Below are 72,089 nucleotides of genomic sequence, written 5' to 3'. Positions count from 1 at the left end.
AAGAAATAGAAGAACCAGCTTGGAAAAACCCCAGAGCTGATCGGATCAATGCAGAGCCGATTTGATTCTGCATTTAGCCAATCGGCTCTATGCCGTGAGCCGATCGGTTGTTCACATTCTAGACAGTTTTCAAGTTTTTGATGTATTTGAGTGATATCTGTGAACTGTACTTAGCTTTAGATGTTTTTTTTTCAATTGCTTAGTTGTAGAAGGATTGTAATAGCTAGATTTAATTTTCTGCACTTTATTTTTTATCTATGTTTGATGGATACCAAATATCTGTTATGTGAATGCCTAATTAAAATTGTACATATAGACTTTAAGTTCAAAATTAGGCCTTAACATGAAAATTATAGTCTATTAGGTTAAAGGATGGTAAAATGGGCTTAAAATAAAATCTATACTCACATAGTGGATTTTGCCATGCTTTAATTGAATTAATTGGGCCACATTAGATTTAAAATCACTTAATCAATTAGGCTTTAGCATAAAAGGTAGTCCATTTAGGTTAAAAGGATAGAACTCAAAGCATAATTCATAATTCGGCTAGACTAGATGGGCCTTGTACATAACTGACTAGTAAATTTGATTAATAACTTTAAACATGGGTTAGGCTTAATAAAATGGGCTACACTTAAAAAGACCTTACATGTTGAGTTGTGTGCTTGTAAATATAAATTGCTGTGTTTATAGGGAATAGCATGTTAAATAATAAAATTAAAGATTGAGATACACAAATAAGGAAGTTGGCTTTCAGATCCATCTTTGGATTTGTTCCGTAAACTTCCTTATGGAATTGAGAAACGTCACTAATTAGTAAAAGTATCCCGATTAATTGCCCAGGTGGCGACTCCCATCTCCACGCTAGTCTTTGTGACTAGTTAGCATTTTTCTGATTATGTTGAAAAACCTTGCAGTCCCATAGTCGCTAAAGATACTTTGGTGCACGTCCAAAATTGTTGCCCATAGTGGCAACTCCACTAGGAATAAAAGAAGCTAATTCCAGTATATTTTTATTTTTAATTTTATTATTTAATAAGTGATTCTTGCATCATTTGTATGGTTACTTCTTTAGTCCTTATAGCCACGATAGCATCGGCTAGTAGTTCTTTGGTTTCACTCGAACCTTGGAATTGTGACACTAGCCAACCATCACTCACAAGTAACGAGTGCACTTCCTTTGTCACATGGACCCTTGAATAGGGAGATGAGCCAAGAAAGAATACTTTTTACTTATGGGAACCTTTAATTCTTAACCAAGACTCAGCTCACAGTAATGACAATAGCAATCTCCTCTAAGAACCCTATTACTTGCAATTTAAGATGTTTCTCCTTATAGGTACTCAAGGCCCACATATTAGAAAGCATTGGCCCAAAGCATATGGAATTAGGCCCCATGCCGAAAATATGTAGTCTTTTTTACTTATTTTGGAAAATATTACCTTATTTATTTTATTTTCTTTAAGAGTTTATGGCATGCACGTCGAGCCTACCATCCTCTATTGACGGAAAGCTTATGCCTAAAATCATAGGGAAGAAAGACTCACCACAAATCGTGTGCAGGTGTATTAATGTTGGAAGGATGATTTATACATTAATGTGTATTTTCTAATCCGTTCTCCTTGCCCTTTTGCATATCATGTGCCTTATGCATTTCATGCATTACATGCATCATACTAATCTTCTTTTAGCCATGTAGACACTTCTTTGGGTTGGAAGAGGCAAGATAGTAAAAGGCTGGAAAGAGTGCCCATCTCTCTAAGAATCCGAGCTGTGGTAGAGCTCCTAGAAGTATCAAAGCGTTAAGTCTCTACCGAAGCTACATCTAAAATGACCTATGAAAGAGCTAACGAGCAGGAGATTGAGATCCTCAAGAATGCTTTTATTGATGATTTGAGGGGTATGATATGAGAGGAGCTCCAACAACTTTTGGCTAGGATGGATGTGAACCAAGCTCCACTTGCTGCTCCGATTGCACCAGTTAATCCTCCTACTACTGTTGACCTAGTTGTGATTGTCGCTTGAATGCCAGGCCTGATAAGATGCAAGGCATATAAGAAGTCAAAGGTTTGGAGCCGACCTATAATTTTAAAGAATTGACTTTGATGGGTGAAGATAAGCTGCCTGCGATGTTCAAAATGCCTAAGATGAACAAGTTCAACGAGACTGGTATATGAAAGTTTATCTAAAACAATATGTAACTATCATGGGAACTACTCAATTGAGTAGAACCCAAATTGTCAAGCTATTTGTGTTGTCTCTAGAAGGACCTATTGTAAACCGATATCACGGTCTAGAGAAATCCACCAAAGTTGAATGGCGTGACCTCTGTAATTCATTTGTTAAACAATATGACTATAATACTCAGTTGGAAGTGTTAATTAGAGACCTTAAGTCCACTAAACAGAAGCCAAATGAGTCCTTCTCCGCTTTCTTAACCAAGTAGAGGAATAAGGCTGGGTTAATGAAAATAAGTCCTTTGAAAAGGACCAAGTTCAGATGATGGTCCGAAATGTTCTTCCTGAATGGGTTGAAAGGTTACAGATGGTGAATCTGAAGACCTTTATGGATCTGTATGACGATGGGCTTCAAGTCGAAGCGATCGAAAATGACAAAAGGAAGAATATACGAACCATTAAAAGGTCGAACTATCCGGTTAGAGGGAGCAAAACTCTAGATGTGAATGTTGTCCAACAATCAAAAAATTTCTCCAACTTTAGGCAACCTCTCCCTAAGATCTTTAAAAGGTTAGTACAAAATGGAATGCTCCAACCAACCATCCTAAAAAACCCACCTAACCTTAATGCACCTAGCTACAAACCCAATACCTAATGCAAATTCCACCAAGCACCCGGCCACCATACAGATAACTGCATCCAGCTGAAACACGAAATCCAAGACCTCATCCATGTTAGAAAACTAACCGACTTATATCATCCCAGTACTAGAAGAAATCCCCTACCAAGCTATAACAACATACCACCCCCAAATCAAGTGTCCATAATCACCCTTGACTTCAATGAAGATGAGGTCATGAACTTTTTCCAAGATGTGTCTTAACCCAAGCAAAAGCCAGAACCAAATAGCCCATAAAGAACCTTCACCAATCTGAGGGCACCATTATCTATGGTGTTCAAACATTTAAAATGGAGTGAGAAACTCAAGCCCTAATCATTGAAAAGCAGTCCTACTCCTCACAATGATCAATATTATGAGTATTACCAAGCTTTCAGGTATGTAACACATTAGTGCAATCGTCTTAGGCATGAGATTGAAGACTTGATTGACTGTGGAGAATGGCAAATCGAATAACTTCATCAATATAAATGTGAAGCTCTATTGGGGCAGCCTTCAGGTAAATTTGATTTTAAGTTCCACTATTCGAGGCCTCTTTCAGCTGACATTAGAATTAAGGATATTTTGATGAGTGAATGGGGATCAGATGATGATCAAGCAGCTTGTGAGCCTTGTATTCTAGAGATATAGAAGAAGTGTGAGAAGAAGTCAGTCATGGCCATCGACATCTGGTATAGTTCTGAAAATGAGTGTGAAGTACAAGACGCTGGGGCAAAGGACATCTATGCAGACAGTGACTTCGGTAAAGAAGTCGAGACAGTGAGTAAGGATGATGATATGGGGGTTCAAGAATTGAAGCAAGTCAAGAAAGCGCCTGAAGCAGGGGATAGTGGGTTGCTAGAATAGTTGAAGAAATAAAAGAAGAAAGCTGACATTTGAGAGCTGCTAATGCACTCATCATATCACAAAAAGGCTTTAATCCAGGCCTTATATGGTATAAGCATTAGCATAACAGCTACATGTGAGGAGATGATCAAAACAGCAACAGAAAATACTACCAGAATGATCACTTTTTCTGACAAAGACTTACCACTCGAGGGAAGAGACCATAATAAGGCTCTTTATATAGTAGCAGAGGTTAAAGGAAAAAGGACCCTATGTATGATAGTGGATGATGGGCTAGCCATCAATATGTGTCCTTCTCACATGCTCCATAAGCTAAGGATGACTGTGAAAGATTTGAAACCATTGGAGGCCTATGACGAAACAAGGAGAGAAGTGGAAGGACCAGTCTCAACACTGGTAAAGACGGGTCCTATCGAATCCTGGGTGGAGTTCACTGTTCTAGACATCCCAATAACTTTTGCACTATTGTTAGGAAGGTCAAGATTCCACGCCCTAGGAGGAGTTTCTTCTATTCTGCATCAGAAGGTCAAGTTTCCTCATAAAAGGCAGAATATCGACTATCAGCGCTAAAGGTGGTAAGGTTGTCTCGGACATTCAAGAAGCTGTCAAAGAGCTAAAAGCCCTTATTAGATTCCAAGTTATTGTTCTCTATGAGAATTTCATGGATCTTAAAGTAGCCATCATGTTCAAGAAGATGGAGTTCATGCCTGGGATAGATAGGGAAAACCCAACAAGGTATCGCATAACTACCAGACTTCAAAGCTCAAAAGACTCGACACGGGCTGGGTTACCATAAAGATGAAGTTAAGGGCAAAGCAAAGGGTAAGACTCTAAAATATGTATTTGTCTAGGAGTTCAAGCCCTACTCTAGGAAGCCCAAACCTATTACAGTAGCTGGGACTAAAATGGCGGGATTCGAGATATTTAAGAACCTGATTGTCGACAGGATGGTCGAGCCGAGCATCAAGGAAGTTTATGAGAAGGTTACTACCAAGATAAAGGAGCTAAAGATGGAAGAGTTCATTGCTTTGTCTGAGAAATTGAGTCAGTAAGAGCTAACTACTCTAATAGAAGAAAACATGGTCAATGTATTTTATGATGATGTAATAACGTCCAATCTTTTTTAGGACAATGTTTCTTTCATTTTAAAAACAATGATATAAATAATTTTACTTGTGAGATATTTTTATGGTAGTGTGCATTTTGACAATCATGATATGTGCATGTTTGACATTAATTCCATTAAAATTGATTCATTTATGTTGTCCCTTGGAACTAATAAGGAAGGATGGAATTGGTCACCTCAAATTGTGAAGGTTAATGGTTTTAGGTAAAAACACAAGGGATTAAGGATAATATAAGGAGATTAAGGGTTAGAGAAGATGACACAAGGGTTTATAATAGTTCGGGAACAATCCTCCCTACATCCATTCCTTAAGATCACACTTGAGTATTCCACTATAATCACTAAGATTATAAACCTTTGGGTTTTATAAGTTTGCTCAACAACTTGGTGTTTTCAAGGTTCACCACTACAAAAAAAAAATAGTTTAGAGACCACCCGATGTGGTCTTTAAGTGGTCACTAAAACATATGGTGGTCGCTAAAACCTTTATCGCTAATGAAAATAGCAATAAAAAATCAGAATAGTCTCTAAAAGTAGTGACCACACAAAATGGTGACTAATCAGCTACCCCGAAAGTGGTCTCTACCTGGTAGCTATTTAGAGACTATACATAAGTGGTTGTTATTTAGAGACCACTTAATAAATTCGTAACGACCCGAGACCATATCACATAAGATATTGTTAGCTTTAGCCCCTACTGGCCTCATGGTTTTGTCCCCTTAGTGGATTCGAGAACTTCTTAAGAGGTCACCCATCCTGAAACTTCTCCGAACCAAACACGTTCAACTTTAGATTTTCTATAACTGCACAGCCAAACAACCAAACGACGTCACATATAATTAGTTCCAACTCTTTACATATATTATACCAACCATTTTCCGCCCATTTTGATGTGCGATTCGATTCATTCATGTACCCCACTTGAATTACTTTGTCCACTTTGGCCCCTATTGGCCTCACGATTAAATTTCTCCAAACCAAGCACGTTTAACTTTGGAGTTTCTATAACTCTACAAGGAAACAATCAAAAAAGCCTCATGTGATTAGTTCCAACTCTTTATATATATATATATATCCTATTAACCATTCCCCGCCCTGTTTCAATGTACAATTCGATTCAATCATGGACTCTCGTACCTTAGAGTGCTGCCATCCTAGAAACCTGCCAAAAGCCGCTCCTTGTTCAAGCATCCTATTCTTGCCCCGACGTCCACTTCCCGCCTTGATCGGACTGCTTCTCTAAGCTAGGCTATCACATGATTAACGATATTATTTAATTATTATTTTATTTACATTATTACTTTAAGTGTATTACTATTTTAATTTAAATATATTTTAATTTTCATTATTTATATTTATTAATTTAATAATTATAGATAATATTTCATATAAATAATTATAAAAATCAAATAATATAAATAAAATATTAAATCAATAAACATTAATAAATATACTTAGTAAATAACAAAATTTATTAATAAAATAAAAATATAATAAAAATAAATATAATATAAAAAATATTATAATTAATCTAAATAATATTATCATAATTTAGTTTAATTGTTCTTATTAATTATATTATTTACTATATTATTATTATATTATTATATTATTATTGTTCTCAATTTAGTTAATCTTATTACATTATTATTATTATTAGAATATAATTCTAAAAATTAAAATATAGATCACACAGTCTTTAACTCGAAGACCACGCAGTTGGTCTCTATGTGGTAGCTAAAATTCACACTATTATTTGGTACCCAATTTAACAACCATGATTCATGATCTCTAACTCAAAGACTATGATAGTGGTATCTAAAATGATCACTCATTTCTCTATTATTGATTGGCGTACAGATTAGAGACCATACTTTGTGGTCTTTACTTTAGAGAGTAAGCACGTGGTCTCTAAAATGGTCGCTATTGTCCTTATGATATTTTGACGAGAAGTTAGCGACCACTTATAGACCACATTTGATGGTCTCTAGTAGTATAGTCGCTATTTGGTCACAATATGGTCGCAAAAGAAAAAATAAATTTGGTCTCCAAGTGGAAGTAAAGTGGTCACTATGTGGTAGCTAAATAGCGACCACTTTGGTGTGGTAGCTAAAAGTGGTTCTTAAATTTTTTTTTTTTTAGTGCACACTAAACCTCTTCTCTTAGTGAACCAATATCTCATTAAGTCTATTAACCCTTAAGTATCAATGGTTACTCAACAACCAATTTCTTATGTTTTTAATATCTAGGTACACACAACAACCCTTTAGAGTTTTAGTTGAATAAAGAGTTTCAACTTAATATACTTTACAAAGAAAGAAATTGAGTGCAGAAAGTCAAGAAATAAATTTGCAAGAGTTTAATATATATAATTCATACACTTAGTTATAGAGTCTTTAAGAGAGGTATTCTTATATATATATATACACTAACCTCTTAGGGACATTACAATGAGTCCAAGAACTCTTTAATTGCAAGATTGATGACTTGGCAAAAAATTGCCTAAAGTCATAAAAAGCGCCCCTGCACTTTCTAAATGCCCTCGCGCTTTCTGAAAAGAGACGTTGGGACTTCAACGACTCCAGTCACACAGCACTGATGTGATGGCTAATATCACAACAGTTACTGACATCACATTAATTTCAAAAACCACATTCACGCTACAATAGCACCTTCGCGCTTGCCTTGTTCACGCCTAAAAGCGCCCTTGCACTTCTGATTACGCTATCTTCTACCAATTCCAGTCTCAAGTTCTAATATGAAGCGCCCTCATATGATTTGAATTGGTCATCTTAGCCACTTCTGCTTGAGGCTTTGAGCTCATGCGATTGCCTTTGCACATGCATGAATAAGATTTTTTAGCATTTGTGTTCTTATACATGAATGCATGCTTTGTTCCTCTTGGCTTAGCCTTTGGAACATGTGTACCTTCCCCTTTCTTTAGAATGGGAGGTCTAGCGTGGGTATTGCTTTTTGAAACTCTATTTTAGTTTCTCTCAAATGCTTGTGGTTGAGTGGCTTTGACAAATATTATTTTATGAGATGAGGATGATAAAGCTCCTTAGAATCCAAGTCCATGTCTCATAAGAGGAGGTCTTTGAGACACAACTAGTGTGTCAAGAGACTCTTTTCCTTTGTGAAGTTTTGAAATTGAGTTCTTAAGCTCTTTAGATTCATTTTTCAAACAATTATTCTGTCTAAAAGAATTTTCTTTTGAAACATCATCCAATGATTTCCTTAAGTCATCATTAGAAGTTTTTAAGGAGGCAATTTCCTTCTTTGAAATCTTAAGGTCTTCCTCCAAACTAGAACATTTATTTTTATAAAAGTTTAGTTCTAAAAGCATGTTTTATAAGAGCTCATCTTTATTATCCAATAAGTCATCACCAAAAAAATTTGAAAATGAACAACAAGAAGAAGAATTGCATGAATAAGAAGTGGAACATACCTCTTAGGAGTCTTCCATGTTTGCCATGAAACAAATTTCCTCATCTTCTCTTTCACTTTTATTGTTGGAGGATGAAAATGCATCACTCCAAGTACCCTTTAAGCCATTTTTGTTTTCTTTGTCTCCGTTCTTCCCCTCTTCAAGTACTTGGGACAAGCTGGTTTGATATGCCCTTACTTCCCACATTCATAGCAAGTAACTTCCTCATTCTTGTCCTTACTTGTTCTTGATTTGGAGAATGATTTCTTGCTTATAAAAGGCTTGCTTCTTCTCCTTTTTTATGCTTTAAGTATTCGCTTTATATGCTCTGTGATAAGAGCCACATCATCACTTTTACTTAGAGCTTTCCTTTAATCTTCATCATCACTTAGGATATTAATTGCATCTTGAGCCTTGTGCTAGCCTTGAGTGCTAGGGCTTTCTTCTTCCCACCATCTCTATCAACTTCATCCCTCACAAGAGACATCTCATGAATTCGAAGCTTACCTATTTAAACATTTGTAGGAATCTTCCTTAAGGCTTCATTTGCTTCTTCAATGCTAGCCACACTAGCACCATATTTATCCAAAGGAAGACTCCTAAGTATTTTGTTGTTGATGTCTACTAGCTCATAGTGCTTCCCAAGCTTTCTCATGTTGTTGACGAGGGTGAGAAGTCTATTTGTCATTCTGGTGATGGACTCATTTGGCTTCATCTTGAACATCTCATATTTGATAACGTACATTTGGATTTTCCTTGATTTTACTTGCTTCATGATTTTATAATAGTTCTCCAAGGTAGTCTAAATTTTATGAACCATAGTGCAACATTGCACTCTCCCACATTCTTCTCTAAAGAGCCAATTCATAAGTATAGTCATGGCTTGCTTGTTCTTGTGGTTGTGCTTCTTGTTGGCATCTACCCATTCTTCTCTAGGAAGGATTCTTTCTTCACCATTCTTTATTTCGATGGGAGCTTTCCATTTCTTCACCATATAGTCCCACACTTTAATGCTATAGGAATCCAAGTAGATTTTCGTATGAAATTTCCAAAATGTATAGTCGGATCTATCAAAGAATGGCTTGAGATGTTGGACTCCTTTATTAGTTTCCATGATCTTTACACTCATAATTAAGCTTGATAAGAGCGAACTTGCTCTGATACCACTTGTTGTCCTTTAGAACTAAGAAAGGGGGGTTGAATTGGTGACCTCAAATTGCAGAAGTTAATGGTTTTAGGTAAAAACATAAGAGATTAAGGATAATATAAGCAGAGTAAATGTTAGAGAAGATGACACAAGGGTTTATAATGGTTCGAGAACAATCCTCCCTACATCTGCTCCTCAAGATCACACTCGAGTATTCCACTATAATCACTAAGATTACAACCTTTAGGTTTTGCAAGTTCACCCAACAACTTGGTGTTTTCAATGCTCACACTAAAACTCTTTCCTTAGTGAACCAATCACTCAATTAATTCCCTTAATCCTTGAGTATTAATGGTTACTCAACAACTAATTTCTTGTGCCTAGGCTCACACGACAATCTTTAGAGTTTTAGTTGAACAAAGAGTTTCAACTTAATACACTTTACAAAGAAAAAAAATTGAGTGTAGAAAGTTGAGAAATAAATTTATAAAAGTTTTGGTATATCTAATTCACACACTTAGTTATAGTTTTTAAGAGGGGTATTTATAGACATTACCTACCCCTTGGAGACGTTATAATGAGGCTAAAAGCTCTTTAGTTGCAAGACTGATGACTTAGAAAAAAATTGCCTAAAGTCATGAAAAACGCCTTCGCGCTTTCCAAGGGTGCTCATGCTTTCTGAAAAAAGACATTGGGGCTCCAACAACTCCAGCCACGTGACACTGATGAGATGGTTGATATCTCAATGGTTACTGACATCATATTAATTGCGAAAACTGCCCTCGCGCTATAATAGCACCCTCACGCTTGCCTTATCCACGTCTAGAAGCGCCCTCACCCTTCTTGTCGCACTATCTTCTGCTAATTTTAGTCTCAAGTTCTAATATGAAGCGCTCTCATACTTCTGAAGTGCCCTCGCGCTTCTTGGAGCTTTGACACTTTGACTGCCAGGTGTCATGAGGCAACTGGCAAGATGTCAGGTGGACTTTTCAATGTCTTCCAAACTTTTGGTTATACAAAAAGCATCCCCGCGCCTTGGAAGCAGCCTCGTGCTTTTGGGGTCTTTTTTCAAGACTTGCTTCAAGGCTTAAGAATGTATAGTCTATGCTTGGTTCCTTTGGTGCACTGTCACATAGACACTCAGACATGATGTTATAAATGTTCAATTTAGGTGTTAAGATTAAAATAGAAATCAATTGCACCTTAGATCAATAATTTAATTTAAGCATAGATGCAAACCAATGACTATCTTGATACTTCATGATATAAAGCTTGAAAAAAGGAGAGAAATTTGAAAGAATAATTTAAAAAGAAAAGCAGCATTTGCATGGTCATACGATGATATGCGAGGGTTAGGTAGAAAGATAGCGGAGCACCATATTCTAACCTATCCGCACATAAAGCTGGTCAAGTATAAGATGAGAAGATCAAGGCTGGAATGAGCAGAGAAGATACAAGAAGAAGTTACTAAGCAGGTAAAGGCTAATTTCTTCGACGTGGTTGACTATCTTGAGTGGTTGGCGAACATCGTCCTAGTCCCGAAGAAAAATAGAAAAGTAAAGATGTGTGTGGATTACCGGGATCTAAACAAGGCATGCTCTAAGGAAGATTTTTCTCTTCCTCACATAAATGTAATAATCGACAGTACCACCTCAATTGCGGTGTATTCTTTCACAGATGGGTTCTCCAAGTACAACCAGATCATGATGGTAGTAATAAACAAGCTAAAAACGTCATTTATCACCGAATAGGGTATGTGCTGCTATAAGGTTATCCCTTTTGGACTAAAAAATTAGAGGGCAACTTATTAGAGAGTAGTCACGACCTTGTTTCATGACATGATGCACAAGGAGGTGGAGGTGTTTGTAGATAATATGATGGTAAAGTTAGAAACAAAGAAAGGGCATTTTTAGGCTCTTGATAAGTTCTAAGGACGAGCGGAAAGGTGTAACCTGAGGCTAAATCTAAAAAATAGTATATTTGGAATAACATTAAGGAAGCTGCTAAGGTACATAGTGATCAGCGGGGCATAGAGATCGATCCAGACAAGGTAAAGGCTAATCAAGAGATGCCAGCGCCACAGGCAGAGAAAGAAGTCAAAGGATTTTTAGGACGTTTATAATATATCAACAGGTTCATTTCCAAGCTCATAATGGTTTATGATTCTATATTCAAGCTTTTAAGAAAACATCAGCCTGTTGTGTGGGATGAACACTATTAGAAAGCCTTCGATAAGATCAAAGAGCATCTTATAAAGCCTCCCGAATTTAAACCACCAAAAGATGGAAAACCATTAATTCTATACTTGGCCTTGGAAGAAGAAGCCATGAGGGTAATGGGTAGCACAATGTGGACCCAATGATGTGTAGCATGCAGTCTATTATCTCAATAAGAAGTTGAAGCCCTATGAGTCAAAGTATAACCTCATAGAGAAGACGTGTCTAGCCATGATATGGGCTATGAGGAAATTGAGAGACTATTTCCAATCTTATAAGGTGCAACCAATTTTGAAATAGACCAGCTAAAGTATCTATTTGAAGCTCTATCTCTTACAGGAAAATTGGCTAGATGGTTAGTGATCCTAATGGAATTCGACATCAAGTACGTTAATAAGAAAGTAGCAAGATTCTTAGCTCAGAATGCAATCAAAAGAAATGACCCTTGGGATCTAGAGTTTTCTGATGAAAAACTAGGGACAATTGAGATTCAAGAATGGAGGATATACTTTGATGGAGCTATGAATGCAAGAAAAGCAAGGTTAGGAGTAGTTCTAATCACGCCAGAGGGAGAGATGTTGCCAATGGCTAAAAGGTTGGAGTTAAAACTGACCAATAACATGGCAAAATACGAAGCATGTTTATTTGGATTAGAAGTGACCATGATAACATGAGCGAAACAGTTGATGGTGTACGGGGATTCCATTCTAATGATTCAACAAGCCATCGAAGAATGGGACGTGAAAAAAGAAAGGTTGAAGCCATATGTCAATTATCTTGCAACTTCCCATAGAACTATTGGTGATTGTGAAATCGAGTGCGCCTTTTTATCAAGGGGATCGGGTAATGCAAGTTCATATGAGACCAGAAGAAAATCCCTTATTTTATGATACGAAGAAGTTTGTAGAAGATAGAGAATATCCAATGGAAGCAGCTACAAGGGAAAGGTTTCTGTTGCGGATCCAGGCTAGGAATTACATCAGCCGCGAGGGAGTATTATACAAAAGGATGGCTTCAAGTGTATAACTCCAATGTGTGACTATAGAAGCACAAGTAGCCATGCAAGAGATGCATGAAGGAGTGTGCAGGGCTCATATGAACAGCATAATGTTAACTAGAAAGATTATCCGTCAAGGTTATTACTGGTTAAAAAGGAAAAGGATTGTATATCTCTAGTAAGAAAATGTCGTGAGTGTCAGCTCTATAATAACCTAAGTCACATACCTCTGATTGAGCTTCACAATTTGACATCCCTATGGCCTTCTACTGCTCTGGGAATTGACACTATTGGAGAAATAAAACCTCCATCAAATGGTCATATATACATAGTTGTAGCAATCAGCTATTTCTCTAAATGGGTTGAGACTGAGTCATTCACTATCGTGAGGGCAAGGCAAATGGCCAGGTGTAGGCAGCGATTACAACACTACAAGGCTCTTCAACCTAATTGGGAATACGCTAACTAGTCACATAGACTAGTGTGGAGATGAGAGTCACCACCTAAGTAATTCATCGGGACACTTTTATTAATGAGTGATGTTTCTCGATTCCATAAGGAAGTTTCGGTGGCGATTTTAGGCTCGCAACCAAATGTCTTTAGCGACTATGGTACTATAAGGCTTTTCAACCTAATCAAGGACACGCTAACTAGTCAGTGAGAATAGCGTAGAGATAGGAGTCACCACCCGGGTAATCACTCGAACACTTGTACTAATAAGTAGCGTTTCTCAGATTCCATAAGGAAGCTTTTACCACAAAGTCTAGAGATGGATCCGAAAGCCAACTTCTTTATTAAAATTAATAAGTTATGCCCTATAAACACAAGTAGTTTACACATAGGCATACTAAATAACAAACATAATTCACCTAGGCCTAGCCCATTTTATTAAACCCAGCCCATATTGGAGTTGTTAACCTACTTTACTAGTTAATAATGTATGTAGCCCATTTAGTCTAGCGTAATTACACATTTTGCTTTTGATTTTCAACCTTTTGGTTTAATAGACTACTTATTATGACAAGGCTCGTTCTGTGTGAATCTAATTCTAATAAAGCCCAATCCTAACTAAACATGCCAAAACTCACTAAGTCTACTTCAATTTTAGAGTTTAGGCCCAATTAATCAGTTATCATAAGTTTATATGGCCTATTTTAATTATTCAATCATATTAACATATATTTATTCAATTATATAATGAGCAAAATAAATAAAATATGTTGTAGAAAGTAAACCTAGCTATTACAACTCGACCTACAACTAAAAATTGTAAAGGAAAAAGACCTAAAATTATAATACAATACATAAAATATATCAAACTCGACCAAAGATAAAAATCTAGACCAAACACAGCCGATCGACACTAAGCTTGAGCCGATCAGCTTTTGCGTTCTAGGCGGGTTTTTTCTCAATTCAATAGTGTATCTCACATCCCTAGAGCTGAATTTCATATACACAAAGAGTGAAATTAATTAGATATAAATTAGAAAAGGAAATATAAACAAATATAACATGAAAACCCTAAAAAGGCATGTAAACCCTAAAACTAAACTAATAGTAATTAAATATGGAGTTCTAAGGCAGAATCAAATTTTAATTATATAAGCTTAATACCTAATGAGAATATAAATAACTTATTTTCACTAATCATATTCAAGATCTAAAAAATTATATTCAGATTAAAAACCCTGTGTGTTCTCGATATAATATTCAAAATCCAAAAACCAGCAAATTCATTATCATATTCAAAACTCAAGAACATAAAAGTTATCCGTTTCAAAACCCAAGAAACATAAGATATCATAAAAACATATAAATCATGCAAGAAATCTAATTCTAACACATATAATATTAAAAGAAATAACAATCATAGAAAGAAACCATAAAGCCCTAACATGTTTTTCAGAAAAAGAGAATAAGAAAAAAAAATAAAGAAAATTAGAAGAGAAGAGAAAGATGATGATGTGGATGCTTTAAAACCCCCAAGTTGTCACCGTATTATGCAGATCCTTGAGTCTCAGGAGTAGAGGAGGAAGTTGATACAAAGATGGAGTATGAATCTAGAGTGTTTAATAGGCTTTGTGTTTACTTTTGGAAATCACAACATGTATACCAAAATCTTACCAATTGTTATGTACTGAATTCCCCACTCCCTAAGCCTAGGGTTTCCTTTTCTATTCATAGGAAGGTTAAAGAAAACCCCAGAGAGTTAGATATACATTCTAATTTTTTTGATAAATATCCATAAACAAAATGTTTAATTATAAATATTGAAAATATTATGAAAAAATTAAAAATTAAAAATTAAAATAATAATCAATAAAACATTCTAAAAGTTGTAATTTTTATTTATTTTGTCAGTTTAAAGTGAAAAAGTACTAAAAAATGATGCGAAAATTCAATTTTTGGACCAATCAGCACTGCACAGAGCCAATTCAGCTCTCTGCTAAGCCGATCGGCTCTGTGTACAGCCGATTTGGTTGTATATAGTGCCGATTGGCTTAGGGAGTAAAAAGTTCTAAAAGTTTTTATGATTTAGTCCCTAAACTTGTAAAAACTATCATTTTACCCCTTAAACATAATTTTTTCTACCCATTAGGTCCAAATTGATTCACCTAGTCTAGGCCAATTTATTAAGCCCAATCCATGTTTAAAATTTTTAACCTAATTTACTAGTCAATTATGTATAAGGCCCACATATTCTAGCCCAATTAAAATTATGCTTTAATTACCAAATTTTGTAATCTAAATGAGCTACATTTTACATGTCAGAACTTGATTTAGTGATCCTATTCTAAGTGAGTTGATTAATTAACTAAACATGGCAAAGCACACCAAGTCTAATTAGATTTTAATTTAAACCCAAACTTATTAATAGGTTAATCTAATGGACTCCAAATTGAATGTCAAAGTCCAAGTTTTAGGACTTAAGTCTAGATGTCCAATTTTAGTTAACAATCATATAACAGTTATTTGTCATTATCAAAAAAAGCAAAATAAAGAAAGTAGTAAATCTAACTATTACAATCCTTCCTATAACTAATAAACTTAAGAAAAATGACTAATTTAGGTCAAAATTAGCGAAAATCAGTAAAAGGGCTAAAAAATCCGCAAATTATGCAATTTGGGACGAATAGTCTATTAATGACATCACAAAGCCGATTCAGTGTGCACAGCTGGTTGGTGACATCACAAAGCCGATCAGCGTAGCATAATGCCAAATCGGCTATGCACAGAACTGATCGACTCTAGGGCTTTGATTATGGTCAGTATTCTCGATCCTTCTCGCCTAAAAGCCGATTTAACATGCACAAGAGATAGAAACATGATTAAAACTCGAAAAAACAAGGCCAAGGACATAAAACTTCACATGGTAGATTCTAGATTTTAATCATGCAACCATAGAAATTTGATGCAATCACATAATCAAAATAATAAATCTAACATATCACCCTAATTATTCCAATCATCATATTCAAAACCTAGTAGAAAACGTACTATCATATTTAAAACCCAACATGTTCATATTATTATATTCAAAATCCAATATGCGTAAACATTACAGAAAAATATAAAACTATTCAGACCCTAGATTTGATCACAAAAATCGTATAAAACTTTTAAAATCAATCTTAACATGTTTCTACATCATAAAATGAAAGAACCAGTTTTATGAAGATAGGAATGCTGATGATATTGGATTTAGGAAACCTTCAAGTTGTCATTATTGCATGCTAGTCTTTGAAGATGATGAGGTGGTGGGATTAAAGATTGGTTGAGAATCCAATATTTTTTAGGTTTGGAAAATCTTTTATCGCTCAAAAAATAAAGTTTCCAAATCTCAATTCTTACTTAGTGACTTTTCCTTTTGTTTCCTAAAACTCACTATACTTTTTGAACGTTTTTCAATTCACCTAGGTTGCTAGTAATTTGTCCTTAATGGATGTAGTTATTCCTAGACCTAGGGCATATTGTTTTATTTATAGCAGTAGGCTTAGAAAGCTCTAAATGTATTAGATAAATGTTAATTATTTAAAATAAAATTCATCGATTATCTTTCCCATTTATCATATTAACATCTAATAAAATAAAATAAAATCTTTATGTTCAAGTAATCATCACTAAAAAATTTTCCAATATTTATCACAAATTACTTCTAGAAATGTTTTTCATCAATTTCAATGTTTTAAGTCAAAAACATGCATAAAACGACGTCGAATTTTGAAAATCAGCCAATTGGCACTATTTAGAGATGAATGGCTTTGCATAGAGCAACTCGGCTCTATTCTAAGTCGATTGGCTCTGTGACTAGCCGATTGGAATTTTGTACAAAAAGTTTAGAAAATTTTAGCGATTTAGTCCCCAAACTTATAAAAACTACCATTTTACTCCTCAAAGTTAACTTTTTTCTAATAATTGAGTCCAAATTGATTCTAGAAAAAATAATCTTAATTTAATTATTCTCAACCCTTACATAGATTTGACCTTCTTCAATCTCTCGGGACTCAAAAAAGATAATAATTTTCATTATAGGATTTTCTATAATTCTCTCGATATCTAGATCCGAAAAACGAGTGCTGACACCAGGTTTATATAAAGGAACTTGATATGTAGATACAAGGTGCCACATCAAGTTGTAACAAATAATGGCATGCAATTTATGGGTGAAGCAGCATACTTGCTAGCGTAATACAAGGTCGAGCATTACAGGTCCTCTCTATACAGACCTCAGCTGAATAGAGCGGTAGAAGCAGCCAACAAGAACTTAAAGAAAATACTCTCGAAGATGGTATGGAATCACAATGATTGGTCTCTTCGATTACCCTTTATGCTTTGGGAATATCGAGCAACTGAGCGGACATCGACATGACAGACTCCGTACTCTTTGATTTATCGAACCGAAGTGATCTTGCCAGATAAGTTGGAGTTGAAATCTTTGAAAGTTGTATTAGAAGCTTAAATACTCAAATATTAGTGGGTCGAGCAAAGATACTAGTAATTGGCTCTAGTCGATAAAAAAAGGATGAAAGTCTTATTCCACATGCAGTTGTACCATAAGCGAATAGCCAAGACATTCAATAAGAAAGTGAAGCCAGGAAAGATCAGAGATGGTGATTTAGTGTTGAGGCATACAAGACCTACTACATTTGACCCAAGGGGGAAGTTCAAGCCTAATCTAGAAGGCCCATACTTGGTAAAGAAAATTCTAACTAAGGGTGCCACTAAGATCTCAGACTTGAAAAGGAATGAATTCTCTTAGCTAATTAACCTAGATCGTCTCAAGAAATACTATGTATAAAAGAAATAATCAATATAATAGAAAAAATAGCCTATTGATCCGAATATCTAGAAAAAGGCTGGTTAGGAAAAAATCAAGGTAATAAAAGAGAAAATAATCAGTTAGAAAATCGAGAAGGCTAGCTGATGATAGGAGTTATACCATGAGAAATCAAAATGTACCTACCTAAGCCTTTACTAAATGAATAAATTGTTTAGAATTATTATCAAACATATCTATGTGTATTTATCATTTTACGCTCTAACTGAAGGAAAAACTAAGCTAAAAGTCCTAAGCAAAATAAATGAGATCTAAAAAGAAGTATGTTTTTCATTTTCTTCTTCTTTTAGCATCTACATTCTAAGAGTCAGTAGCTAGCTCTTGAGTCCTCTTGAACCTCGCGAATTCAGGAGAAGTGGTAACTTGAAGCTCAAACCAAGCTTTGAAGTTATCGTCAATGGTTAAATCGCCATCAAAGTCAAAATTGCATTCTATGTCCCGGCAGGGCCATAATCTCTCCATTTTATTTAGAAAATCCTGTCTCAGTAGGAAGCCTTTGAATTCAGGAGAAATTTCCAAAATCCATTGCTTATGCCCATACTGTCAACAAAGTCTCAAAGGCATGTAAAAGGTGGATGCTCGCACTCTGGGTAAGGGTACATAATCACCATACACCATGAGCATGACATGTCTTCACTAAGGGCAAGTCCAACGAATGAGTGTATCTGGAATGCCTTTCACCTAGGGAATCCAGACATCATGGTCTCGTAGGGTAACAATGGATCGAACTTTTATATGCTTTAGCTTATATTTATCAATGTTCCTTAGGATGGTTAGTATTTGAAGCTTTTCGCATAACCAAGTCTATAAAAGAGAAAAGGACAAAGAAAAAGAAAAAAATAGAAAAATAGAAAAAAGAAAAAGCTAAGTTGAAAACTCAAAAGGGCGGCTTAGACAAAAATAAAATCTACCAAGTTGAAAATCCAAAAGGGCAACTTAGGCAAAAGTTAAAACAAAAGCCTGCTACGTTGAAACCCGAAAGGGTGGTTTAGTAAAAAATTAAGGCAAAAACAGTAATAATAAAGGAAAAGAGATTTGGTTACATACCTGCAAGAGGATGAGGCTGCCACCAAATTATTGTTGGATTTTGTACAATGTCTAACCTAATGATGGTTTTAGCCAAGATGGTGGGAACTAGATCTGCTCCATGCTCCATCTAATCAATAATGCCAACAATTCTGATATCTCCCCTTCCTTGGGGAGAAAGCATAAATTAGGCATAGAGGAAAAAGCTCAGCATTCGGATCCAAGTGGGTGTGCCCCTTTCCTTTTTCTCAAAGCAAGAGATTAGAGAAGTAAAAGTAATATACTCACCAACAGAATGGGAAAGTATTTTAGCTGGGGGCATGTTGAATAATTCCACCAATTTTTCAGGAAAATGATTATCAAGCTTTGGTAAAGTAATCAGAGGGGAAGAATCCATAGGACCTCCAAGCATGGTAGGGAACTCTTCAATCATGGGACACAACTCCTGCTCATTAAATATGAAGACATGGTCTTTTGGGCACTTAACTTTGACAGTAGAATGAAAAAATCCATAATCGAGCTTGTTGTATTGCATGGCTTTGTAGGAAGAAAGATGAAATTTTCCAAGTTTGATCCATTCATCACTAGTTAGGGTTTTGAGAAGTTTTTGTAGGCTCTTGGCACTTTTTGAGTTATGTTTTTAACTTTTGTAGGTGAAAATCACGTATAGGGAAGCGTAGGAGGTGCATGCATATTTAAAGATCCAAAATTAGTATTTTATTCAGACTCTACCATTGTAGAGCCAAATCAGCTTAGCACACAGCCGATCAACTATGTGGTTTAATCACACAATTTTGGTCGATTTTAAGGATCTTTTAGGCATTTTTTCAGATTCCATCGCATGTAAATTTAGAACGTGCAAAATTAAATGGAAATTGATGATTGAGAATGTATAAAAATGCTTGAATTTTATATATTAAAAGTCAAAGTTTTATAAAATCAGTGAAAAGATAAAAGTACATTAATGGTGGTGAAATCAAATGTCAAGGTTCTCTCTCGAATCCCTCATCCCATAGTTAGATTCAGTATCCATTCCCTGAGTCCAAAGAGTGCATAATTGGAGAGTGTATCGGTCCTATGCTGCTAGGCCTCGATCTCGCATTGGCAGTCATCTACCTGCCCCTGCAAGCTCTCATTGTCTCTCTAAAGAAAACCCAAAAGGACATTAATTAGTACATCTCATTCATACATGCATACATTTTTGCATTTCATGAATTAATTTCTTACCCGTCAGTCCTCACCTAGTACGAAGAACTGCCTCCTTGTGGCTCCGACCAGTCGATGTACATGCTCGAACTGATATTTCTACAACTGTGTCATTATTTTTATCACGACCCGATCTGTAGACCCATGATTGGCACTAGGGAATGGGTAGGCTTAAGGCCACCAAATCCCGTAGTAAGCCTAATTATTCACTAACTCAATCAAATTGTAATCTGGAATCTGATCATTGGCACATTTCCATAATTAACCTTTAGCTGTCAGATACAACATATTAAATTTGGTCTGCCAACATAATTAGGCAAGACCTGAGTTTACATAAAATTACAAAATGATAAATCTGAAATTTCTACTGCAGAGATTCTAGACTTTTTAAAAGTCAATATACCAATGAAATCAGTTACATCTAACCCGAGGTTGAAGGAGTCCGACTGCAAGATAACAAGAACTGTAGAAAACTAACCACACCTGAAAAACAGTGAAATTGAGACTGTCAGTCTCGAGAGTGAGTTAAAATCATATATAAAAAACAAATACAACATTTCAATAAAGAATTTGTTTAATTTTAAATGAAATATTAAGTCGTGCAAAAATATGTATCATGCCATGCTTTTGTAAAATAAATTTTTATGTACTATGGGACACAGTACCTTAGTAGAACTTCAACTCCAATACTAACAATCTTAGCCTTCCGGCTCTCTCATTCTAATAGAACTGGCGCCCAGAGAGCGAAGCTCGACCAGGGTCCTTAAATCCAGTTCGGTCACTTAATTATCACTAACAGTCTTAGAGTTTCTCTCTCTTACTCCAATAAGATTGGCACCTAGAGAGCGAAGCTCAACCAGGGTCCTTAAGTCCAGTCTGGTCACTTAAGTTTCTAAATAAGCCGATGCCCAGAGAGCAATGCTCGACTAGGGGCCTTTACTTCGGCAAACTCACTTTATTCAGCTCAAAGAGCAATGCTTGAACAGGGCGAGTCCTAAATTTACCTTTTTAAATTTACACTTTTACTATCTGTCTCAAATTCCTACCGGTGCACACGCAGTCCTGATGCAACCCATTAGATGGCATGTTCTACTGCCGTCTCATCCCGAGTCAACACGAAAGCACAAAACCATAATCCAAAAAATGAAACATATATAAATAGTGATTAAATAAATAATTAAAATATAAATCATTTAATCAGAACTATTACGTAACTCATAGTTCTGACGACCTCCTAGCTCTGCTCCGATGCCTCGGGTGGAGCGAGTCGAACTGACGGATTTATCTAATCATGGGAAAAATTCAATCAGAAAAAGTAAAACATTTGACAATTAACCCTAGGCCTAGACTCCTAGGACTGACTGTCTAAAAGTTCTCGACTCAGGTAAATTCTACCGAAAATCTGGCAAAACCTCCCCTAAACACGGACATCTACCCCTCGTATCACAAGTCTAAGACTTGCCAGAAAACAATTCAAATATTCCAACAGTTTATTTAACAGGAATCGAGCCACCACATTACATTATTTTTTCCGACTCCTCCACACAACATAAATCACGATAACTGTCAGACGGTCTGACAATTTATTATTTTAACTAATAAACCTTACAAAAAAAAATTTAATATTCAATAAAATAATTAAACACATAATTTTTTATCAATAAATTCTAAAATCAACGGGCTAAAAGATTACCGAGATGCTTGATCACTCGGTCCACTGGCCTCCAGCCGTCGGAGTCCGATCGACGATCTGAACACTTCTACGGACTCGAGACAACGCGCCGATGATGGTCCCAGCTTTCGATCTTCTGATCCGACCCCCGATCATCCAGAAAGTTTTACAGATGATCTCGGGTGTCGATTTTAAAATGAAGTCCGATCACCACAAAATCAGTGCCATTAGAAAGCTTGAGCTAAGGGGAGTCCGGATATGTCCCCCCTATTAGCCAAAGCTCGCCGGAGCTCGTCGGAAAAGCCTGAAAACTCGACTGTCATCACCTCGTCAAAGCTCCTTCCTCCGGCCACCAGCGTCGATGCTGCTACTCCCAAAAGAAAACCCTCAACTCACCGGTCATTTTAAGACCAACCTCGCCGCCGGGAATGCCTAGAATGGCGCCGAAAATTCGCTGCCTTCTTCCTCATGCTCGGCCGCTACCATCGACGCCAACATGCTCGGCCGGCCTCTGTTGCACCTCCCGGCCAACTCACGACGCCCCCCTGGCATCGTTGTTTGTCTTCCTCCTCTCCTTCTTCCCGTCGCCCGATCTCCCCATTTCTTTCCTTTCTTTCCTTATCATTATTTAGTCCTTCAACTATTCTTCTTTACCATGTAGTCCCTCAACTTTTTTAGTTATTAATAATTTCACCCTGCAAAATTCTCGATTAACCCTTAAACTTTTCTTTAGCTTTTCAATTAAGCCCCTAACTATTTAATTTGGGCCAAATTATAATTATTGAAAATAGAGAATCACTTATTTACCATTGCTTTTAAATATAAAATTACCAAAATACCCTTACCGACACACTTAATTACAAAAATATCAACCATATAAATTTTTATTATTCCAAAATTAAAGTCAATTTAATCCTAACACTTAATTAATTAAATTAATTAATGTGCTAAATATTTTTCAATTAAAATCAACAATAATTGCTAATTAAAATTTATCATTTCCCAATAATTCTTTTATAAAAATATTATTTACTTCATATTGGAAAAAATTAAATGACCAAAAATATAATCTATTTTTCAAAGAATTTACTTAATTAATTTCTTAAAAAAAATCAACCAATTAGATATAAAAAATAACCTTATTTATATCTAGCATTGAAATTCTATTTAAATCATTCTAATTAAATCAAATAAAAATAAAATAAAATTAATTTAAATAAAAACTCGTTTATTAATTATTACTAATACTATTATTATTAAAAGAAAAATTCCGAGTATTATAATTTTCATGTGTTACTAACGTTTCAGAAAAGAAAAGATGTGAGAAGGCAAAAAGGGGAATACAACTTATGTGTGTACAAGTACTTGGAGTAAACTCCGGCGAAATGTAGTGCGCCATGGCAACCCGATGCTCTATCGCACTGTAAGGGCTCCAATAAGAGACCATCGGGTCCAGAAAGAATGAAAAACTCCCTTGAATCGCATCTGAAGTAGTCATAGGAGGTGCCTCAAATGTAGTACTAGCAAAAGAACTATAGATATGGGAAGGCTTGGAATGCTGAGCAGGTTCAACCACAAAATCCTCATGTGCTCAAGTCAGCAGCAGAGAGCATATCAGAGAGTTAATGCACATGCAGTGCATATGGACCTACACCCACTTTAGCGGGACACTCCAGCTCGAGCCCCAGCAACTCAAGCGAAGGAAAGCTCACAATATGTAGATAGGCTGTGAGCCTACCAAAAGGCCGATCTCTAAGGCCCAAACCTGAAAAACAAGAGTCAGTAGTCAGGATGCAAATATAAGAAAGCAGAAAATGAGGATACTGTAGCAAAACTTACATGTATCGCATGATAGAATTCGTAGGATCCTCTTACTACCACGAACCGCGATGTCCTAGTGGTACAAGTAGGCAAGAGCTATAGATCCCTAATTAAAAGAGGAGATCTAGTCTAAATCCCATAAAGGGCCTAAATAGTGGAAGTTTAGTAAATTCCTCGAACCACTAAACAGAGTGGTCCCGAAGAGATATACCAAGAAGGCCCGGACCAGCTGATCCGCCTCCCAAGCATTATGAGGCTCGAAGCCCCTGCAGTTGAGTGGAATGCTCTTATAGGTTATACATCTAGTGGTCTTGCACACTAACAAAAACCCAAGTAAGTCCGTGATATAATGCTCCCAGACATTAGAGCATTGATTATGAATAGCATCGTCGAAGGGTATAGGTGTATCTGTAAAGTCAATGCCCATGAAGGCAGTAAAGAAAAGTGGAGAAAGAGTCAACTCACCCATTGCAATCAATTAGCCAAATCGAGCCATTTAAGTAAAAATTTAAAGGATGAGCCAAATTTGTAAAAAGATACAAATATTTGATTTTTTTAATGTAGTGTCTTGATCATTACCATTTATGTAACACCCGGAATTTTTATATATTTAATAATGAGTTTTTATTTAAGTTAATTTTAGCCTCATTATTATTGGGTTTAATTTAAAATGATTATATTTTGGTTATTCAAATTTTTCCAAATGCATATTTATATAAGTAAAATTATATATTGGAAAATTATGGTAGAATTGTAAAGGATGTGTTTATAAAAGAATTTTGGAAAAAATTGATTATTTAATTTAATTGTGTGTTAGGACTAAATTGGAAATTTATTTTGGAATAAGGATTGAAAGTATAATTTTATTTTTATGGGGTTTTAATGGAAATTTGTGAGTTTGGTATTTTCGTAAATAAATATGTCGGTCAGGGGTATTTTTGTAATTGTGTATTTTCAGTAATTCTAATTTGGCCCAAATTAAATAGTTAAGGGCTTAATTGATAGGCTAAAAAGAAGTTTGGGGGTCAAATTTAATTTATGCAGGATGAAATTGTAAGTAATTAAGGAAGTTGAGGGACCAAATTGTAATAAGGAAAAGTTCGGGGGCCTAATGTCGATATTGAAAGAAAAAGAAGTCGGGGAAGAAGAAAGGAGGAGAGAGAGCTTCCTTTTGGCGGTAGCGGCGTCGGTTTTGGTGGCCGGAGGAGAGAGTTCAGCATTTTGGGCTTTTCCGAGCTCCCGTGAGGATGGACAATCGGAGGACATATCCCGACTCTCCTCATCTCAAGCTTCGCGATGGCACCCCGGTTTCGTGGCGATCGGGCTTCGTTTGTGAATCGACGGTCGAGATCGTCCGCAAATTCCTCCCGGATGGTCGGGTGTCGGATCGGAAAATCGAAATCGGGGATCGCCATCGCCGTTGTGAGTCCGATGGTGTATTCGGATCGTCGATCGGACTCCGGAGGCGGCCGCGGCCGGCGTCTTGGTAATTTTCTTTAGCCCGTCATTTTTAGAAATTCTTAGTTTAATTGTGTCTTTTGGTTTATATTGTGTATTTGATGGTATTTGTGGGTCAAAAATAATTGTCGGTTACGCCTTGTGTTTTGTCTTTGTGTGGGTCGGGAAATAGTGAAGTTTGGGGACCCGACTCCGTTGTTTTAATTGTAAGTATTTGGAGTGTTTTTCCGGCAGTCCCTGGACCCGTCTTTACGGGGGGTAATGTTCGTGTTGTAGGGAGGTTCTCGGATTTTGAGAATTCTATAGGAATCTAGACCTAGGATCTATTGTAATTGTTTCATCGTTTTGATAAATTGTTTTCCGTGATTAGATGATCTGTCTGCTCGGAGCTAGGAGGTCGCCCTAATTCGTGAGTTAAAGTCATATATCGTTTACGCACGTGTCATGCATAAAATTTGATTTACTCACACGAGAATATTTATTTGCAATTTCAATTTTTCATTCAATTATTATTATTATCATTTGCATGATGCTTTTAGTTACTATTTAAATATGTTTTTCCTTTATTACCAATTTTAATATTGCATGATGACTCGGGATGGGGTAGAACATAGGAGTTGGATGAGTGTCCAATATAATATGAGAGAGATAAGAAAAAGGTAAAGAGGTAAAAATTTTGAGAAAGAAAGATTAGGACTGCCTGTCGAGCATCGCTCTCGGGCTTAGTAGAGTGTGGTTGCCGGAGTAAGGTCCCTGGTCGAGCATTGCTCTCGGTAAGCTTATTTGGATATTTAAGTGACCGGAGGTAAGGTCCCTGGTCGAGCTTTGCTCTCAAGGCCTTATTGGATTAAGAGAGTCGAATGGCTATTAGATTTCTTATTTGGATACTTAAGTGACCGGTGGAGGTAAGGTCCCCGGTCGAGCTTTGCTCTCGTCTTATTGGATAAGAGAGCCAAAAGGCTAAGAGTTAAGTGGCCGGGAGGTAAGGTCCACGGTCGAGCTTTGCTCTCTGGCGCCCGATCCTATTGGAATGAGAGGTTTGAGATGATAGAGTTGAGGTTAGTTGAGACATAAGTGTTGAAATAATCGAGATTTTAGAGTTGGGATTAGAGTTCTACTGAAGTACTCTGTCCCGTTGCATGTGGAATAAATTTTGTTTAAGCATGGCATGACACATATGTTTTAACATGACACGTATGGTTCGCGTGATTTATTAATTATTTTAAAATTAAATGAATGTGACATTGAGATATTTGAAACTGTTTTAGATGTATGATTTTAACTCACTCTCGAACGTGATCTCCATTTATTATTTTCGGATTCGTTAGTTCTCTCGCGACTCTTATTCAAGAATCCGACTCCTTCATCATCGGGTGAAGTATTTGATTTGGTATGTAAAATGGTAAATCTTAGATTCTCCGCAGTAGTAATTAGTATATGTATCAGTTGTAAATTTTCTGAGCTTCGGGTCTCGCCTAGTATTTTCTGGTAGACCGAAGTAATTTTGTAACGTGTAACTATTAAGATAATTTATGGTTTTAATAATATAAATTTGAGTTGAGATTTGTTTAAATCAGTGAGTGTCAGGCTTACTACGGGTTTCGGTGGCCTTAAGCCTACCCATTCCCTAGTGCCGGTCACGGGCCCACGGGTGGGGTCGTGACAATTTAATTCCTCTGTTATTCCTTTTTCATTATTATGTTATCATTCTATTATTATGAGCCGACATATTGAGTATTGTGTTATATGTATCTTTGCTTCATGTATTTAGTCATGCAGAACAATAATAGAATTTCATTTTCTCTTTTTTCTATATTTTTCTTCTTTCTCTATTCTTCTTGCTTCTTTGAGCTGAAACGATTTCATAAATCATTTGGTATCAAAGCAGTCGGGATCTAGCTCTAACAACCTGTCAAATTTAAACCTTACTTTACTATATCTATAGCAGATAATACTCACTCTCAAGAAAAAGGAGAAAACATAATTAATATATCAACCAGAGTTTATGTTATTGCAATTGATCCTATTTAACATATTTGTTCATTTTTCTTTTCTAATTTTATTCATTGAATTGAACACTGTAATATTTGTTTTCTTTAGGAAAAATAAAAAGAAAAGGTCTTTTATAAATGTACGGAAAATGGAATGCAAAATTTTATTTTCACAGTTGAAAGAAATTTACTTCTTTTTAAAAAATTTATTTATACTATTTCTTTTAAACTTTACTATGGTATTCTTTTGATATTTTATTAATATCTTTTTAGTATATTTTTAGTACTGCTGACTTTATTAGTTCTGTTTTAATTATGTTTTCATATATTTTTAAATGTATTTTGATATATTTTTGGTATTTTATAATATTTTTTGAAATACATATCTTTATATCAAAATATATTAGTTATTACAAAAAAAATGTGATATCATTCAATTTACGAATATTCAACATAAAGATATAAAATAAAAACGGTAAATCTATTTCACTTAGTTGATTTTATAGTAATATAAATTAAAATAATATCCTTTTGGATCTTTTATGTATAATTTAAAATCTTTTCTTACAAAGTTTTAAAAAGAAAATTTCATAATAATTCAAGTTAAAATAATAAAGTTTTGTCATCTTTTAGTTATATTTTACTATCTTTTTCCTGGTAAAATTTTAAAAACATAAAAAAATATGTATATAAATTAAAAAATTGAATTCACAATAATATAAGTTATAAATAATATCTTTTCGGTATCTTTTAGATGTAATTTTAAAATATTTTTTCTGATAAAATTATTTAAAAATATATATATAAATAAAAAAATTTAAAAAAAAAAGTCATGAAGTATTTAAAAAAAATTCATAAAAATATTTTACTTAAAAAGAAGTATTACACCATGATATTTCTTTAAAAGAAAATGCCAGCTACAGTTGCTTTTGCGGTCCGCAGTTGTTTCCCATTAATCTAATCAATTAATTTTTACCAAAACCTTTAATTACTTATTATAAAAATTAAATCCAACTTTATTGTCTACGAAATGTTAAGCCATTGAAAGATTTATATAGTCTATGGTTGAGCTCTTAATAAGAATAAATGAATAATTTAACTTTATATATATACACTTCAATTCTTAAAAAATTTGAAATTTTATCTTCTAGGAGTTATTTTTTACTTGATCTTTCATTTTTATACCAATTTAATGTTAGTCGTCAATCTCTTAATATGCACGATAAATTTTCCTTTCAAAATTTATTTTTATTTGTATTTTTTTTTAAACAGATGATCTGATTGTTCGCAGCAATATATTATATATGTGTTTATTATAAATATAAGTATTGCTATATCATATCCATTTTTAGTTGACGGTAGCTCTCCCACATTAAAATAGAATTAACATTTACTTTTTTATTTATATATCTTTTAATTACTTTATTTTTCAAAAATTATAATGTCTATGTATTTTTGTTTAGTTTTTACTATGACAATTTCGATGATACGTATAAAAAATATTTTTTTATTAATTTTTTATATCGATACGTTTGATATAGCAATTGTGTAAAATATTTTAAAAATTCAATCATATTTTTGGAATTATCAGAGCTACTTATTTTTTAAAAAAAAAATTAAAAGTAAGATTTTTAATAATAAATTAAAAGAATTATTATTAGAATTTTGATCCTTGCATTGAACAAAATCACGACTAATAAGTTGAAAAGAGATATACAACAAGAGAAATGCTAACCATTGGATAGATTTCCATTATTAGTGTTTTAAACAGTTACCCCTATAAATCTGCAGGTAAATGGTCATGTTACCACTATGAAATGCAATTTTATTTTTCAAAACTTTTCTAGAGAACAGAGGTAGAAATTAAACAAAGAAAGACTATGCGTTCCGACTGCATAAGCACTCGGTTTATGCAGAGTGGCTACCAAACCCAAACATGTCAATGGGCAACCTCAAACCCCGGAAATAACATATGCATCATTTTCTCTTCAGTACAAATAGCATTTGGAGACCAAAGATTGCAGAAGCACAAAAGGATAACAACCTAAACATCCTTACAAGCATCAAGAAACAAAACTAGCACCAAAATGGCTTCATCTACTAATAATAACAATAGACAAGGGCTGTCCATTTATAAAATATTTGGCAACGATTGCATCTCATGCATCAAAACCACCTAAATCTTCAGTCCAGCAAATCCGTTACTGCTGTTTTCCTAAATGCATCAACCAGAGCCAGTTGAGCAGCCAATGCCTTGTTAGGGAATATATTATCTGCCTTCATCCTCTCCCTAATCCCATAGGCTGGAGCCTTGGCATTTATGTAAGTCTGGACAAGAGCTTGGAACTGCCTAAGTCGAGCCACGTAACCAGCTTGTCTCATCCTGTGAAACATTTTTTCCGCATTATGTACATCACCCCTCTTTGCATACTGATCCATAATAACTATGTAAGAACTGAACATTGGCTTCATATGGTTCTGCTGTGCTGCCTTGTGCAACACAGAGTCAGCTTTTTCAACTTCCCCTGCTTCAACATAAAGTTTAACAAGTGAATCCCAAGTCAATGGGCCAATTCGACACCCACTATCTGCCATTTTCTTGATCAGATCTTTACCGTTGGCTAGCATTTTATGGCTTGCATAAACCTTTAAAAGTGCAGAGTAATGCCGTGAAGAGAGCTTCTTCCATGTTGTCAGCATCCTATTAAAAACCTCCTCAGCTTTATCAATTTTCTTCAGCTTTCCCCAAGCTTCAATGACTGCGACACACTCCTCAAGTTGGGGACTTGACTCGCAGACTTTCCAAACTCTCTCTACTTCATCAGCTTTTCCAAGTGCAGCATAAAGAGGAAGCAGAAGCCTACAAGCCCAACGATGCTCTTCCAGATTTCCTCCTTCCATCTCTTTCAAAATAGCCTCAGCTTTTTCTTTCAGGCCACCTGAAGCATAATGCTTGGCTAAGATCGCTCGAATGTTGATGTCAGGTTCAATCCCATCAGCCTTCATTGTCTCTACAATTTGATCCATCCCTGTTAAATCATTGGACTGACCTTTAGTGTCAATTAAGAGTTTATAAGTAAAGAGTGAAGGCTTGATATTTTCTTTCTCCATTAGCAACAATACATCAGCTATCTTCTTCTTGTCAAGCCTCTTATACAGGAGGAGAAGCTGGTTACATGCAAATGTTGTGACTGGAAATTCAAGATCCTTCATTTTGTTGAATACTTCTTCAGCTTGTTTCACATTGTTACTAGCTACACAGTTGGCCAACAAAGTTCGGTAGATTACTTCATCTCTGAATGATTTAGGGATCTTCTCAATATAATTCTCTGCCTTCTGGAGGCCACGTACCTTTGCAATCAGGTCTAAGCGAGAAGCATAATCTCTCTCAACAAAGTCAAGTCGGTTATTGGCTTCCAACCACTCTGAGAGCTGCAGAAGCCAGAAAAACACAAACATAAAATCACTAACAAGCACAAAGTCACTCCATAAATTGGTGTTACATAAAAAGAATTGTCATCCTTGGGCTATTAGCAGTAAAGTGGTAATTTTGCAAGCAAGTCCAAAAGAAATGATGAACAAAATATAACAGTAAAACTATGTTCTAACTTCTAGAATCCTATCACAAATACACAAGGAAAAAGAAAAAAGCCAAACATGCCTGAATCAGGTAACTCTAGGCAAGTACAGATGTAAAGAAAATCACAAACTCCCTTTTCTCATGCATTTAACAATTCCAGCAAAAGCTAGCTGTAGAATTAAACACAAAACTAAGAGGGCATTCTTAAAAGATGATTCAACATAAAGAATGCTCAAATGTGGCAAGCAAATATCAGTGAAGAAGCAACAGAATGTTAAGTATTTGAACCATGAAAAAATTGAAAGAGAAGTACCACAAATATTAGTTCCTCCAGGAGAAATGGAAAGATGAAATCCTCTTGTAAAATTTCTAAATATCTAAGAGTCAAATAGAATTGATAGATTAAATGAAAGACAAAAAAAAAGAAGCTATTTCAAGAAAAATTCCAATTTATATACTATCATTACATCTATATTATTTTGTAATTCAAAAGAAAAATAAAAGCACAATGTTGCTGAGTAGAATGGACACAACAATCTTATTACACTATATGCAGCTAATTATACTATCAAATACTTGAATTCAAAGAGTTTATTTATTTAAAAAAAAAGTTTTGCAACTTCTCTTTGGATACATATATTAACTACCACATCAATTAGTTCATCTTCACTAGGGAAACAACAAAACAAAAAAGAAGGGAATTATACTAGGAGCATATACAGTCTAAACATTATAAATTGGTGGATTAGGCAAAAATGGCAATAGAGGAGGAAGCAGTGCAACGGAACATTTACAGGATTCTGATTGAATTCTTACACTCTGTAGGCACAATAATTTTTTTACAGTTATTACAATTTCAAAACTTAAACTGACAATTTATCCAGTGTGAGGGCACAAACTCCGTCAAATAGATGGCAAGCCAAGAAAATAAGTTAAAGGAGGCATGGGTGAAACATTCAACAATTGATAGTAATGCCTATACAAAACATGTTGCGGATAAAGAAAGCATATTGTCAAATTACCTGCAGGGCCCTGCCATACATTCGACGTTTACGAAGATTGAGCATAGCCAGTGAGATCTCTGGCCGACCCAAAGTCTTTCCTTCTTCCACCCACTTATTAAGAACAACACTTAAAGGGACATTTGGAGCAGCAATAATGGTCTTAAACAGTTCAGATGGAACTCGTTTCCTCACTGTTGTTTTCTTACCTGAACCAGCTTCAGTATCCGATAATTCCAGTGCATTTTTGGCCCCACTATCACCATCATCATCATCGAGCTCAGGTTCAGAAAATAGCTCATCTTCATTTCCACCAACTGCATTGCTCTCGTCAATTGTATTGGCATTAGCTGGGGTTTCAAGTTCAGAAAATCCATCCTCCAAGTCATCTTCAGATTTGCTGCTTTCTGAACCAGCTTTTGAGGAAAGACTGCGTCTATCTATATGGAACTTTGAACAGACATTTGTCGAGTGGTAGAATAGACATTTTTCAGATGCTATTTGAAGAGGCTTAGAAACGGCACCGTTTCCTTCTAAATGACTAGAAAACATTTCTGATTTCGCACAACATATTCGAGAAGTTCCTACACGGAGCCCCTGGAACCTGGAAATAGAATATAAAATAAATAAACCAAAAGATAAATGATAAATACTAGCCTTAAATCTACTCCCACACCAGTGGACAAAAGAAAAGTCAATGTGATCCATTTCTAATAGATGAGATGCTAGTGGAGAATGTAACATTCTTTCTACACAAAAAAAAAAAATTCAGAATTCAAAATTATAGTGCTCTCATAGACATAAGCTTGTTTTTTTTTTCTTTTTCTCAATTAGAATAATAACAAAATAAACTACGATGCTACTGATAAAAAAAAAAAAAAGAATTTAAAAAACAGTCCATTTATATATGATCCTCCAATTAATTCATGCAAAGAAAATGGAATGGTGCAGAAAACTCACAATTCTAATCATAAATGTCATTTGCACAATCCTAATTTCCTAATCCAACTGAACATAGTTTTTATCTTCAATAAAACTCAAAATTACACTTCTTCATTTCACTTATTGTAAATGTATTGACATCAAGAAATCAAAAGAACCAAACTAAAGAAACAAAACCAATACCCAAATCATCCAAAAACTCCCATCTCTAGGATTATCTCCTCAGTTTTCACTAAAAACATAAAGAAATAGTAAGTATTACTAAACACAAAGTGAGAGAAGAGAGGAAATTTACTTGAGAGAATTAGAAGCTCGACGTAGAGCCCACATGAGGAACGAATGGGTTTTGATGAAGAAACCCAACAAGATGTGGAAATGGAAATGAGTAAAAGTCAAGATCCTGCACAATCACAACCTCCTTCCTTAAGCCTAGGCATGCAAATGAGCTGAGCCAGGCCGAGCTTTTTAATGTTCAGGCTCAGCTCATGAAAAATTAACTAAGCTCGAGCTCGGCTCATTACAATTTTGATATGTTGGAGCTCGGCTCATAATTAGCTCAATAATACATATAAACGAGCTGAGATTGTTATTAGCTCGATAATTTATATAAACAAGCTAAGCTGGGGCTCAGCTCATATACAAGATCGATTTCAAATTCGTTACGCAAGCTCAAGCTTACCAAATATGTAGCTGTAAAATCTTACAATTATAAATAAATTATACAGCAAAGCAAAATATGCATCTAAATACTAAAACCTAAAGAATCAAACCAAGTTTTTGATAAAAATAATAATTCAACAAACTCCATATTAACGAATTAAAAAATAACATAAACATTAGCAAATTAGAATACAATAAAGAAAATCTCAACATTTATATACATATTATCCACATCCATATCAACACCCTTCTCCTGCAGCTCATCTATAATGTTAGTTAATTTTTCTTAAGAAAGGAGAGGATGAATATAAAACGGAATGTTTATTTTAAATTACCTTGCAAGCTATATATCCAAGGGAATGCGGAACCCAACCTAGAGCAATAATAAAAGAAAAAAAAATGAGAAAATAAAAGCATGCAGTATTGCGGCGAACATATTCTGTAACTTATAGAGTTATTATGCTGATGATTCACTTGTAAATCACAACTTGATAACAAAGGCAATGATATTTCAGTTGCTTGTGACAATTAAGGGACTGAAAGAACAAATGTTCTACAAATATTATAGAACAATTAATAAAATGGAGAAACTACCAACCTCATCAATAAAAGGTAATGAAGCAAAGCATGCAAAGAGTTACCATAGCAATACATTAAAAAAGCATATAAGAGAGGAAGAAATATCATATAAGGCTAAAAATGAATGAAATGAAACAACCACAAATCTTTACAAGCAAATCTTGATTTGTTTGCTATAACATAATTTGGAAAATATATTTCAGCAACGAGAAACATTTTGGAAACAAAAAAAAAAAAGAAAAGAACCCTGAAAGCAAGCAAGCACCCATTCTAAACTTTTGGCCCCATTCTTTTTAGTTTACTGAACATAAAAATTAAGCATTAAATGTTAAAAAACACATGAAGAAAAATTGCTTTAAATTAAAAGCAAGGCTGGGACCTTTTTTTCGGGACGTAATGAAAAAAGCTCCAGTTAATATTAATTAATATATATAGGAGAAGAAGAAAATCTAAAAGATATAAGCCATCTAACTGATTTTTAAGAAACAGAATAAAAGATTAATAGTCAAAATGAATAAATAGTGCTTTGCAATTTTATATACAGCTAAATAGTTAAATTAATATGTACAATTTCTCAACTTTTTTAAAAAAATTATTAGACGGAACTGATGACAGATTTTATAATGAAAACCAGGCAAAATAATGCTCAGACATACTGGCATAATTAAATAATGATAAATCTTAAAATAAAAAGGCCAAAAACCACACACCAAGGAAGGCATCAAGGTGCCCAGATAAATAATCTAACCATATATCAAAGAAACCACTTAATAGGAAAATATGAAATCATATAATGTTTGGAAAATACATAAATATAAATAAACAAAGGTTTAAAGAAGCCAGCACCTTTGTTTCAGTGCCCGAATTCTAAAAATATAAGCTGCCAAAGAGGCATTGTAAAAAAATAAAGTTTTAAAAGCAAACAAAATTCATCTCTTAACAGTTAATTTTACTTCTTTTTATCAGGGAATCTAAAAATCAAATAGAAAATGGTCAAGAGATAAAGGATTAAAAAAATATCTCTAAATTTAAGTAACTCCAAAGGTTCAAAAGCAAATTACGTCCTTACTTTGGCAGCCTAATAAAAAAATCCATCCAACAATAGCAGATCGCAAAATTAACTGCAAACAAGATGCTCATATTTAAAAAAAATACAAATACTTGAACAAATTTAAATAGATTAATAATCAAATATAAATCTTTTTCATGTGATTTGATCTTCAATAACTAAAATTAAAGGAATCCTCAAGAGCAAACACCAAAGCTGCGGAAAAGATTTAAAGAAAAAAAATGAATGGAAAATATACCAACCTCAAATAATAGACACCGCTGGAAAAAAGAGAAATATATTTAAACAAGTACAAATGTTTATGAGAGCTTAAATGTTCAGATATATCAGTCATAATCATCGATAGGATAGAAAGTTTTACATGCAATAAATATCTCTCCAATGAATTCCACAAACCAACCAGGCAGCCTAGAGATTATAACCTTTTTCTTAAAAAACAAGAAGACAAATCCATCAACCAAACAAACACAAATGAGAGAGCAAAAAGTATGCAGATATTACCATGCAAAAAGCCAGTAGAAATAACAATGAATTCTAGAATTAGATCTTCAATAACTGAAATAAAAGGAGTTCATGTAATGCTTTCTACGACTGTAATAAGGGGTAACCAGGAGAAGAAAAAGCCAAAAAAGTTAGCTGTAAGAAGCACAAATGTTTAAAATTTAAATCTGCAATAATTTTGGTGTAAGAAAATACCATGAAAACCTACTACCGGAAATAAAGTCCATCTACAATAAGAGATGTGTTTTACAGAGAGAAGAACAATAAGATATTGGGTTTGTCAGAGCGAAAAATGATAAACTGATACGTGTTGTGAGGGGGAAGAAGCATTGTAAACAAAAACAGTAGGAAGAGTGTGAGAAGAAGAGACTAGGGATGGCAACGGGTAGGATACCCGCACATTTACCAATATCTGACACCGAACCTTATTAAATAATATATATATCTGAACCCATCCCAAACCCGTTTAAGAAATTGTTCTTGTTACCCGAGCCTGTCCCAAATTCGAATAGGAATATCCACGCATACTATCTGAATCCGATTAAAACCCGTTTAAATTAAATTATTATTAAATAAATTTTATAAATATTTAAATGGTAACGGGTACCCTATCCATTAAAAATCCATTTATATGAATATTCAGGTAATTAAATGGGTACCGTTTATAATAATTCAATTCTAAAATATATTAACAAAAAATAATGAAAATAAAAGAACTACAAAATATAAACTAATTAAATCTAAGTATCTAACATTAAATGTTTAATATATTAATACAACCAAACTTAAATTAATGTTCTAGATAATAAAAAGCCAATTAAGATACAATATCTATTACAATTTGTACATCTTCCAACTCCATATTTAAGAGTTTTTATCTACCATCTTTGAGAAGAAAAAGAAAATACAATTAGCCTATTCATTACTTCAGAAAGCTTGAAAATATGTACAACTATCTACACATTCAAAAATATTATGGTATTTGACATGTTACAACCTTAAAAAAAATTACAATCAACAAATTATAGTTAAGGAGAAATTACTTATAGAAAAATAAAGCAGAAAATAGCATACTATCCAGCCAAGTTGTACTCTGTTTCTCATTACAACACCCAAAGATTGAAATAAACCTTCCTACGAAATGTCATTTCAATGAGTCATTTTGTGAATCTATCCAAAACCAAGACAGCATGGCCCTAAGCTCAAACCACGATTGATCCCATGCAGTTCATTGAGTCACTAAGCAAGTGGCAGAAAGAGCAATTTTTGACATCATAAAACTTAGAAAGGATAAGTATATTCCCCAAGAAGAATACAGTTGGGGGGAATTCTGAAACACTCAGACTAAAAGAGGTAAATTCAAAAGTTACATTTGTGTGAAGATAATACAAAAAAGACTTAAAACCATTTAAGAAAACTTCCTAAAAGGAGATGATGCTGAGGACTATAGATTTTCCGAAATTAAGAAAACAATAATGCAAATAGTACCCTTTATGGTGCGTAGAGCAGCGGCTGAGAAACGGCAGCAGCAACAATGATGTCAAAAAGGGTGGAGCGACTGCAGCTAGGGCGACGACGGCTGCAGCAAGGGCGACGGCAATGGCAGCGGCGGCGACGGCAATGGCAGCGGCGGCGACTGCAGTAACGGCGGCGGCAACAGCAGCGAGGGGGAAACAACAACGTTGGCGATGAGATGAGAATAGACGGCGACGGCAGCAAGGTTGGCGATGGGATGAGGGTTTGTAAGGGTGGTGGAGGCTTGAGTTGAGAGGGTTTATGCGAGTTTGAGGGTTTATGTGAGTTTGAAATGATATGAGAATTAGGGTTTACTTTTACGATATGTTTATTTAGTTTGGTTATATGAAAATTTCTCAGCTTATTCAACAGCTTAATATTATTTTAATTATAAAATTAAATTAATAGATATAATTTAATAAAAATTTAATATTTAATATTAATTAGTAATATTTAAAAATAATAATAAATTAATTATTTTTAAATATTATTTCATTATTTTAAAATTTTAAAAATATATTAAAAATATTTATTAATAAATTTTAATATTATAACAATTAATACTATTAATATAATTAATATTACTGTTTCTTGAATTAAAAATATATTATATAATAAAAATAATTATTAATGAATATAATATTAAAAATATTATTTTTATAAAATTAGCATTACAGTTTAATTAAAAATTAATTTATTAGTTAATATAATATTAAAACATAATTAATATATTAATTTTTTAGAATAGAATTAATATCATTATTTGATTATAAAACTATTTATTAATTAATATATTAAAATATAATTAATATTTTATTTTTTAAGATTAGAGTCAGTATTTAATTATGAATATAATTTATTAATTAATAAATTAATAGAAAAAACTATAAAATCATAAATCAACTTAAATTTTATGTGTTAAAAATAAATATATATGTCAAAATAAAAATTATATATGTCATAAATTAAATATATATGTCAAAAAATTTTAGGTCTCAAAATTAGGTAGTGTTACTCAAAATTATATAATTTTTTAAAGTTAAAATATTCATATTTTTTTAATTTGTTAAAAAAAGGCTTATTTAATTCATATATCATGCTTCTGTTTTTATATAAATATTAAGTTTTGACACTTTAAAATTAAAAATTAAATTATATAATATATTCATATTTAAACAAATTGTCTATATTTTTAAACATAATAACACAACACATATACTTATTAATACTTTATCTTAATAATAAAAGTGAGATTTCTTAATTAAAATTAAAGCTTTCAGGTTAAAATTTAAATTACTATATATAACAGTATGATAAAATATTATTTTATATCATTTTAATTAATTAAAAAAATATTAAACTAGTCAAAATTATGTAATAGACATGATTAATGTCATATTAGCCTACATAATTATAAGTTAGTAATGCTAATATGTTGGGTTAGCATTATAATAATATTTTAAAGTAGTTTAGTTTTTTTTCCTTCTTCTATTAAATAATATTGGATTTACTAATAAAAAGATCTTACAAATATTATTTTATATCATTGTATAATAGTACTATGTAAATAAACCCTTAGCAATTAAGGTGATTGATGACATAGTATTGATTTTATTAAAATAAATTAATAAAAAATTATATTAATTAGTTAAGAGATACATTACTAACAAGTATTATTTAATAAACATAAGTATAATATATATATATATATATGTGTGTGTGTGTGTGGTTAATGTCATATTAATGTTACATAATTATAAGTTAAAAATGTTAATAAATTAGGTACTAATAATAATATTCTTTAAATAATATATCTTTTTTCAATAATTAAAATTTAATTTTCACTAGCTTATCAGTTTTTATTAATTTTATTGCATATATTGTGTGTAAGTTTATATGTCATTTTAGTAAGAATTATTAAATGGTTTAGTAGTAGAATGTCTTTTTTTAATAAAAGGTTTAAAATTTAATATTTATGGAAAACAAAATGATAAAATAATCCTTAACAGTCTAATAGGGTAGGGTATTTACGGGTACAAGATGTACATGTAGATAAACAGGTACTAAGTTTAAATTCAGATACTCTATACCGATATCTACCTACATAATTAGGTTCAAATAACAAATATTCGTGTGTTTAAATTTAAACACAATATGAATAATAAAATTAAATTCTAAATCTATTTATTATTATTGACATCCGTTCCAATAGAATTCAATCGAGTTAGATATCCGAAAATATTCGGCAAGACTGCTAGAAGACACGACGCACAGGAGAAGGCGAGAGAGGATCAGGAATTCTAGGGTGGTGGTTAGGGAAAGGGTCTTCAGGATTCGGGGGCAAAAATTTGTAATAACCATTTGGGAGAGTTCAAACGGGAGTGTTTATAGAATGAGGGGCAGAGTAGTCTTTTATGGTGTCACGAAGAATTTCTAGAACTAGACTTGAGATTTTTGCCTCGTTCTTTTTTTCTTTTTTTTCAATAATGGGGTATGGTGGAATTACTATAAACCCATTATTTCTTTTCTATCTCTAGTACAATGACAAGGTGTGGCTAGAATTATTATTTAATCAAAGAGCTAATTTATTAATTAATATAATTTTAAAATATAATTATTATAATATTTTTTTAAATATTAGTTACTTAATTAGAAGAATAATATTATTTAGTTAGAAACCTATTTTTTTATTATTATATTATTTTTTAATATTAAAATCAATATTTAATTAGAAATATAACTTATTAATCAATAAATTAAAAAAATTATAAAATTACATATAAGTTTAAATATCATATGTCAAAAATAAATATACATGTTAAAATTAAGATAAATACACATGTCAAAATAATAAATACTATGTTCCAAAAAGGGACATATGTCAAAAAATTTAAATTATTATCAAATTTTATTAGTGTAGTAATATAAAAATTATTCTAAAAATATTACTATAATTGATATTACTATTTTGGAATTAGAATTATTATCTAAATAAAAGATTAATTTATTAGTTCATATAATATGAAAATATAATTAATATCTATTTTTAGGATATTCATTATCTAATTAAAAATAATAATAATTATCTAATTAAAAATTAATTTATTATTAATATGTTATTTCTTAAAATTAGAATCAACGTTTAATTAGAATGTAATTTTATTAATTAATAAAATAATAAAAAATATAAAATTATACATAAGCTTAAACTCTATGTATTAAGAAAGTATACATATCAAAATAAAAATTTTATATATAAAAAAATGTAAAAAATTTAGATCTTAAAAATTAATATATATATCTATATTTTTTTCTTTATTTTAGTTTACAATTATATCAAAACTAGGTAGTTTTGATTTTGGACAAAATTAAGTAGTTTTAAATGAAGCTATATAGTTTTTTTACTAATTAATGCTTTAGCTTAATAATATATACTACATAACAAAATTTAAAATCTAATGAATTCTTTTATATCATATTAATTACTTAAAGAATATGTTACTAATAAAAACTATTTGATAAACATGATTAATTTCATATTAATTTTACATAATTATAAGTTAATTAGTTTCAGTGTTCCTCTATGGGCAAGTTGTCTCAACATTTTTTCATAAGGAATAATTATTGATTTTTATATTTAAATTAATTTGTTATTATCATTGCTATTGTTGACCTAAGGTTTCATATGTGAATTTGATAATGCAAAATATTATTACTACTACCAATCTTATTTCGTATTGTTGTTCTTAGTAGGTAATCTTTAATTATTATTGATGCATATAAATGAAGATGAAGGCATAAGTGTGAAGATGGATTCAAGAGTCAAGGACTTTAATATTTGAGTCAATATGAACATCAAGATAAGATCGTAAAGTAATAAAGATGGGAAGAGTGATATAACATATAAGAGCAATGCAAAGAGCATGTGGATTTAAGAAACTGATGTGAACCAATATGACCTCCATGAAATAAATCAGTTGCTAAAGTTTGAAGAAGCAATTGTACTACTTGGAAGAGTTTATGCGGGAAAGCCATATATAGATGGATAGTTACATCAGTATACTTTTAGGGAAAAAAATTATTATAATCTTTGGAGCTACAAAAATAGAGTTTTGAATTTTTAAGTGAATTATGCTCAAGCTGTCAGATTGGACTACAGTAGATGAAATCAATTAGAAATAGTAGAATTATTTCTGGAAAAGGAGTTTTAATATGTCATTCTTTACATTTATAGCTGTAGGAATCTAGTTTCATATGAAAAAGGTCTTACAACAATCCAAGGTGTATGGGAAGCGCAATATCTGAAATACTGAAATATGTCCAAACTGTCAAGACTAGATGCATAATAAAATATTTTGATTTTTTGGAGTATGAAGATTATTGATTTTGGAGGCCGAGGGTCCATTCCTTTGACTCGTACTGATGAGAATTTGACTCCACGAGAGATTGGTTACTCAAAATTATGATGTTGTAATGGATTGACCAAAGTTTCTAATAAGAACAACAGTTTACCATTTAGAGTTATATAGCTCAATATTTCGAGTGTCTAAATGGCCATGCTCGTGACTGAAAAGTAAAAAAATCCATAAAAAGCATCCAAGGCTAACATTCCTAGCCATGAAAGTAGCCATTCATGGCCATGAAGAAATCTTTCCAGCTATGAAAGAAAATTCTCAAGCCATAAATAAGAGTTTCTTGCCATAGACAAGTCTTCCCAACCGTGAAGAAAAAGTTCACGCCCGTGAATGATGACAACTCTCTAGAATCTTTAAGAAATTATAGTAGAGATCACGATCAAAGTTCCCAAGCAGTGAAACCAGATTTCTTAGCTATGAACAAAAGTTTCTAACCATGAAAGCAAACTTCCCAACCATGAAGAATTGTTCATGGTCATGACGGGTTCCAGTTTTTTAAATCTGTTTTTCGTGCTAATGCTTCACGATCGTGAAGGATTGTTCCCACCTGTGAAGCTATATTTTTAAAAGCTATTAAAACTTCTATGTTTGTATTTAATAAGGGTATAACAGCTCTATTTTACCTAGAATTATTTAAACATCATTTCTAATAGTTTTAGGTCAAGCAAGAGCATATTGAGTCTCCTATTTATTATATCTCACAACAATCTCTATTTCTTCTTTAAGTTCTTCTTATATTGAAGATTCAAGAGATTGGCTTGAATCATTGGGTAGTTGAATGATTGATATCTATATTCAAAGTTTAAAAAGGTTAGACTGAGCACTTGTGTGAGGGATTAATTGCTTTTATAACTAAGATTGAAAATCTTAGATTGGGTTATAGTGTGAACATTGAGAAAACACTTAGGTTAGAGTGTTATCTAATAGAAAACACTTGAGTTTGAATATTAGCCATTGAAACACTTGTAAGAAGTTTGAGTGTAAGCTTGGGAACACTTGAGTTTGGTCTTACACTCATAAAAGGATCATTGATAGTGAAACTCTCAAGTAAAGTTTGAGGAGTGGATATAGGCAAGGAGTTGGTCGAACCACTATAAATCTTGTGTTTAAATCTCTCTTCCTTATACTCTTATATTTGTTATATTTATGCTTGCTATATATTGTGATTTGTTCTTGCATTTGATATTGATAATTATTCAATTGCTTATAAAGTATTAAGTTTTAAAAATCATTGCAAAGACTTTATTCTAGTTTTTGAGAATTAACTATAAGGAGACCAAGTCAAAAAGCAAGAAGAGAAGATTGTTCTATACCGAGCAAGTGTTAGAAGACTTAAAAAAGGGTTTTATCTATTCACTTTCTTCTCTATACCTTTCCCATATTGCAATTAATTTTCTCTTATTGTTCTCTAAATATGTTTCTTGGCTAAGTCTTTATATGGGATTTACAATGATGAATTAATTAAGAACTACATTTTTATCTTATGTTATTTATGATTTAATTTCAATTAGTGCTCATTCGTGTTATGTGTGCTTGATCACCATATGTAACTTGTTAATCAAATTATTCACAAGGAAATTTGGAGTAATTTGGTGGAACGTAATTGATATTACTTAAGAATTGAATTTGGCTTGGATAGAAGGGATTCATCTTAAGGGAATAAGAATTAGTAAAATATGTTAATGATTTTCTCTTATCTTTGCATTGCCATGAAAATGAATGTAGATTCTAAGAGGAAATACCTTTAATTAATAATGAAAATTGCCTTTAAATATATAGACTAATTTTCAATCAATATGTTTTATGATAATAATGTTCAAAGTTCTTATTTGATTCTGATTTGTGATTCTCCCATAAATATATTATTATATATTATGTGAATACTTAAGTAATTAGTTAGTATTTAGATTTTCTTATTTGTTTTAATTACTATTATAATTTTTTTTATTTTGCTTAGCCATCTTAGTACCTAACCAGTCAATGCAAAGTTTACCTCTACTCTCGAGTGTTCAACACCCTTCTTACTCTATACTAAGTCCTAGAGACTAGGGTATGTAATTTATCCCGCTACAGTCACTAAATCCTTCACTACACGTGGTTTCTAGTTCTTTGACTTGGGACTGCCCCTCATCCAAAGCCACATTAGAGGACCCAGACTTGAGCTTTCATCCTTCACCGGGCTTCTAAATCAGTTTGCCCCCAATTCTCATACTTGGCTTCATATTCCGCAATTCTACTTGGTGGCTTGATTTTTTTCGGTTCAGGAAGACTTGCTTGGAGACCTGAAGTTAGTCCCCCTCTTACCTTAAATGTGTGCTTCATCAATCATTATTCTGTTGGTCCTTGCAGACACGTTGATTGGGCTGGATCGAATGAAAAGAGGTGAGAGCAGTCAACTTAGTAGCATTCCGACTGTCTTGCAAGTAAGTAACCATACCTCCCATTTTCTTTTGTTACTTGCTGCTCTAATTTTTGCCCGAACTTCCCTTTTAGGTTTTCGGCTCGGCAAGCTAAATATGCCTTAATTGTTTCCTAAGCCAAATTGTTTAGAGGTTTTCGAGTTAGCAGACTAACCTTAACTTTTGCCTAAGTCGTCCTTTGCTAGTATTCAACTTAGCAGGTCTTCTTTCCTTTTTTGTATTTTATTTCCATTTTTTTCTTTTTACAAAGGTATGGCTACAAGAAAGGCTAAAGATGTTGGCTTCACCGAGCGTCCTACTGAGGTGTTATGGTCCATAGCATTTCCTTAGTCGAACTCGCTTCAAGCTCGCGAATGCTTATGTTGAGTGGCAAGAGTTCTTAAGGAATGTCAACGACACTTATATACGTTGGGTGTGCCTATGGTGGCAACTATCTCATGTAACTCTTTACACATACATCCCTTATGTAGTCTTGCTCGGCCTCCATTTTTGCTATTTTTACTATCTTACATGATTGACTTGTCAATATGATCTACCCCAAAGGGTTCCCTAGATTTCAGTCGAGTTTGGCCCTGGTCCAATGATTTCCAGGCTAGTTGAGAAGATCATAGCCACCTGGCCTTGTTCGTCTGCTCCACTTGAATGTTAACTTCGAGGGTGACTTCTCTACTGATGAAGAATATTGTCGACGAGTTACCTGTCAGTAGCCTTGAGCTCATCTTGTTTCCTCCTATAAAAGCAGCAATTAGTAATCATGGAATGTCAAATTGAACTCAATAAAAAATTATTCTACTTGCTTGCGCATTGGATCTGTTTTTTAGTAATCATGCAGTTTGATAACCACCATGAACATGTTGCATTATCTAGTGGAATGTCATTGACTTAATCTTAGACTCAATGGATTCTCTATGGGTGCTTGGACCAGATTCCTGTCATTTGTCGTCCTTTTTAGATTTTTTGACTCGGCCATTTTATCTCTTTGAGACCCTCACTTTTGCTTAGACAGCCCTTTATTAGTTTCTGAATTAGTGGGTCGCCCTAACTTTTGCACATGCCAAACTTTATGTGTTTTCGACTGGTCGGGCCATTTTCTTTTATTATTATATATTTTCATCATCATCCATTTTATTTATATTTTAAACATAATACAACTTTAGCTTGTCGCGGTTGATGGGCTAGGCAAACTCATTTCCTTTAAGGTCAGAGATCTTTATTGCCCCCCTAAAGGATAGCTTAGTGATGACGTACGACCCTTCCCGGTTCAACTGAAACTTGCCCTTAATGTTTGATTCGGCTGGCTTGACTTCTTTCAGAACTACATCCCCTTTCTTCAATAGCTAATCCTTAACCCCTTCATTGAATGCCCTGGTAATGATCTTTTGATACAGTTGCATATGGTACATGGCCCTCATCCTCTTTTCCTCTAAATAGGGCCAATTGTTCGCATCTACTTCGGGCCCATTCAGCTTCCAAAATTTGGGTCTCCAATACTGTCCTTAATGACTTTAGCTCCACTTCTACGAGCAGTACCGCTTTCATCCTATAAACCAACACATAAGGCGTTGCCCCTGTTGAAGTTCGAATGGTCATCTTGTAACCCTAGAGAGCATAAGGGAGTTATTCCACCTAATCCCTATAAGTTTGCACTGTCTTGGCTAGTATTTCTTTATATTCTTATTTGCCACTTCCACTTCCTCATTAATTTACGGTCTATAAGGTGAGGACTTATGGTGCTCGATTGCATACTTCATCATCAGGACCTTAAATTCTTTCTGGAACTGAACTCCATTATCCGAAACCATGTTGGGGAATCCCATACCAGCAAATCAAATTCTTTTCTAGGAACCTAGCCATTTGGTTAGCTCTAATTCATGCAAAATACTCTACCTCGATCCATTTTAAGAAATAGTCAATAGTGATCACTATGTACTGATGTTCGTTGTTAGCAGTAGTCTTTATTTCTCTAATGATGTATATTCCCCAAGTAGAGAATAGCTCTGGAGAAGACATTGCATGTAATTCAGAGGTGGTAAATGGATATGATTGGCATGGATTTGACACTAGTGGCACTTCCTAATGAACTATATGCAATCCCTTTCCGATGTTAACAAAAAAAAATTCCTTTAGCACCATTTTAGCTAGATACGGGCCACTCATATAGGTCCCGCATATCCCCGCATGGATTTCTTCCATTATTCTCTGTGCCTCTTGCTCATCAACGTATCGCAAGTGTATTCCATTTGGCTCTCTCTTGTAAATCATACCCTGATGGCTAAGGAAGTGTAAAGCTAGCTTGCGGAAAGGCTGTCTCACTTCCCCGAATAATCCTTCTTCCATGGCTTGCCATCGCTTACCACATTACTAACCCACTCTTCCTTCCTTTTGTAGCATAGCTCATATGATTGTGTCATTATGAGAGGCTTAAATCTTGATTTTCTTAGACTAAGGCCAATCCTTCTAGGGCGTTAGCTATTAGGTTATGATCTCTGCCAATATGCATAAATTAATACCTCTTGAACTGCTTGGCCGCTTGTTGTATGTATTCATGGTGTGGCCTCAGTTTCTTCTCTCTTAAGTTCCATTCACCCATAACCTATGATACTACCAGCATCGAGTCCCTGAGGACCTCTACTTTATGAATTCCTATAGCAAGCAATATTTTTGGACCAAATGCACACGCTTCGTACTCCATTATAATGTTGGTCACCTAGAAATTTAACTTCTTGGCTAGCGGGATTATTTCGCCTGCCTACATTATTAACATGATACTTACCCCTGCTCCTTTTCGATGGTCTCATCAATTATGCGCCCAAGTGTAGCATAGATAGCGATTAACCCCTTATTCAAGAATCCAAACATATAAGGCTCATCATCAACGACCAAATTCTGTGCTAAGAACTCTAATACTTCCTGGCCTTTGACTGCCTTTTTAGTTAAGGACTCAATGTCGAATTCTATCAACATGATGAGCCATTTGCCTAAATTTTGGACTAGAGAAGGTGTCCCTTGTAGATACCTCATAGGGTCATGCTTTGATACTACTGCACATAGTAAGACCAGAAATTGTGTCACAGCTTTTGTAACGACCATGCCACCATTAAGCATGTCTTTTCTACTTCGTTATACTTTCTCTTGTATGGCAGCAACTTCTTACTAATATAATACATGGCATGCTCGACTCTTTCTTTTAAAGCTTGCACCAACATCGCCCCTAGGGCTTCCCCTTCTATAGCTATGTATAGGATAAGGCTCCTTCATGGCTGCAGAGGCCGCAGGACTAGTGGGGTCGTAAGATATTCCTTAATTCTTTTAAAGGCTGCTTGACATTTTTCATCGTAAACCACCTTTTGATCATTCTTTAGTAGCTTGTAAATAGATGAGCAGATTGATGTGAACTTAGCAATGAACTAGCTAATGTATTGAACTCTTCCTAAAAAGCCCTTATCTTCCTTCTCTGTCATAGGTGTTGGCATATCCCGAATGGCCTTTACCTTGTCAGGGTCCACCTTAACACCTCTCTCGCTTACCAAGAATCCTAGTTGGTTGTTCGAAGTCACTCCAAATATACATTTATTGGGATTTAACTAGAGGTTGTTCTGTTTGCCCTCTCTAAGAATCGATCTAGGGTTTCTGCATGTCTTTCGTGGGTCTTGGTTTTGACCATCATGTCGTCCACATATACTTTCACTTTCTTATACATTACGTCGTGGAACATAGTGACGAGCATTCGCTGATAGGTAGCCCCAATGTTCTTCAATCTAAATGGCATGACCCTGTAGCAAAATACCACACCATTCGGTGATAAAGCCTGTCTTGAGCTTATCCACTACAAATATAATTTTTTGATTATAGTCTGAAAATCTATCCATAAAGGAGTACATGGCATGGGCTGCCATGCTATCCACCAAGACGTCTATATGCGACAAAGGGAAGTCATCTTTAGGCGAAGCCTTGTTAAGGTCTCAGTAGTCTACATAAACTCTGACTTTTCTATCCTTCTTGTGGACCAGGACCACATTAGCCAACCAAGTCGAGTATTTTACCTCTTCTAGGAACTTTGCTTCTATATGTTTTTAGGTCTCTTCTTTAACCAACTGGTCCCATTCCGGTCGAAGTCTGCAAAGTTTTTGCTTGACGGGTTTAACCTCAGGGTAGGTAGGTATTTTATGCTTAGCTACTTCTCTGTCCACCCTCAATATGTCTTCATACGACCAAGTGAAGTATTTTTATTATTCTTTCTCTTTCCTTAGGAATCAAGTCAGCTCTTAGTGAAATTTCTTGAGGAGAGTTAGTTATACCAAAATTAAGTGAATGACATGGCATGAAATTAATGTCAAATATGCATATGGGATGATTATCAAAATGCTAATCCCCATTAAATGAAACTCCACACAAGTAAGCTGAATTAATATGCATTTCATTAAATTTTGTGGATAATTCATATGTATTATTAAACAATTTTGGGATAAACACATCCTTGAAAAATACAACATAAATAGAGTTTTCTATAAAGGTGGCCACATTGGCCATTTTTCACTTCTTCGATGCAGCGTGCGATGCTTTTGCTTTTTCCTTTGGCCGCTGGCTAGTTATCTCGGTCTCGACTTTAATAAAGTTAAGCTGCTTCTCCCGGGTTATTCAATCTTCTCAACTCTCAAGGATCAAAATTCATCTATAAAAATCTCGAATCCTAGGCGAGACCTCCTTTCTCCATCAATCCACAGCTCGGGCTTTCTGTCAAACAAGGAAAGGGCTCCTTTGCGAACCGGATGAACCTTCTCACTGGTGAATTTTCTATTTTAAGCTTCTTGACTAGTATATTGCCCTTTTTTATGCCAATAGGGCTAGAGCTGCCTTTAATACCCAAAATTTCCCATGAACTAACTCCGCCGCAACCTCTTCCTAAGGGTGTGCGCCATTTTCTTCATCATTCTCATGGCTGGAGTTTACTACTTTCACCTGACTTGGGCCGGTATATCCCGCCTTTTTAGCTTTTTAGCGCTTTTTTTCCTTCTCGCTTCGCTTTTCTTTCTAGTTCTAGTATAGCCACTTGAAACCCTATTAGGACCTGGTCTTTGATAGCATCTATCACTAGGACCCCAACCTCAGTAGCCTTAACCACCATTGCCTTACCTCCATGCATAAACTTAACCATTTGGTGCAAAGTGGAAGGGACACCCTCAAAGCATGGAACCACGACCTTGCAAAGGAGACAAGTATATCTAGAACTATGAACTCAATTTCTACGATGCCTTTTACACGTTTACCAACTTTAAATGTTCCACTCCACTGCCAACGCCCCTCTTTCGTAGCTTGATAATAGCATAGTAAGTGGGCTCTAGATCAGTTTTTCTAATCTATACTTGTTCAAGAACCTCAAGAGAGATATGTAAATCCCCGACCCATCGTCAAATATTACACACAAGCTTTTGACCCCCTTAACCCTTGCTTCTATGTATAGTGGCCAATTATGCTCTCTTCCTTCACGTGGTAGTTCTTCGTGCATAAAACTAATCACCTCTGAAGTCTCTCTTAGAGCCGAGACCAACTCATCTAGATTCGCCTCCGATCATACCACTATCTGATTTAGGGCTTTGGTCAATGTCTTCTTATGCTTTGGAGATGCTTCCAACAACTGCCAGACTAAAATATTGGTATAAGTCTTCTTCAATTGCCTTAACAAGGCATCTCCTTTCAGTTTTTGCTCGCCTATCTTCTTCTCCTTTTCTTTCTCTATATCTTATTTCTTTTTCTCTTACTCAGACTACTTACTTAGGTCTTTATAGACCCGTCCACCTCAGGCGGTACCCTTAACTGTCTCGCTCACTGGCTCTTGTGCTATAGTGTTGAATTCTCTCAAGTTGTGTAGGGGCCATACTTTCCCTAATGCATTTTCTTCTTTTTGCTTGCTATCATAAATGTTGAGACTCACAGTCATAGAAGACTAGGCCCCAAAGCTATCCTATAGGTAAATGACAGCGACTCGTTCGTCAGCCTTATACATTTATATTTTGCTCTTTCCCATTCTGATTTAGTCTCTCTTTCTTCCTAGTCTATCTTCTCTTTCCCTTTGGGTCTTTGGTAGTGACTCGGCAGTTGCGAACACATAGTCCTTCAGGAGGCAAAAACTTACCCATCATAGTGGGATAAGTTGGCGGACAAGCATTATTTTAATTTGGTAGTGGGTTGACCTGCTTTCCTATTTTTGAGTCTATTATTTTGCCGTCATCGATCAGTCTTTGAATATCATAACAAAGGCTCTTGTAGTTGTCTATCTTGTGACTATTCATTTGTTGGTATTGGTAGTAAGACCCTATATCTTCCCCTAATTATATCATCCCCAACCTGATAAAGGTGGCCTTGGCAGCTTGTATTCTTGCAATTTTACCATTACTTGAGATAGAGGTATCGGGAACTTAGAGAACCTGCGCCACTAAGCTAGGGCATTGTACCCTGCCACCAATATGCTCACTTTTTTAGAGCTTAAGGCATTTCCACTGCTCCTATAGACACCCTTTTTAAGCTCAACCTCTTACATATTTGACACGTATTATCACAGGTCTTTAAAATTCTTGATTGAATACGCGACCAACCTTTTATAAATATGGTGCAACAAAACCTTAATGGTAAACATGACCTAGTCTCTCTCAATCGGTCGGGTAATCATTTTGGCTACCTTCGTTCTAAACCGGAGTATAAATTCCAAGATGGTTTCGTTTTGTAATTATTAGGTTGACTACAAGTCTCGAGTGTTGACTTCTACCTCCATATTACCCAACTAATTTAGCCGTCATATCCTTCCAATCATCTCTCACTTTCTCTTCTAACTACCAATACCACCTGGCAGCAGCACCCGTTAGATATAGCCTAAAATACTTGACTATTTACTGCTTAGTTAGATCTAAATAGATAGACATCCTTACCTTGTAAGAGTCTAGAAAGCATGTAGGTCCCTAGTCCCATCAAACTTCTGCAAATCCGGCAGGTTTACCTTCCTCTTAGAAGTTATTGCCACGATGTCGTCAATATCCTCTATCATCTCCCACCCCTTCAGCTTCAACATTTTTTCCATTCTTTCCAACTGTTTGGCCATTTCGGTGCACTTAGGGTCCTCGCTGATACTAACTGGTCAGTCTAACTGGTATCTCGTCATCATTATCTACAAACTCGTATGAATTATTTGCAGATCATTTTCCTTTCTGTTGTCAAGGCAACAAAATCCAAAGTAGTGAAGCGTTGGCTGGTGTTGTGGTGCTGCACTAGTATTTTCAGTAGCATCCCACATAGCACATTTAGCATTTCTTGCAGATGCATAGCCTAATAGGTTCTTTTTTATTTGACCATTTCCATTAGGTCCATACTTAACTCCTCATGGTCGTGACCTCTTGTAGTGTTTGTACCTTTCACCGTTGTTTCTCATTTTCTACCATTCCTCTTACCAGTCTACATCCTTACCAAACCCAAACAATAATGAAATAGCTACATTCAGCATGAAAGGTTAGAAATCTATGAATGTGGTTGTTGAAATGCATGCATGCTTGTATGCTATCTTCTTCACCTAACGATTGCCATGATTAGCGAGAAAAAGGATACTCTTTATTAAACAAAAACATGGGTCCTTGTATTGTAATCAAATTTTCACAAGCGATAGACTTTGGAGGAGTTCTCTTTTATAAAAAAGTTAATAAAGTTCTACATCTGATACAAGGATTACAGAAGAGGAGCTTCTCCCATCAAGGTCGCCTAATCCAAGTACTCAAACACCTCCTTCTTAAAAGTTAAGTCCTTAGTGATTATCTTATTGTTGAGAACATATTGAACATCCTTTTCTAGGTGGATGCAATCATCAGTCGCGTTGCCAAAGGTACCATGATACATGCAATACTCTAAGGTCTCATATTTGATGGTAGTTTGCACCTCCTCGAAAATGGGCAATAACCCCTATCTCCGAGGTCCGAGATGTCGTGTGTAACAATACTATGGTGGCTGCGTGCATTCTCTTCTTCTCTTCTTCTTGCTTGCCACATTAGGCTTGGTTTTAGGCCTCAAGCTCTTATCTTCTTCTTCTGAGGCTTCCTCTTAATATGCAGTAGCGACTACGACCTCCTGGTGTCCTAACTAAGACCTTTGACTCTCTCCTATCACATGTACTATGGTCGAATGGTCTTGAACAATGCTTTAACTCATACTGAGAAAGTCATTCTGTCCTTAAGGTGGTGAACTTCACCCATGTCTTGTGCACTTATAGGCATCTATTAGCACCAAAAGACAAATGTAAGAAGGTAGGTAACAAAAGGGTTACCAATATAAAAGCGTTATCATGAATGTTGATGTTGATGCATGCCAAATTGAAACAAGAAAGGTTAAACAGATTTACAGTAATCACATATCAACATGTGAACACGTAACACAGTCTTCGGAAGCTCGCATGCAACACTCCTTGCCTTTTGCTATCCTAGGCTCAATCTCATTCTCCCCTAGGTTTTTAGGTTCTGATATGATAACTAACAGGGGGCTTTTATAATCGCTCGCCTCTTCTTTCCTCAGCAGCGTTAGCATGATTTTCTAAAGAAGAACGCTCAATTCCACGATGTTGCTCAGATGAGCCTTGCTGAAATGTCATTGAGAATTGAGGAAGGATTGCCCCTTCTAAAATACTTTTTTTCACGATCAAGTCTCTGGGACATCATATGAAACTGTAGATAACAGCCATGCTCACTTTCTCGATGTCTCTCGTGTTTTTCCATTGAAAGTGTCGATTTAGGGACATTATCAAAACCATAGATTCTCTTTTGAGTGGGTAGGCAATTAGGCTAATCCCGAGGTTCTCTATTAACATTCCAACAATCACACAATCATATGGTAATCCTAATGGGAAGGAACTAGGCTTTACTATATGAGCTTTGGTTAGGATAATAAGGCTGAGTTTCTCTTGGCAAGGAACTACCCCTTAATTTAGCAAGGAATTGTGTTGGCGCTACTCAACATGATAAGTTCATAACCTCCTTAATATGGGCCAAGGATGGTGATCATCATCAGTGCAAGTAAATGCAATGCACTGAAGCCGCCGGAAATAGATAAATATGGGCCTTATATTTATCTATTTTAATTATTTTGAGTGGAACATGGATATCAATTGCACCGAAGCCACCGGAAATATAAGGCCTTCCTTAATTCTAATGTAAATGCAATGCATGGCTAATTAAATAATGTCAGAGTTAACTTCTCGAATCCCTAGCTCGCATTAGCGATTGGCGATCGAAATGATGGTCTAGAGCCCTAGAGAAGATTACAAAATGGCCTTAAGACTAATTCAGGAAAGTTGTGCCAGAGAGAATCAAGGCAGTTTGGTGATATGGAGTGAGTGAGAGTACCCGCGATGGAGATCCTAATTTTCCTCTTCCCTAAAATTAGAGATTTTAGGTTCTAAGTTAGAAAGGTTTCCTGAAAACCGCTTAGCAATAGGAAATGAAACTAGGTAGGTGCAGATTTTATTGTCTTACTTTACCCTATATTTGATACAGGATCAACCTTTTTATCTTTTCTTAGAGAATGAGGTAAAAAAATAAGAGAATAACCTAAAGAGGAGGTACTTTGGTACCTGTACCTTAGCTTTAGTCTTTAGAGGGAGGTAATTGGTGCTCGCTGGGGAGGTATCCTTCCATCGTGAAGGTACGTATGATATAAAACCTCAGGGTTTTATATTCTTCACATGTGAAAATAAGCTTGAAAACCGCAGCGAACGAATGTTGACCCCAACACATTAACACATTAACATGAAAACTCCACGAACCAATTCGGTTTAACCCCTAAGAAAGATTAGTAAACCGATTTCTTAAAAAGATGATCAAGAATTAGAACCTAAGAAAAACTAAATCCCTTAAACCCAATCCTAAGTATGCCATAAAGATAGATGAACTCCTTGATAAATAAGTTTTGCATTCAAACAAGAACACAAAATACAAGCAATGTTGGCTTAAAAGGAAGTAAAAACCTTAATTAATCATAATTTTGCCAAATACAATAATAAAGAAGCCTTTATATAGGCTTTACAAAATATTAAACCCTAATTTGAAAAGGATTCCAAAAGGTAATTCCGTGTCCTTTTAGTTCAAGGAAATTAAACGACTCTAAAAGGCTTAAATCCATCTCATATGTGGATAATTAAAAGTCCAATGTGTATATAACAACTAAAGGCCCATTTAAACAAGGATTAGGCCCAAAATAAAGTATAAACAGAATAATAACTAACTAAACAAATGGATAAAACACATTTAAGCCCATTATCATAACATAACAAGGCTTAAAATGCAAACAGCCCATTATGCATCAAACATGCGGATTTGGACTTCAAAATAAGCTCAATTGCCTTGCAATTTGAATCGAAAGATATATCATTTATGATCTTCAGCCATCATTTTACGAATTTCATGAGCTGTGTTGAAAATGCCCAGTGTAGGTTGGTTGCACACAAAACACTTCTTGTTCTTTGCATGATGCTGCGAACCAGAATGGAGGAAAATTGATTAGTTAAAATCAACCTTAACAATACAAAATATAAATTGGAATGAATAAGACAGCACTGTTTAGTTAAGCAAGAGGATAAATTTTGGCTAAGCACAACATAAAAAGTTCAACTAATTACCTTTATATCAACTAACCTAGTTTGCCTAATGATAGTTACTCCTACAAATCTAGCACAACAATATGCAACGGAAAGAAAATGCAAGACTAAGAACCTTATGCTGTTACATTCCATTAAATTTTATACAGCACACACCAGGAGCAAAGAACAAGCACATACAATAGGTCAAGAGAAGGCAGTGCTCAAGACAAGAGAAATAAACCTCTCCGTTAATCCTAATTTGCTAATTGTAACTCATATGGAAAACAGATGCACATAGACTTATAGATCCAGCAATTAAATGTCAAATGCTCATAATACTGCTTACCTTTAAAGCACAATGCTCACAAAAGTAGTGCTTGCATTTCGTCGTAACAGGATCCACAAAAGGCTGCCTACAAATGAAACAAGCAAATGGCAATTCATGTTCGTCGTCATCATCTTCTTCTTCATTCTCGCCTGTGCCACCCTCAAGCTCTCCTAAAGCCAAATTTCTCTTCCTTATCTTTTCTGCCTCATCCCACTCCTTCTCTAGCTGCCAACCAGATTTATAATCTCCTCTATCATGCATGAACTTACATGAATCTCCATACCCACAATAACCTGTCTCTTTGTAATCCTTACATATATCCGGCTGATAATCAAACCTCGCTGACACCCTAATGTGAGCAGAAGCCCTAAGAGGCCCATGTGACCCACCTGCTTTTTCACTCGAAATTGTTTGCTCTCTTCGAAAACCAGCCTTATGATCAGTATACCCATGAATTCCTTTATATAACTTTGCATCACCAGAGCTCAGTGTTTTACCCTTCAAAGCCTCCTCTGCTTGCTTCAAAGCTCTCTCACGAATAGCTCGAGCATCTTTGGAGAACTCCGTCTCAGTTTCTAGTGTTGCAGTTGCTCTACTATCATGTTGAACTTGAATTTCCTTTGAAGACTCAAATTGAAATACTGGTCTATCAGATTCCACAACTGATTCGGCAGCCGACAAAGAATTCTTGGAAGGTCCAGTTGAAAAGTAAAGCTTATTGTCAGGCTTTGGGGCTTTTTTCTGGTTATGCAATAAAGAGCTCTCGGTTTTTGAATTGTCATCCTCTTCATCTTTCTCAATTGTTCTCTTTCTAATGTTCTTGTTCTTTAAAGGCTTTCTAAAAAAGTTGCACACTGGCAAATGTCAAACAACAAAAACTGTCAGCAAATTTTAAAAAACAACAAAAAACAAAAGAATTTGAAAGGAATGCAAACAAAGATATATAACAGTACCAGGTTCAGGTTGTTCAGATTGACCTGAATCTGCCATGTTCAGCTATTGCAACAGGAAAAAAAAAATCAAAAGTTTTGTATTAATTACACCGGAAAAAATAGATATTTTCCAAGTGTCGGTGACAAAATAAAAATATAAACCTGAAGAAACAATAAGCTGATATACTGATATAGCATGGTTATTGGGTATTGTTTGTTTAATTAATATAAGATTAAAAAAAAAAATCAATTTCAGATTCTTATTGAAAATTGTTTAATATATATCTGAACCCATCCCAAACCCGTTTAAGAAATTGTTCTTGTTACCCGAACCTGTCCCAAATTCGAGTAGGAATACCCGCATCCTATCTGAATCTGATTAAAATCCGTTTAAATTAAATTATTATTAAATAAATTTTATAAATATTTAAATGGTAACGGGTACCCTATCCATTAAAAATCCATTTATTTGATTATTCGGGTCATTAAATGGGTACCGTTTATAATAATTCAATTCTAAAATATATTAACAAAAATTAATGAAAATAAAAGAATTACATAATATAAACTAATTAAATCTAAGTATCTAACATTAAATGTTTAATATATTAATACAACCAAGCTTAAATTAATGTTCTAGATAATAAAAAGCCAATTAAGATACAATATCTATTACAATTTGTACATCTTCCAACTCCATATTTAAGAGTTTTTATCTACCATCTTTGAGAAGAAAAAGAAAATACAATTAGCCTATTCATTACTTCAGAAAGCTTGAAAATATGTACAACTATCTACACATTCAAAAATATTATGGTATTTGACATGTTACAACCTTAAAAAAAATTACAATCAACAAATTATAGTTAAGGAGAAATTACTTGTAGAAAAATAAAGCAGAAAATAGCATACTATCCAGCCAAGTTATACTCTGTTTCTCATTACAACACCCAAAGATTGAAATAAACCTTCCTACGAAATGTCATTTCAATGAATCATTTTGTGAATCTATCCAAAACCAAGACAGAATTGCCCTAAGCTCAAACCACGATTGATCCCATGCAGTTCATTGAGTCACTAAGCAAGTGGCAGAAAGAGCAATTTTTGACATCATAAAACTTAGAAAGGATAAGTATATTCCCCAAGAAGAATACAGTTGGGGGGAATTCTGAAACACTCACACTAAAAGAGGTAAATTCAAAAGTTACATTTGTGTGAAGATAACACAAAAAAGACTTAAAACCATTTAAGAAAACTTCCTAAAAGGAGATGATGCTGAGGACTATAGATTTTCCAAATTAAGAAAACAATAATGCAAACAGTACCCTTTATGGTGCGTAGTGCAGCGGCTGAGAAACGGCAGCAGCAACAATGATGTCAAAAAGGGTGGAGCGACTGCAGCTAGGGCGACGACGGCTGCAGCAAGGGCGACGGCAATGGCAGTAGCGGCGACTGCAGTAACGGCGGCGGCAACAGCAGCGAGGGGGAAACAACAAGGTTGGCGATGAGATGAGAATAGACGGCGACGGCAGCAAGGTTGGCGATGGGATGAGGGTTTGTAAGGGTGGTGGAGGCTTGAGTTGGTTTATGCGAGTTGAGTTTGAAATGATATGAGAATTAGGGTTTACTTTTATGATATGAGAATTTAGTTTGGTTATATGAAAATTTCTCAGCTTATTTAAAATTAAATTAATTGATATAATTTAAATATTAATTAATAGTATTTAAAAATAATGATAAATTAATTATTTTTAAATATTTTTTCAATTATTTTAAAATTTTAAAAATATACTAATAATATTTATTAATAAATTTTAGTAATATAATAATTAATACTATTAATATAATTAATATTACTGTTTCTTGAATTAAAAATATATTATGTAATAAAAAAATAATTATTATTAAATATAATATTAAAAATATTATTTTCGATATTATTTTTAAAATTAAAATTTAATTAGAAAAATTAATTTATTAGTTAATATAATATTAAAATATAATTAATGTGTTATTTCTTAGAATAAAATTAATATTATTATTTGATTATAAAATTAATTATTAATGTGTCTAGAATGCCTTTGATCTAGAGAATCCAGATATCATGGTCTCGTAAGGTAATAATTGATCGAACTTGTATGTACTTTAGCTCATATTTATCAATGTTTCTTATGATGGTTAGTATCTGAAGTTTTTCGTACAACCAAGTCTATAAAAAAGAAAAGGACAAAGAAAAAAAAAAGAGAAAAAAAGAAAAAGCTAAGTTAAAAACTCAAAAGGTCGGCTTAGGCAAAAATAAAATCTACCAAGTTGAAAATCCAAAATGACAACTTAGGCAAAAGTTAAAACAAAAGCCTGCTACGTTGAAACCCGAAAGGGTGGCTTAGGAAAAAATTAAGGCAAAAATAGTAATAATAAAAGAAAAGAGATTTGGTTACATACCTGCAAAAGGATGAGGCTGCCACCAAATTATTGTTGGATTTTGTACATGTCTAACCCAATAATGGTTTCAGCCAAGATGGTGGGAACTAGATATGCTCCATGCTCCACCTAATCAATAATGTCAGCAATTCTGATATCTCCCCTTCTTTGAGGAGAAAGCAGAAATTAGGCATAGAGGCAAAAGCTCAGCATTTGGATCCAAATGGGTACACCCCTTTTCTTTTTCTCAAAGCAAGAGATTAGAGAAGTAAAAGTAATGTACTCACCAACAGAATAGGAAGAATGTTTTAGTTGGGGGCATGTTGAATAATTCCACCAATTTGTCAAGAAAATGATTATCAAGCTTTGGCAAAGTAATCAGATGGGAAGAATTCATAGGACCTCCAAGCATGGCAAGGAACTCTTCAATCATGGGACATAACTCCTGCTCATTAAATCTGAAGATATGGTCTTTTGGGCACTAAATTTTGACAGTAGAATGGAGAAATCTAATCGAGCTTGTTGTATTGCATGGCTTTGTAGGAAGAAAGATGAAATTTTCCAAGTTTAATCCATTCATCACTAGTTAGGGTTTTGAGTAGGCTCTTGGCACTTTTTGAGTTATGTTTTTAACTTTTGTAGGTGAAAATCGCGTATGGGGAAGCGTAGGGGGTGCATGCATATTTAAAGATCTAAAATTAGTATTTTATTCGGACTCTACCATCGCAGAGTCGAATCAGCTTAGCACACAGCCGATCAGCTGTGTGGTTTAATCACACAATTTTGGTCGATTTTAAGGGTCTTTTAGGTATTTTCTCAGATTTCGTCGCATATAAATTTAGAACGTACAAAATTAAATGGAAATTGATGATGGAAAATGTATAAAAATGCTTAAATTTTATATATTAAAAGTCAAAGTTTTATAAAATCGATAAAAGTACATGAATGGTGGTGAAATCAAATGTTGAGGTCTCTCTCGAATCCCTCATCCCATCGTTAGATTCCATATCCATTCCCTGAGTCCAGAGAGTGGATAATTGGAGAGTTGGAGTATCGATCCTATGTTGCTGGGCCTCGATCTGGCATTGGCGGTCATCTACCTGCCTTGCAAGCTGTCATTATCCCTCTAAAGAAAAACTAAAAGGAGATTAATTAGTACATCTAATACATACATGCATACATTTTTGCATTTCATGAATTAATTTCTTATCCGTCAGTCCTCATCTAGTACAAAGAACTGCCTCCTTGCGGCTCCGACCAGTCGATGTACATGCTCGAACTGATCTTTATACACCTGTGTCATTATTTTTGTCATGACCCCATCTGTGGACCCGTGACCGACACTAGAAAATGGGCAGGCTTAAGGCCACTAAATCCCGTAGTAAGCCTAACTATTCACTAACTCAATCAAATTGTAATATGGACTCTCACAATTGACACATTTCCACAATTAACCTTTAGCCATCAGATACAACATATTAATTTGGTCAGCCAACATAATTAGGCAAGACCTGAATTTACATAAAATTATAAAATGATAAATATGAAATTTCTACTGCGGAGATTGTAAACTTTTTAAAAGTCAACATACCAATGAAATCAGTTACATCTAACCCGAGGTTGAAAGAGTCAGGCTGCTAGATAAAAAGAACTGTAGAAAACTAACCCCACCTGAAAAATAATAAAATTGAGACTGTCAGTCTCGAGAGTGAGTTAAAATCATATATTAAAAACAAATACAACACTTCAATAAAGCATTTGTTTAATTTTAAATAAAATATTAAGTCATGCAAAAATACATGTCATGTCATGCTTTTGTAAAATAATTTTCACGTACTACAGCACGGAGTACCTTAGTAGAACCCTAACACTAACAATCTTAACCTTCCGACTCTCTCATTCCAATAGAACTGGCGCCCAGAGAGCGAAGCTCGACCATGGTCTTTAAATCCAGTTTGGTCACTTAATTATCACTAACAGTCTTAGCCTTTTGCCCTCTTACTCTAATAAGACTGGCGCCTAGAGAGTGAAGCTCGACCAGGGTCCTTAAGTCAGTTTGGTCACTTAAGTTTCCAAATAAGCCGGCGCCCATAGAAATGCTCGACTATGAACTTTTACTCTGGTAAACTCACTTTATTCAGCTCAGAGAGCAATTCTCGAATAGGGCAAGACCTAAATTTACCTTTTTAAGTTTACCTTTTTATTATATGTCTCAGATTCCTACTAGTGCGCACGCGGTCCTCATGCAACCCATCGGTGGCATGTTCTACTGCCGTCTCATCCCAAGTCAACACGAAAGCACAAAACCATAATGCAGAAAATGAAACATATATAAATAGTGATTAAATAAATAATTAAAATACTAAATCATTTAATCAGAACTATTACATAAAATCTTAGCATGACACATGAATAGATATATGACTTTAACTCACAGTTCTGACGACCTCCTAGCTCTGCTCCGATGCCTAGGGTGGAGCGAGTCGAACTGACAGATTTATCTAATCATGAGAATAATTCAATCAGAAAAAGTAAAACATTTGACAATTAACCCCTAGGCCTAGACTTATAGGACTGACTGTCTAAAAGTTTTCGACTCAGATAAATTCTACATAAAATCCGGTAAAACCTCTATTAAACACGGACGTCTACCCCCCGTATTACGGGTCCAGGATCTGCCAGAAAACAGTTCAAATATTCTTAAAATTTATTTAACAGGAGTCAAGCCACCACACTACGTTATTTTTTCCGACTCCGCCACACAACACACATCACGATAATTGGCAGACGGTCCAACAATTTATTATTTTAACTAATAAACCTCACATAATTTTTTTTAATATTCAACAAAATAATAAAACACATAATTTTTAATCAATAAATTCTAAAATCAATGGGCTAGAGGATAACCGAGACACTAGATCACTCGGTCGACTCACCTCCAGTCGCCGGAGTTCGATCGACGATCCGAATGCGCTGGTGACGGTCCTAGCTTCCGATCTTTCGATCCGACCCCCGATCATTCGGAGAGATTTACGACTGATCTCGACCATCGATTTTTAAACGAAGTCCGATCACCACGAAACTAATGCCATTGGAAAGCTTGAGCTGAGGGGAGTCCGGATATGTCCCCTGATTAGCCAAAGCTCACCTAAAAACCCTGAAAACTCGGCTGCCATCACCTCGTTGAAGCTCCTTCCTCCGGCCACCAACACTGCTACTCCCAAAGGAAAGCCCTTAACTCACCAGTCATTTTAAGACCAACCTCAATGCGAATGGCACCGGAAAAGCCGCCACCGCCACTGCTGACGCCAACACGCTCGCTGGCCTCCACTGCACCTCCTGCCAACTCCGTGCACGTCCCCCCTACCGACCATTGACAGCATCGCCATTCCTTCTTCCCATTGCCCGATCTCCCCTTTTCTTTCCTTTCTTTCCTTATCAACATTTAGTCCCTCAACTTTTTTTCTTTACCATTTAGTCCCTCAACTTTTTTAATTACTAACAATTTCGCCCTGAAAAATTCCTGATTAACCCTTAAACTTTTTTTTAGCTTTTCAATTAAGCCCCTAACTATTTAATTTTTCAAATTACAATTATTGAAAATACATAATTAATTATTTACCCTTACTTTTAAATGTAAAATTACTAAAATATCCTTACCGACACACTTAATTACAAAAATACTAACCAAACAAATTTTTATTAAAACCCCATATTAATAAAATTATATTTTTAATCCTTATTCCAAAATTAATGTCAATTTAACCCTACACTTAATTAATTAAATCAATCAATTTGCTAAATATTTTCCGATTAAAATCAACACCATTTGCTAATTAAAATTTATCATTTTCCAATAATTCTTTTATAAGAATATAATTTACTAATTCTTTCATAACTTTCAGATATAGAATTAAATTCAAATATTTATATTTGAAAAATTAAATGACAAAAAATATAATATATTTTCTAAAGAATTTACTTAATTAATTTCTTAAAAACATCAACTAATTAGATGTAAAAAATAACTCCCTTATTTTTATCTAATGTTGAAATTCTATTTAAATCATCCCAATTAAATCAAATAAAAATTAAGTAAAATTAATTTAAATAAAAACTCGTTTATTAATTATTACTAATACTATTATTATTAAAAGAAAAATTTTGAGTAATACAACTTTTATGTGTTACTAACGTTTCAGGAAAGAAAAGATGTGAAAAGGCAAAAAGGGGAATACAACTTATGTGTGTATAAGTACTTGGAGTAAACTCCAGCGAAATGTAGTGCGACATGGCAACCCGATGTTCTATCAACTGTAAGGGCTCCAGTAAGAGACCATCGGGCCCAAAAATAACCAAAAACTCCCTTGAATCGCATCTGAAGTAGTCATAAGAGGTGCCTTAGATGCATCACTAGCAAAAAAAACTAGAGATATGGGAAGGCCTGGAACGCTGAGCAGATCACCCCTTAGTCTGCTCAGGAGTTGTGGGTACACACTAAATGTACTACGGCCAAACTAGTTGGACTCAACAAAGTAGCTAGAGAAAATACATGAGCCATAATATCATCATCAAAGGGCACGGGTCCTAGTAGCTGAGGGATAAAAGATGAGTCCATCTTTCGGGACGAGATGGTGAGGTCCTCAAGTTCATCATACCCTACCAAAAGGCCGATCTCTAAGGCCCAAACCTGCAAAACAAGAGTCAGTAGTCAGGATGTAAATATAAGAAAGTATAAAATAAGGATACTATAGCAAAACTTACATGCATCGCATGATAGAATTCATAGGATCCTCTTACTACCACGAATGGTGATGTCCTAGTGGTACAAGTAGGTAAGAGCTATAGATCCCCAATTAAAAGAGGAGATCTGGTCTAAATCCCACAAAGAGGCTAAATAGCGGAAGTTCAGTAAATTCCTCGAACCACTAAATAGAGTGGTTCCGAAGAGATATACCAAGAAGGCCCGGACCACCTGATCTGCCTCCCGATCATTATGAGGCTTGAAGCCCCTGTAGTTGTATGGTATGCTCTGATAAGTTATACATCTAGTGGTCTTGAACACTGATAAGAGCTTATCATTCATCGTCTCCTAAGACTCGCAGAACAACCATCTACAGTGACAACATGGGGGCTCCCCAACATCCATCATTATCAACATTATCTTTCCTATTAAACTGGTTCTCATGTTTCTTTATAATTTTAGAAACATGATTAGGGTTTTTCTGTATTTACTATTCTTTATGTGTTTTGTGTGATTAGAATAGGATTTCTTATGAATTAACATGTTGGACATTGAATATAATAATATTAACATGCTAGGCATTGAATTTGATAATAAGAACAATATAGAGTTTTGAATTTGTCAATATGTTTTCCCTTAGGTTTTAGATCTATGATTAAGGTTGGATGTTAGATTTGCGTTTTCTTTATGATGTTGCAATTAAATTAGTTTTTTTAGGATTCCATGATTAAGATTTGAAATCTTTCTTTTTCATTTACTGCAATACCCGTAATTTTTCCTTTAATAATAATAATATTAGTAATAATTAATAAATGAGTTTTTATTTAAATTAATTTTACTTTATTTTTGTTTGATTTAATTGGAATGATTTAAATAGAATTTTAATGCTAGACAAAATAAGGGAGTTATTTTATATATCTAATTTGTTAATTTTTTAAGAAATTAATTAAGTAAATTCTTTGGAAAATGGATTATATTTTCGGTCATTCAATTTTTCTCCAATATGAATATATAAATTAATTTCTATATTGAAAGTTATAAAAGAATTAGTAAATGATATTTTATAAAATAATTATTGGAGAAAAAGGGCATTTTAATTAGCATATGGTGTTAAATCTTAATTGAAAAATATTTAGCAAATTGATTAATTAAATTAATTGTGTGTTAAGATTAAATTAGAAATTTATTTTGGAATAAGGATTTAAAATATAATTTTATTAATATGGAGTTTTAATGAAAATTTGTATATTTGGTATTTTTATAATTAAATATGTCGGCAAGGGCTTTTTGATAATTTTACATTTAAAAGCAAGGGTAAATATGTAATTATATATTTTCAATAATTCTGTTTTGGCCCAAATTAAATAGTTAGGGGGCTTAATTGAAAAGCTAAAGAAAAGTTTAAGAGTTAATTGAAAATTTTACAAGACGAAATTGTTGGTAATTAAAAAAGTTGAGGGACTAAATGGTAAAGAAGAAAAGTTCAGGGACTAAATGTCGATATGTAAGAAAAGAAAAGAAAGAAAAGAAAGAGAAGGGGAAGTTGACCTCCGGGAAGAAGGAAGAGGGAGAAGGAGTAGTTGTCGTCTGTGGCAGGTGGAGATGGAGGCCGTATGGAAGAGCCAATCGCGAAGTGGCAATGCAAAAGAAAAAAAAGAAAAAAAAGAAAAGGGAAGAAGAGGTAGCTGTCTGGCGCCATTCATGGCGTGTCCGGCGGCACCAAGGGTGGCGATCGGCTTGCCGAATAGTAGGCTTTCTTTTGAGAGCAGCGACGATGCAAATGGTGGCTGGAGTTGGTAGTTGCGGTGGAAAGAGAAAGTGGGTGGCAGCCGGCCTTTTTTGGCGAGTTTCCGACGAGTGATGGATGATCAGAGGGCATATATGGATTCTCCTCAGCTCAAGCTTTTCAATGGCACCGATTTCGTGGCGATTGGACTCCGTTTGAAAATCAATGGCCGAGATTGTCCATAAATCTCTCTGGATGATCGGGGGTCGGATCGGAAGATCAGAAGATCGAAAGTTGTTGCGTTCAGATCGTCGATCGGATTCCGACGGCTTGAGGCGAGTCAACCGAGCGATTAAGCGTCTCGGTATTTCTCTGGCCCGTTGATTTTAGAATTCATTGGTAAAATTTATGTGTTTATTTATGGTGTTGATTATTAGAAAAATTATATGAAGTTTATTAGTTAAAATAAATAGTTTGTCGGACTGTCTGCCATTAGTTGTGATTTGTGATGTGTGGCGGAGTCGGAAAAAATAATGAAGTCTTGGGGATCCGACCGTCGTTAGAATAAATTGTTGAAATATTTGAAGTGTTTTCTAGCAGGTCCTGGACTCGTTTTTTATTGGGAGTAAACATCCGTGTTTAGAGGAGGTTCTACTGAATTTTTGGTAGAATTTACCCGAGTCGAATTTTTAGACAGTCAGTCCTAGGAATCTGGACTTAGGGTTAATTGTCAAATGTTTCAATATTATTGATTGAATTGTGTTCTGTGATTAGATAATCCGTTAGTTCGACTCGCTCCACCCGAGGTATCAGAGCAGAGCTAAGAGGTCGTCAGAACTATGAGTTAAAGTCATATATTTATTCACCTATCATGCTAAGATTTTTACGTGATAGTTCTGATTAAATAATTTAATAGTATACTATTCATATATATTTCATTTATTGCATTATGGTTTGCATTTTCGTGTTGACTCGGGATGGGACGGCTATAGAACATGCTATTTAATGAGTTGCACCGGTATGAATTAGAGACAGAAAATAAAAGGGTAAGGGTTTGTAAATTTTTAAAAGGTAAATTTAGGACTTGCCCTGGTCGAGCATTGCTCTCTAGGCTGGGTAGAGTGCGTTTGCCGGAGTAAAGGTCCCTGGTCGAGCATTAATCTCTAGGTGCCGGCTTATTTGGAAACCTAAGTTACCGGATTGGAATTAAGGATCCTGGTCGAGCTTTGCTTTTTGTGCGCTAGTCTTATTGGAGTAAGAGAGCTGAAAGGCTAAGACCAATAGTGATAATTAAGTGACCGGACTGAAGTTAAGGACCTTAGTCGAGCTTCACTCTCTGGGCACCAGTTCTGTTAGAATGAGAGAGTCGAGATGTTAGTATTGGGTTTAGGGTTCTGCTGAGGTACTCTGTCCCGTGGTATGAAATAAAAATTTATTTTATTTTATTTTGCAGAAGCATAGCATGAATTTTATTTTGATTAAACAAATATTTTATTAATGTTTTATATTTTGTTTTGGGATACATGATTTTAACTTACTCTCGAGACTGACAGTCTTAATTTTACTGTTTTTCAAGTGATTATTAGCCTTCTCGCAGTTCTCATCTAACAACCAAACTCTTTCATCATCGGGTTGATGTAATTGATTTTGGTATGCTTGACTTGTAAAATTTTAAATTCTCCGCAGTAGAAATATTAAATTTATCAGTTGTAATTTTATGTAAATTTAGGTCTTACCTAATTATGCTAGCAGACCGAATTAAATATGTAGAATTTGATGGTTAAGATTAATTGTGAATCAGTGCTTTGGACTGAGTTTGAATTCAATTTGTTTGAGTTAGTGAATGGTCAGGCTTACTACGGGATTCGGTGGCCTTATGCCTACCTATTCCCTAGTGCCAATCACGGGTCCACAGGTCGGGTCGTGACAAAGTTAGTATCAGAGTCTAGGTTTAGTTTTTCTTCGACTTAGGTTTAGATTCTTGGTACTGTGGAGCTAGGATCAAGTCTGTCTTGTTTATTTTCATTGACTCCAGTATCTCAGCTTTCATTGTTAGAGAGTCTATCATTCTTTTCTCTTGAGCTTGTCTTTGATGCTGTGTTGAGAATGAGTGTTTTAATGATAGCAAAATCAGAAGCGTGGTAGACTCGTGCCATTTTCTCCAAGTGATTAGTACAGACCGACCTTCGATGCTTTGACCGTTTCAGAATTAATACAAAGCATAGTTATGTCATGCCTCGATCGTGCATCGCCTTAATGAGTAGCACCGAAGTTAGTGCGTGGAATATCGAGCAAAAGTCAGAGCATATATGGTTGAGTTTTGTGGTTATAAGAAGCTTAAGAATGGTGGTAGGAGTATTTTCGGACGCTCGAAATCTAGAGAAGCTTAAGCAAACACTATTTATTTTTCTATGTAGAACAAAGTGTTTTAAAATACAATGTTGTGCTCAATCCCGAAGGAATTCAATATGGCATTTCATTATTAGGCATGCATCATACCTCGTGCATTGCAACCCTTGGTGATAGGGGGCATCATCACCCTAGTGCGCGATATTGTAGAATTTATATTAAAAAAATCACTAGAGATTTTACGATTTTATAAAAGTATTCTTTTTAGAATATAAGAAATTTTTATCAATGATGGTTATAAAGCAAATAAATAAGTAAATTGGGTTAGCTTGGGATTCTCTGATTGACAAGCTGAGTTGCTGTGAGAATGAATTTATAGCGTAGTAGGCCCATGTCGGATTATAAAGGAGACTTCTAGATTCCAGTCGAAGAGGAATTTTATGGCAGGATGGCATGGTTTTGTATCGGTTATCACAACCATATAGATGATGTGACGTGAGTGATGTGATGTGGGTGACGTGATGTGGATGATGTGATGTGGGTGTTAAGGATATTTTGTACATGGAAGGGACACGTCATTAGGAAGGAATTTAGCGAATGGACTTTTGGCGATACCCGAGTTGGTCCAGATCTTTTAGAGAAGATTCTTTTCTCGTGAGCGGCTGAAGATAGTTCTCAAGAAGTAGAGGAGTTGTGTGAACCTAAAGTGGGAGCACATGGAGATTTGTATTAGAAAGTATGTAATCCTAAGGCATCTAATGTGCAAGAAGTGATGTGGTTTGGTAAGGAAGGCAAGTTAGCCTTTATTGTGTGGAACCCTTAGATTTATCGGCAGGATTAGTGAGGTGGCATGCAAGTTTTACTTGCCGCCAAATAAATTTTCTCTCAAGTCAATCTGGTATTTTGTAGATCCATGTTGAGGAAGTGTATTTTCGATCCTTTGCTCGTGTTGGTAACCTCGGTGTGTGGAAGTAAGTGAAGATTTAACTTTCGAGAAGCAGTAAGTCAAGATCGCGGATTCTCAGGTTTGCCAGTTTTGCTCAAGGATTTTATCGATGGGTCTTGTGGTTGGATATTTCTACCGAGGGAAGTACCCGAGAAGCGAGCTGGAGATGAGAGGTTCTTACTCTCATTAGTCTCAGTTTTAGTGTGAACCCCTTTTTCTTTTAAAATTCGAGGACGAATTTTTCTTAAGGGGGGAGAATGTAATACTCAGAATTTTCTCTCAAGTCAATCTGGTATTTTGTAGACCCATGTTGGGGAAGTGTATTTTCGATCCTTTGCTCGTGTTGGTAACCTCGGCGTGTGGAAGTGAAGATTTAACTTTCGAGAAGCAGTAAGTCAAGATCGTGGATTCTCAGGTTTGCCAGTTTTGCTCAAGGATTTTATTGATGGGTCTTGTGGTTGGATATTTCTACCGAGGGAAGTACCCGAGAAGTGAGCTAGAGACGAGAGGTTCTTACTCTCATTAGTCTCAGTTTTAGTGTGAACCCCTTTTTCTTTTAAAATTCAAGGACGAATTTTTCTTAAGGGGGGAGAATGTAATACCCGTAATTTTCTTTTAATAATAATAATATTAGTAATAATTAATAAATGAGTTTTTATTTAAATTAATTTTACTTTATTTTTATTTGATTTAATTGGAATGATTTAAATGGAATTTTAATGCTAGACAAAATAAGATAATTATTTTGTATATCTAATTTGTTGATTTTTTTAAGAAATTAATTAAGTAAATTCTTTGAAAAATGGATTATATTTTCGGTCATTGAATTTTTCTCCAATATGAATATATAAATTAATTTTTATATTGAAAGTTATGAAAGAATTAGTAAATGATAATTTATAAAAGAATTATTAGGGAAAAATGACATTTTAATTAGCAAATGAAGTTAAATTTTAATTGGAAAATATTTAGCAAATTGATTAATTAAATTAATTGTGTGTTAGGATTAAATTGAAAATTTATTTTGGAATAAGGATTTAAAATATAATTTATTTTGGAAGGTATTTAATGACAATTGATGGATTTTATTGATATTTATTTAAATTTTAAAAGAATTATTTATTAGAAATTATTGATTGATAGTAAGAAAATCTTTTAAAAGTCAGACCTTATCATTTTGTCCTCTAGGGTTTTGGTCTATATATACTTTGTTATAACCTAATTATAAGGTTACCAATTATCATCAACTTATAGAAATTAATAACAATTTGCTTTACGTGCATTTTAAAGAGAGAGTTTTTTTGGTGACTTTGGTCATAGGCCACTAAGAAAGAACTAAGTTTAGGGAAGTGTCCTTCAACGACAAAAGTGTTTTCCAAATCTTAAACAATGTTGGATTCTTATTTGATCTTCAGTTCAACCGCTTCATCGTCTCCTAAGACTCGCAGAACAACCATCTACAATGACAACCTGAGGGTTCCCTAACATCCATCACTATCAACATTATCTTTCCTGTTAAACTAGTTCTCATGTTTCTTTATGATTTTAGAAACATGATTAGGGTTTTCCTTATTTACTATTCTTTATGTGTTTTATGTGATTAGAATAGGATTTCTTATGAATTAACATGTTGGATATTGAATCTAATAATATTATCATGCTAGGCATTGAATTTGATAATAAGAATATATAGAGTTTTGAATTTATTAATATGTTTGCCCTTAAGTTTTAGATCTATGATTAAGGTTACATGTTAGATTTGCATTTTCTTTATGATTTTGTAATTAAATTAGTTTTTTTAGGATTCCATGATTAAGATTTAAAATCTTTCTTTTTCATTTACTATCAATTTTGTTTTTTAGGATTTACATTATTCTTTTTTAGGTTTTTGTTTAATTCAATATTATTTATACTTTTTGCTTCGTCTTCCTTGTGTTTTAATCGATCTCTACACATGTGGATTCGCCTCTAGGATGTGGAAAACTCAAGAAAGAAGAACCTTAGAAAAACTCCTAGAGTCAATCAGTTTAGTGCAGAGCCGATCGTTCCAACCCTAATTTTTGAGTTTTTTTTATGTATTTTAGTGATCTTTGTGACTGTACATAGCTTTAGGTGGATTTTTTTATTTCTTAATTACAGAAGGGTTGTAATAACTAGATTTAATTTTCTGCACTTTATTTTTATTTTATGTTTGATGGATGCTAAATATCTATTGTGTGATTATCTAATTAAACTTGGACATATGGACTTTAGGTTCAAAATTAAACCTTAACATGAAAATTGTAATCCAATAGGTTAAAGGATAGTAAAATGGTCTTAAATTAAAATCCATATAGACTTAATGGATTTTGTCATGCTTTAGTTGAATTAATTGGGCCACATTAGATTTAAGATTAATCAAGTGAGCTTTAACATAAAAGGTAGTCCATTTAGGTTTAAAGGATGGAATAGCCTATTAAACTATAAAATTAAAGACTGAGATACACAAATAAAGAAGTTGGCTTTCAGATTCATCTCTATATTTGTGGCGTAAACTTCTTTGTGGAATTGAGAAACATCAAAGTATCCGGGTTAATTATCCAAGTTGCGACTCTCATCTGCCCGCTAGTCTCTATGACTAGTTAGCGTATTCTCGATTAGATTAAAAAATCTTATAGCGCCGTAATCCCTAGAGACACTTGGGTACATGCTAAAAATCGCCACCCACACTTACTAGTGAAGATAAGAAAATTTGGCAACTATGAGTAGATGATTCTTAGGACACAAAGTCACAAGAGGTAGAGAAGGTAGAAAGAAAGTTAAAATAAAAAAGAGTGCAAAAAGTTAGAAATAAAGGGAAAACCAATTTTTTATAGCTTCTACGTATTAACGTAAGTACCTTTGGTATCACGAAGGAACATTCTAACAAGCAAAGGCGTTGCTGAAATTCGATAAAACATAAATGAGAAACGGTTCTTATAATGATGGACACGATGTATGAAAAATCAGTTGGCATGTCACGCATTTCAAAAGTTTTAAAATTCAAAAAACGTGACCAAGCTTGCCTTTTGCTAAAAATCTAATCAAGTGCAAGTGAACATCCCTTGATCTTATCTATTAAAAAAATGGGTCGAGCTCATCATATAATAGAGCTAGCCGAGTACGAGCAAGCAGAATATACCAAGCATAAATACTCTCAGTTAGATGGGGGGATTAATGAAAATTGAGTATTATATGCCAACCTATCATGCCTGAGAAAGACGAAGTTGATCAGGATTATATTCCACTACAATAGGGAATCTGAGAGACCATGTCATGGTGGACTTTAATCAAAGAATCTGACGACCTAGGACTCATCGGACAATTAAGAGGACAAGTCCTATTATAATGAAGTCGACCTACATCTAAGGAGTTCTACTTCTAATAGGATAGGAAGACTTTCAACGTCTATATAAGGATCTATGACATAAAATTTACAAGTACATGCAATTTACACACTTAATATACTCAAGCCACCCTTTCAAAAATTACTGACTTAATCATCGGAGTCAGTAGCTAGAAAACCCCGTTTGGTGCTTTCTAACCATTTTTACAGGTACTTTAGAAATCGGGTCAGCCTTTCTATATCTTGTTGATAGCTCACCTCATGACCGAGTTATCAATTAGCAACAATACATCAACTATCTTCTTCTTGTCAAGCCTTTTATACATGAGGAGCAGCTGGTTACATGCAAATGTTGAGATTAGAAATTCAAGATACTTCATTTTGTTGAGTACTTCTTCAGCTTGCTTCACATAGTTAGTAGCTATACAGTTAGCCAACAAAGTTCCTTAGATTACTTCACCTCTGAATGATTTAGGATCTCCTCAATATAATTCTCTACCTCCTGGATGCCACGTGCTTTTGCAATCAGGTCTAGGTGAAAAGTATAATCACTCTCAATAAAGTCGAGTTCGTCAATGACTTTCAACCTAAACTAAGAGCTGCAAAAGTTAGAAAAACAGAAACATAAAATTACTTAAAAAGCACAAATATAAGTTTCTCCAAGAGAAATGGAAAGATGAAATCCTCTTATAAAAAATTTTAAAAATTTAAGAGTCGAGTAAAATTGATAGATTAAATGAAACACAAAAAAGAAGAACAATCCCGTTTCAAGAAAAATTCCAAATTATATATTATTATTACATCAAATATCACTTTGTAATTCAAAAGAAAAATAAAAGTATAGTGTTGTTTAGTAAATTG

At 34.3% G+C, this 72,089-nt stretch overlaps 2 protein-coding genes across 3 annotated transcripts; both read right to left on the bottom strand.

The window, feature by feature from the left end:
- Positions 1-29,064: 29,064 nt before the first annotated feature.
- LOC8273880 (pentatricopeptide repeat-containing protein At1g80270, mitochondrial) lies at positions 29,065-37,298 on the bottom strand. 2 transcript variants are annotated; one of them, XM_048380273.1, is made up of 5 exons: positions 36,948-37,298; positions 33,646-33,683; positions 32,946-33,050; positions 31,730-32,312; positions 29,065-30,559 (listed from the first exon to the last, which is right to left on the bottom strand). In XM_048380273.1, exons 3-5 carry the CDS (start codon positions 32,978-32,980, stop codon positions 29,312-29,314), a joined length of 1,866 nt encoding a protein of 621 aa, XP_048236230.1. In that variant the 5' UTR covers positions 32,981-33,050; positions 33,646-33,683; positions 36,948-37,298; the 3' UTR covers positions 29,065-29,311. The 2 variants fall into 2 exon arrangements, with proteins under 2 accessions (XP_048236230.1, XP_048236231.1); XM_048380274.1 differs by lacking the exon at positions 33,646-33,683.
- A 16,482-nt stretch (positions 37,299-53,780) lies between these two features.
- Positions 53,781-57,300, bottom strand: LOC8273881 (zinc finger CCCH domain-containing protein 1). The gene is made up of 4 exons (XM_002522123.4): positions 57,001-57,300; positions 55,697-55,739; positions 54,762-55,597; positions 53,781-54,308 (listed from the first exon to the last, which is right to left on the bottom strand). The coding sequence occupies exons 2-4, from the start codon at positions 55,731-55,733 to the stop codon at positions 54,204-54,206; spliced, it is 978 nt and encodes a 325-aa protein (XP_002522169.1). The 5' UTR covers positions 55,734-55,739; positions 57,001-57,300; the 3' UTR covers positions 53,781-54,203.
- Positions 57,301-72,089: the final 14,789 nt, after the last annotated feature.

Source organism: Ricinus communis, chromosome 10 (genome assembly GCF_019578655.1).
Source record: "Ricinus communis isolate WT05 ecotype wild-type chromosome 10, ASM1957865v1, whole genome shotgun sequence".
Taxonomy (NCBI): domain Eukaryota; kingdom Viridiplantae; phylum Streptophyta; class Magnoliopsida; order Malpighiales; family Euphorbiaceae; genus Ricinus; species Ricinus communis.
Note: the sequence above shows the minus strand (reverse complement) of the source record. Positions and strands in the feature narration are given on the sequence as shown.

Excerpts from the sequence above, each read along its gene's own strand:
- LOC8273880 (XM_048380273.1), bottom strand. The coding sequence starts at position 32,980 with ATGTGGGCTCTACGTCGAGCTTCTAATTCTCTCAA. Across the intron at positions 32,313-32,945 it reads CGAGCTTCTAATTCTCTCAA|GTTCCAGGGGCTCCGTGTAG; the intron begins GTAAATTTCCTC and ends TTCTATTTCCAG. Across the intron at positions 30,560-31,729 it reads TGTATGGCAGGGCCCTGCAG|CTCTCAGAGTGGTTGGAAGC; the intron begins GTAATTTGACAA and ends TGGCTTCTGCAG.
- LOC8273881 (XM_002522123.4), bottom strand. The coding sequence starts at position 55,733 with ATGGCAGATTCAGGTCAATCTGAACAACCTGAACCTG. Across the intron at positions 55,598-55,696 it reads ATCTGAACAACCTGAACCTG|TGTGCAACTTTTTTAGAAAG; the intron begins GTACTGTTATAT and ends GACATTTGCCAG. Across the intron at positions 54,309-54,761 it reads GTGAGCATTGTGCTTTAAAG|CATCATGCAAAGAACAAGAA; the intron begins GTAAGCAGTATT and ends TCTGGTTCGCAG.